The 72,089-nt window shown below is 33.9% G+C and overlaps 1 protein-coding gene across 1 annotated transcript; it reads right to left on the reverse strand.

The window, feature by feature from the left end:
• Window positions 1-16,778: 16,778 nt before the first annotated feature.
• LOC123549530 (procathepsin L-like) lies at window positions 16,779-28,785 on the reverse strand. The gene is made up of 9 exons (XM_045337690.2): window positions 28,628-28,785; window positions 28,101-28,238; window positions 26,726-26,831; window positions 22,682-22,849; window positions 21,862-21,991; window positions 21,540-21,637; window positions 21,230-21,319; window positions 19,777-19,979; window positions 16,779-19,501 (listed from the first exon to the last, which is right to left on the reverse strand). Exons 1-9 carry the CDS (start codon window positions 28,633-28,635, stop codon window positions 19,387-19,389), a joined length of 1,056 nt encoding a protein of 351 aa, XP_045193625.2. The 5' UTR covers window positions 28,636-28,785; the 3' UTR covers window positions 16,779-19,386.
• Window positions 28,786-72,089: the final 43,304 nt, after the last annotated feature.

The raw sequence follows: 72,089 nt of genomic DNA on the forward strand, positions 1-72,089 counted from the left end.
AAACACTATGGACTTAATACAAGTTTTTAAAATTATTGAAAATATCGATGATGTAGTGATAGTAGGTTTATAAGTTTTAACCCTTTCGCGATGTGGGTAGAGTGTCCGCCTATGGATCACGAGGTCCGGGGTTTGAGCCCCAGTAGGGACCTTTTCTCTCCAATGGTTATGAAAAACAAAGTCTCCTATAAAATTTATTGGCTACAACTGATGTTCCTTCAATAGTCCTCTTTCAAACTTACTGAAACAGTTTAGCTTAGTGGCTCACAGATGTCGGCAGAACTAAAAATGAAAAAAATCTTCAAACGAGCCGCTTGGTCCAATTTTGAAGTAATTTCAAGCAAACAGTCTGTGTCATTCTGCCAATATTTCTACGATTCGTCGAAACAATATGCCCGAAAGGGGGCGGGGTCACTTATCCCTATAAGTGTATATGGAAAGAAAACAATTTAAAAAACACTTTTTGATAGACCCAGCTGTCCTAATTTTTGAACAAGAATAATTCATGCAAATGACATTTGGGTGGCCCTCTACAAGAGTGTCTAAATCATTCAAATTTGTCAAGAAGCATGGCAGCGAGGGGACGTTGTCACCTTTACCTTTTCCTTTATGTATTTAGTAGAAACTGCTGTCCCTGTTTTAAATCTATTTCTTACAAGATGTTCAAATTATTCTGATTCATTGAAACAAATGGCTACTTTGCATCTATGTTCATAGCGGAATTATTATAAAATAGTTTCAATACAAATAACTGTTATTTTAAACTAATTTTGAACAGATCGCAGATTGTTCAAATTATTCCACTTTGCCAACAAGAGCTAAAAATAGCAGTCTTCAAACGACAATACCTCCTATACCGTTGATCCGATTTGAAATAATTCCTGGGAGTCTATCTACTTTTATTTCGATTTGTCAAATTACATGACTGACAGGGCAAACAACACAACTAGATTTATCCTAAGAGTTTTAGAGTTTTTCTTTTCTACAGAATGTGAATTGATGTTCTCCCATTTCTGCATCTGTTATTAAAAGCTGTGGAAATGTGACCTATTTATTGTATTTAAAATTGAGGTGAACACGGTCATCGGATTGCCTTTATGTCAGGACTCTCTAATACATATAACTATATTGGCTACAGAGACTTTTCTCTTTCCGTCTGTAAATTTATCAACACTTTATCTTGTGAAGTTCTTTAGATTTCGTCTTTATATTTTGTCGACATAATTCAGTAGAAAATGTTACAATTACCAAAGAACAATTCTTGACTTGACCAATTAATTTCGTCCCTTACAGGATGCAGATCAATTAAAAGCTCTATACAAGTCCATCTGTGGTAAATATGCATGTTCTCTCCAGGCCTAGAAGTAAAATATGCATGATTCATACCAGATAAAAAGATTGTGAAAATTGATGTATTAAACTGCACTTATATTTAATGTAGTATTTTACTAAAGTTTGTATTTTAGTTAGAGTGCCTACTTTGTAAGGGAAAATGAAACGATTGAAGACTATTAAATTTTTATAGAAGTAAACGGAAGTCGAAACTGAGTCGAAATTATTCAGCAAGAAGAAAATAATCAGCTGAAACAGAAATCGTTCCAAATGATAAATTTCACGCACATAGTCAACTCTGACATCGTATCAGGTCGAGTGGGAATAAAACGGACTGTTTTTGAGCATAATTGACCTATAAAGCAGCCGTAATAGCATTAGTTTACACATAACATCTGAGTTTTCTCGTCAGTCAGATTACAGCTTCGGGTGAAAAAAAGAAACACTAGAGTCACACGAGGAAATAAAGAAAATAATGAATTACTACTTGACGGTGGATCTTAATGTTAATAAATAAAATGCGGGTGATGCACCAGAAACATCGATCAAACATGTTTAATGGCATTAAGAGCTAAAATACTTTTATTTAATATAATGCTGCGAAAGAAATCGAAAGAAAACACGGGCTAAAATTTCTTCAAGGACATGTGCCAAAGAATGCGAAAAGAACAGGAGAAAAAGACCGACTAATAATTGATAAAATTTCTTCAAGTACATGTGTCACAGAATGCAAAAAAGAACCGAAGAACAACATCGAATAATAATTGATAAAATTTCTTTAAGGACATGTGTAACAGAATACGAATAAGAATCGAAGGAAAACACCGACAAATTTCTTCAAGGACACGTGTCACAGAAAGCAAAAAAGAATCGAAGGAAAACTGCGACTTATAATTAAGAGGATTTCTTCAAGGACATGTGACACAGAAAGCGAAATAGAATCGAAGGAAAACTGAGACTTATAATTTAAAAATATTTCTTCAAGGACATAGGTCACAGACCCCTAAGAAGAATTGAAGGAAAACACAAACCAAATAATTGAGAGGATTTCTGCAAGGATGGTTACAAATAAAATCCTGAGGCTCAAGAAGTGCTTACAAATGTCAACCATTTGTTGATGATGAGTGTACGATGGAGAAATTTACTATAAAAAATGTCAACATTAAAACATTCCTTAAAAGAACTTGATGTCTTAGCTGTTTCAAACCTAGGAACTCAGAAAACAAACTCCACACGTGTAAAACAAGTACGAATTGAAATTCAGTATATACTTGATTTTTTTTCCACTTTTACTGGCAAGAATTGTACCTACTGACAATATTACAGCATTTTAAAACCCGGCTACATGATACTGAATATGAAAAAATAAATATCGAAAAACGACTGTATGTTGTTAAATCATTATCATGCACTGGTTTCATATTTTTGTTATTCTTTCATAACCTTACAAAACTATTCTAATTTTTACTTTAAATTGTCACAACAAGTTGCTTAAACACCATTACATGTCTTGTAATAGGCTTGCAGATGTATATATTATTGTAGTGAACTCTTTACTTGAAGAAATTAAACACAATATTCATGGTCTATCATATTCATAACTGAAATTTTAAAGTAAACAGTTTGCTTATATTACATTGTATGTTAATATCTTGAAATATGTCTGAATTTGTATAAGAAATGTCACTGAGATTTTACTATTGTTTTAAAACAATAAAATGAGTAAAATTCCTAAAGATAAATATATTATTATTCTAACTGCAGTTCAGATTCCCGAGCATATTCATACCATATCAGATAAATATTTAGCACACTCAGGCTGGTGGGTTGAGAAATAAAACGTGTAAACATAGCGAAATTGTACATACTATTTATTAATGAATGACTTACTCCGTTTAAAGTAATTTCCATCCACGTCATGAATATTACATTTGCTAAACATATATTTTGTTAAAGCTTTGATATATGTATTTAGGGTTCCATGGCAGTTTCAAAATATTGCCATGGCAAAATTTTAAATCATGAGATAATGATAAAAAAAAGTTATAATTCTACCTATACCAATGTCCAGAAAAAGAGAAAACATGTTTTTCAGACACAATGATGAAATTTCTTGCCATGGCAAAAGACCGATTTGCCATGGCAAAATCGTTTTTGCCATATGGCAAATGCAATCTTTTCATATAGATGTTCAGATATAGATTATAGTACTGATATGAAATAAAACCATACTAACTTTTAAGCAGGTAAGTAAATGAAAAATTAAATTTTTTTATTTTTGTGAGGCGCGTATAAATATAGGCTGTATTTGCCAAACACCGGCGTGGCAAAATGAAACCGCCGGCTATTGTATATAGGTATACATAATGTTTGAAAGTGACTTATAGGCCCAGTGGGCCGGGTGTATTTATTGCATATTTTGTATTGTCATGTTACATGTAAATCATTATGCACAGGTCCCTTTGATAAAAGAATTACTTACTTACTTACTTACTTACTTACTTACTACTTACTTATAAGTTATTGGTTTAAACAGTATTTTATTGATATAATTACATCTGTTACACTAAATTGTTAAATGTACAAACATATAGGATTGAGTAGGAAGCTATAAGCTTTTTTAAAACTCTCTCCCTATAACTAATACAATTTCAATGGTAACAATATAAACAATCCATCATAAATGTTCTGCTTGCAGTTTCTTCGTTTATGTATGGTATCTGACAAAATGTGTCAACTGTATTTTTAAAATAGATTGACAAAAAGGATTTTTGGATAAGAAAATTAAAATGTTTTTACGAAATTAACTCTAAATTATAAATGCTTTATCCTACAATAATATCTAAGAAGATAGGGATAGGAAGGAAGGAAGAAAAATAGAGGAAATGGGGTCAATAGGTCAGAAATGTCACTTAAGACACATGGAGTTTTAGGACTTTCGTCAAGGCTATAAAGAAGGGCTAAACTGACAAAGAACCTGGAATACAAAGCTATTATTACAGCTATTAGTGTTCAAGAAAAAAGGTAATAAAGGAATTACATATCGAATCTCTTTGTCTTCTGTATATATTTATGTACATGGAGAAATATGGAGTTGTTAAGTCTGCTTGTAATTGAGGAATCGCCATGTAACAGTGTTTTTAGTGTAACAGTGGTAATTGGCCTAATACAGTTATGTAGTTCTGTGCGCTCTCTCTGATAATTAGGACAGCTGAAAAAGAAATGGTGTGTACTTTCCACCTCGCCACATACACACAGTGGACTGTCTACGATATTTTTAGAGAATAGATGTTCATTAAGAGAACTACAATGTGTCCTAAGTCTGCCATGAAGAATTTGGAATTTACGTTCACCTACATAATAATGAGTTGGAACTTTCGTTACATCAGAATAAAGTCTTGTGAAGATGCCCAATGTTGGAGAATCTCTGTGGTCTAGCGGAAGTTGGTTCCAGTCACTAACAGTTGATGGAAGAAAGGAGTTTGCAAAGAGCTGTGTGTGACAAAGCAGGTTTCTGGAATCACCGGCATTTCTAAGATTGTATACGGATGTTTGTGAAACAGTGTCAGGTACCAATGAAGAAAGATACTGTGGAGTTAAATGATTTTTCATTTTGTAGAAAAGAGTGAGTTTATGTTTTTGCCTTCTAACTTTAAGGGGTTGGAAGCCAGTCTCTTTATAAAGATTGGCAAAAGAAACAAGTTTGGTGGCTCCTGTAATAATTCTGCATGCTTCAAGTTGGATTTTCTCAAGTTCAAATTCATCGTGCTGGGTTATATTATCCCAGACGACATCAGAATACTCCAGGAGAGGCCGAATAAAAGACAAATAGATAGTTTCAAGAGACTTGCGGTCAAGAATAAATAACAAGGTTCTCATTATGTTGATTCTTTTCCATGCCTTTTCTTTAATACAATCTACATGTTCGTGCCAGTTTCCGTCTTTTGAAAAAACAACACCAAGATGTTTGTGAGACGTCACCTCGTTGATTGGAACACCATGCATATACAGAGGAGGATGCAGGGGTTTGTTTTTTTTACGAGAAATAAGAAGTGATTCTGTTTTTTGAGGGTTGAAATCGACAAGCCACTCATTTGCCCACTGGTCTATTCTCATGAGGTCTGAATTAAGGGTTTCGGCTGCAGTGACCGGGTTGTCAACAACAATGTACAAGCTAGTATCATCAGCGAAGAGTCTGATATTTGAACTGATATTGAGAACAATGTCATTAATAAAGACGATGAAAAGAAGAGGACCAAGGATAGAACCTTGTGGCACACCTGCTGAGATACAAACTGTTTCAGAAGAACCTCCAGGAAGAACAACTTTCTGCTTTCTCTCAGATAAGTAGTCACGAAACCATTTTAACAGACTTCCAGATACACCTGCAGATTCCAGCTTGAACAAAAGACCTTTGTGCCATACACGGTCAAAAGCTTTGGATATATCACAAAAATCTGCACGGACTTCTTTACCTTCATCTAATGCTTGGCAAAAGGTATTGTATATAGAAACTAGTTGGTTGGTAGTTGAGTCATTGGGAACAAATCCAGATTGGAGAGCTGAGATTGTGTTATTTGCTGAAAAGAAGTTGAAAATATGCTTGTGAATGATTTTTTCCAGTACTTTGCTGATTGTGCTTAGAAGTGATATAGGCCTGTAGTTTGAGACTAGCTGTGGGTCATTCTTCTTGAAAACAGCACATACATGTGCCAATTTCCATTTGGATGGCATTTGACCAGTGCTGATAGATATGTTAAAAAGTTGACAGAGTGGTTTTGCAAGTTCCTGAGAGAGTTCCTTCAGGATTCTGTTGTTCACGTTGTCAGGTCCTGCAGCTTTACCTACTGTAAGTGATTTGATTGTTTCTGTTACTTCTTCCTCTGTGATGACAATTGTCTCAAGTTTTGGATGATTTGTATTTGTTTGCATGCGTGGCAGTGTTTTGTTATTGTCATCTAGTAATGTTTGGGACTGAAAGAAATTGTTAAGCAAGTTTGCTTTATCTGTATCTTCTGTTACAAGAGTACCATTGTCATTTAATAGTGGAACTGATGTGTTTTTGGATGGTGATATAAACTGTTTTAGTATCTTCCAATAGTCAGATATTTTAAGATTTTCAGTCTTTAGTTTATTTGATAATTTTTCTAAAAGTTGTGTTTTTGCATTTCGTAATAATTGTGTAGTTTTGTTCCTTATTTGTTTGTAAATGTACCAGTGATGTTCATTTTGGGTTCGTTTGGCCCTGTCATAAGCTCTCTTTCTCTTTCTTATATGTTTTCTTATGTCGTTATGCATTATTATAAGTTATTGTTGTATAGGTATCAAAATACACATCTTAGAACATATTTTAAACGGAAAATGTATAAGAGTGTAATGAATATATATTACGATAAAATATTCATTAAGATCTTATGATAAGATTTTTATCAGATCAGCAGGTTTGTTGTAAATGGTAATGAAAAGGAAATAAAAATAAAACTGGAAACTCAACAGGTCGCTCAACACGACAAAAATGAAAATGTTGCAGGCTTGGTTTGATTGAGTCTGTTCATGGACGGTAGTGGAAATGCATCCTACCGTCCACGCCCTCTAGCCCCGGGTTGAACAGAACTCAACATTTACACATGCTACAAGTACAAGAAACAATTTAGAGACATCCGCAAATGTGTTCATACGGCGGTGCACATGGAACCTTCAATGATACACTTGCGTACAATTCCAAGAAAAGCGCCATATGGTCCCCAGTTAAAATAATGGGTTTGCCCTAAACGAGAAAACAATGGGCAGAACTAAACAAAGGGATCTGAGGTTATGGAGGCTGCATATCACAGAAACTGCCAAAAGACAAAACTAGAAAACAGGCACCATATCCAAAGGGGTGATTATACAATAAGCGGGAGTATTGGAATCACCTAGGCCGAATAGTATAAGCTGAAAAACTAAACAGTACCAATAACACGACATTAATGCCGTGCTGAACGATCTTAAATGATCGAAATATAACAGCCATGATTGAATGTACGGGGAGACTTTTTGCGTGTATTCCATGAAAAGCGGCGTATGGTCGCCAGTTAAATAATAAGTCTTTGTTAGTAGATGAAAAGCAACTAAATCATACCATTCAATGTATTTATACAACAATGCAATTAAACTCTTATGATCAAGATTTTAAATATAATGGACATATTTGTCTTGCGATTGATTCAAATATCACAGCTATTTTAATTCGTTTAAATAATGAACCAAAACGTAAAACTGAAGGTAAGAGAAAGAATTCAATATGCCGCACAAGCTGGCGTAAGTTTAAAAGCATGGTCTTTATTATGTTATGCTGCCAAAGATTCTGTCAAACAAATGGATTTAGCTAGAACTTGATCATAAATGACAATTCACCGCATCAGTAAAGTGGTGAGACAAGCGCATTTTAGTAAAATCTCAAGTCTTGAATTTTCAGCACTATTTAACCACACATTTAAACTCAATTCCATTCTTAAACAAGTTTTTTTTACTTAAACCTTTATGCAAGTTTTCTTGCCAGTGCTATTTTGGAGCTTGTACAACAAGACAGATTTGAGAAACTGGAAAACAAGCCGATGCTAGACTGATATAAAACGAAAGCATTCATTATAAAAAAAATATATGCTTATAAGTATACACTTAATATAACCAACTGTGTTGGTGCGCCGTAAAACCCAAATAAACAAATAATGAATGGCCTCCCGGTCAGTAGTCAAAACTATTCAGCGAGGTTTAAGTTCTTATTAAGTGAAATCAGAAATATATTTTCATAGTTTTTCTTCAAGTTTTGATTGTTATGTAATAATAAGTAATTAAGCTATGCGGTCTGAAGAAACTGATTGTAATAGGGTAGACAATCCAATAAGTTGGCTTGTGCACCGCCGTATGAATACATCTGCGAATACATCTGCAGATGTCTCTTAATTATATCCTAGTACTTATAGCATGTGTAAATGTTGAGTTCTGCTCAACACGGGGTTAGAGGGCGTGGACGTTAGCTTGCATCCCCACTACCGTCCATGAACAGGCTCAATCAAACCGAGCCTGCAACTTTTTCGTTTATGTCGTGTTGGACGACCTGTGGTTTTCCACTTTTATTTTCTTAGAAATATGTATTAGTTTTACGTAACATTATAATCAAGTTGTAGTCCACATGAAGTAAATGACTCATATTTTTCCAGTTTTACCACTTAAAGCTTTCAAGTTTGACGTGTAATCAATAGCAATAGACGTAAATTTCGTTTCCACTTCGACCGATGGTGTTTATTACTTCATTTTGAATAACAGATACGAACTGTTCCATCGGAGCATTCATCATTTTAGTGCAACCGTGTGTATTTCAGTAATCGCAACAAAGGACGAATAAATTACGTGAATTACACTCAGTATTTATTCTATATAACATGCATGGTAATGTTATGCATGCGCTTTATCTGAACAATGCCTCTCCAAACTTCACAAAGTGCCTGATGTCAAAGTTGTACTATCCACTAAATCAATAGGTCTCATTCCTTGCTACTTTCCTCTAAATCTTGATTGTCGCAGGACTAAGCATCCTTTCGCTACTGATCGAAAACCAAATGGTCTACCAACAGACAGGCAGACAGACAGACAAACAGGTCGACAATGAGCTAAACAATATACCTTCTTCTTCGAATGTGAGAAGCTGGGGGTTGGGAGTCGTAAGGAATGCAAACAAGTTGGTGTGCGGAGCATAACAACTAAGCAAAACTTGCATCCAGTGATAGTTGTTTTAGTCAAGGTTCAAATTCATTTTAACAGAACAAAAACGCTCGCGAGACAAGAGATATAAAACATCTAGAAATGTAAATGATACAAATGTCTGGAGATCGGTTATAACTGAAAAATCGATAACGTTAAAAGTCACCATATCATTCTCTCGTTTCATCCATAAATGTGGTATATGCTATCACTGTGAGGTAAAAGAAAGTATGCTGTGTTTACATCTATTAGGCCACACCAATTTGAAAAGTGGTTCATCGGATTTTTTTTTCTGAAAAAATTGAGGAGGCGAGCGAAAAAATAATTTAAATATTTATTTTTTTTTGGGGGGGGGGGGGGGGGGGGGGGGGGGGGTTGAGAAAATCAGGAGCGAGCGAAGAGCGAAGAAATATATTTGTCTTGATTTGGCTCTCGATTAACTAATAAAAACCTTAAAATAGAATGTAAAGCCATTTTACATTTAAAATAATTAACCAGGGATTGAGAAAACTTGACCTGCAGACGCACAACAATTTATTTATTTATTTATTTATTTATTTATTTATTTGGGTTTTACGGCGCACCAACACAGTATAGGTTATATGGCACCAAACAGGACTACACATTTTGGTTCCACATCTCATTTACATCGAAATAAAAACATGAGGTATGGAATCAAAATTTGCATACCTGCTGGAATCACAGATTTACTGCAAAACCAAGTGTTAAGACCCTATTTATCGCCTCTTAGGATCATGCAAGGGTAATAGTCTATAAGGCAGTAGACCCAATTCTTTTCATACACAGATTGTCCCAGAACCACATGGGACGAAGCACAACAAAGATAACTCATAAAAAAAGGTAATAACAGGGGCATACAGTACTAATCAAATAATGTATCCTTTTGAAAATGCTGTTAGAAAACATGTAATATACAACAATGCATACACTTAAAGCATACTCAGACATAGATATGTGACTTGAATATTTCCTGTTATGAAAATGTAGCATTTTTCGCTCAACTTTTCGAAGTTTTTTGATAAAGTCAAATATCTCTGTTACTATTTAGCTTTTGACTTGAAACTTAAAACAGCTGTTTACTATCAAAGTCTTCACCAGGAGAAACAATCCCTATAACTGTGATTCAATTTTGACAGAGTTATGCCCATTTTAACGTAGATTATTTTTGTTTAAGTTTATATAGCGTCCAATAGGTCTATTACTTTCAAAGGTCTTGACTATGATGCCCCTTTTACTAGAAAAACTCTTATTCAGAGTCCAGCACTTAGCAAACTCGAGCATGCTGTCTTACGGACAGCATCTAGTTCTAACTTTAAACTTTCTTAACGGATTAAATTTGTTGAAAAAAGTCTCAATTAAGGACTGAAATGGAGATAAACGTGCATTAACATTACTCTGCTTGAGGATTGGAAAATCTGAAAAAAATCTAAACTGCTCTGGACACAACACATAATGTAAATTCCTTACCCCACCCACTACCGTATAGAAATGCTGATCATTTGTACAGGAAAAACAGAAAAGTGACATGCATCAGTACGTAATAACCCTTACAAAAATAATGTAGATTGATGTTATCAAATAAATTAGTATGTTTTCATCCAATTTTCAATGAAATAAATTCGATATTGTAGCAACTCAATTATCGATAAACATTAGAAGAAAATGGCGTAACTGCATTAAGGGGAAATAACTTTAATGCAACTAAATATAAGTATTACGATATATTGTAGACGATGTGTGAGTAGTATGTATTTATTGTGATTAAAACCCATTTTAGAACAGCCTGGGACTGGAATTTTAAGCATTTGTACACTGTAACGTCCGTAAAATGTAGCGCACCAAAACATTCTGGCTTGATTTTTTACAATGGGGCGAGCGTATGCCAAAAACAAAAAAAAATATTTTTGTGTGTCGAGCGGAAAATCCGATGAACAACTTTTTAATTTGGTAAGGCCTTACATGACTCTTTACACCAATTGCCGGTCAATAGTTTGCGCTATAAGACCGGTTAATATTTAACCTGTTCATTGGGCTAATGAGTAGAACATTTAAAAATAAAGCTGTTAAAATTAATTTCTGATGTCCTGTAATTAAAAACTTATTGAATGGCATACATGCCGGCCAGTAGTCAGAAGTGTTGACAAGAGTGTACCACTATCAAACTTTTAAGTAGCCAATGGTTAAAACTATTCAGTCAAGAAAAAAATGTCTATTGACTCTCGTCAGTAAACTATTAACTTCAACTTTGATTATAATTGAACCCCTTCAGAAAATTATTTATTGAGACAAAGTCAATATTTATAGTTTACTTATGAGTGTATATAGTCATTTTCCGAGTCTGGATAATTTTAATCTATTGACTAATGTAAAGGTACATTGTAGTTGTTTATTAATTTAAAACTGGACAGCAGTAAAATGAGTTACACAAGAAGAACGTTTTACATTGTCCAGCGCCATCGCTCTTTTTTTCTTAAATATAGAGAATATATCAAACATTTATATTTAAATTTTTGGACGCTTACATAGGCTCAGTCTACAGTTCTTCTCGCAACAGACTAATTTGCAGAACGACGGAAGAATGAAATATTGACTCGTTTTCCAGATAAATCTGGATTCAAATGAGTAAGTACTCAATACAAATTTTAAGGGCTTATTGTCACTGGGAAGAAAATAGGAGTCAAAAGTTCATTTTGTAGAATCCATTTTCTTCAGTTTTTACCAAGTCAGATTACAGCATTCACAGTGATATAATATAAATTCAACTTTTCACCGGCAAGCCATTAAGTATGTGTATAATAATATTATATTCCTCGTGAAAAGTCAAATCAAAGATTATGTACAACTCTTCATGACTTTTTATTCACTAAAATCTGTCAAGAATTTTAACTGTGGTAGAAAAAATATAAATCTAACATTCTGAAGCTTAAAACAGACGAAAAAACACCGATACATAGTTCTTTAGACTACAGAAACATAGATGTTATAAACACAAATACAATGTCTTAACCCTAGCCATTTGTGGTCGTTAACGTAACTTATGTACGTGAAATAGTCCCATACGTTTGAATTTCCAAGAAATGTTGTCAACATAAAACAAGATTACATTTTTGGATTTTTATTTTCAATTCAATTAACAAACTAGCTGAAAACTGAGAGAAACATTACCAGAGAAGTATTCGTGTTTTGTTTCTGTTTCCCTGTATACATTCCTTAAGGCGACCAGATTCTTTAAAATAAAAGTGCTATAATTCAGTCCAAAGCATCCATTATTTTAGTGCCGCTTCAGTTATTCAGCTACATTCCCAAATATTATAAAGTCTCTTTCTGCTATTGAATTGTTCGAGCGTGGTTTAATTTTCCATAAATATTTTATATATAAATGATTAAAACAGTAAGCCAGTATCGCAACATCACAAGCTTTTAGTGGACTTTAGGTTGAAATTCACACGTACTTAAATCAATTGATTTTTTCCCTATTGTTACGTCATATATGATAAATGAAGCCTTCCAATGTAATGTTCTTATGAATGTTCTTGTAAATTTATGAATTTGTATTCCGGGATAAAATTCAAATGAAAACAATCTTTTTTGTGTTTGTTTGATTCACAATTACTTGATGTCTTTGGTTTTATTACTTTTCAGTTCCTGCAAACGTTTACACAATTAGTTAAAACATTGATCGAAAATCTTGGTCCATAAAAGTTCCTTTGAAAGAAGCAAACTAATTTCATTCCTCCCATTCTCTTGGATTTCAGTCTCTCTTCTTGTTCACATATATCGTTCGACCTCTAATGGAATATGTAATGTCAATCAGCACAATAAGATACAATTGATTACCCAACAGTTTAACATTTTTATTGTAGAATTCAAGTCAGCCTTCTCTGAATTCTACCAGATAAATGTGATAAGAAAGGCAATGAAAGGTAAATTCGTGTAGGTAAATTATTTCTAAAGGTTTCGAAACTTTTCATAATAAGAAAGTATTACACAATAAGCTGAGGTATACACCTACACCATTATAACCTCTGCTCATTTGTTTCTGAATCTCGACACTGCTATAAAGAAATAAAGTAAATTCAAGTGTGAAAATATATACATGTACTTTCAACAATGATAGAGTGAAAAATACTCCTGTGGTATATCTACGTCTGTTAATTCTGAACTAAAGGAGAATCTGCAGCAGACATTTAACGGATGATATTTGCACATTATTGACCGTATCCGAGTAGTTTATAAGTTCATTTGCCCCTCGCTCGGTGGTGTTGAATCCTATATGTGTTGTAGCTAGCTATATGAAGGTCGATGCGTCTACCCAGTATCATTCCCGTGATGATATAATGCCCGGAGGGGCTCCTCGGGTCTTATCAAACTTATACAACTTACTGAGACATTAAAAAGTCTGAGGCATATATAGAAAGGGTGTCAATGTACTTGAAAAACTGCAGTTATACCAAATGATAATAGGTAAGGGTAGATTTCTCGGAAGCACAGAGCACCACAAGAAACGAGTCGTCTGACAAATGTATGTATCCAATCACAGGGCATCAATATGAAAATAAATGAAGTGGGTTCTGTTTTTTATACGAAAAACGCTAAAGCGCTAATTACGTACATTGTTAAATGTTAATACAAACATCATGGCTTCCAAATTAATACTTTTATTCTTTACTGTTCCAGTATAATGAGAAAATAGGGGCTGCAAATTAAATATTGTTTATGAAGAGAGCATATGCAATATTTCATACGTGCATGCTAAATCGGTTGTAGCGGAAACAACAAGCATGTCCGTTGCTGCTGATCACACGTCAGCCTGGAAAGCTTTTATCTCGTAAAACAGTGAAATATGTTTTAGTGGTTTGAAGTGGTTATTTGTTCGATATAAAGTATAACTTGTGCCGAGACTAATGATAGTGTACCAATGACAGAACACAAATCAATGTTTTACTTGTAAGGGCTTGTATCGACTTTGTAGTATCGCGGTGAAGAATGGTCTCTTTTTTAAGCATTTGTAGATGAGTATAGGTTTTTATTCGTTATCGGAAAGACTCGAATATTCTCGTATATTTCCGTCAATTCTTACGGAATTTAAGCTCCTTAACGGTGAATACTGATTTCTTCTCACCCGCTAAACTGCACACATGTACGGATTTATAATTTAGTGGACGCTCCATAATACGATTTTGTTTACAGCCAATAGTCAATTTTAAACATCTTGAGGATCGAAATTCAAAATTTCAAAAAGAAGAATTTCGAGTTTGCATCGAATTTTGATCTTGCTGATATGTTCAGTGTTTTATTCGAGCCAGCATTGAACATCGAGTTTGTCGAAAATGAAAATCTTAAGGAACTGGTATCGAGCTTGAATTAAATTTCGAGCGTGTAAGAAGAAATCAGACTTAAAAGTTTCAAAACGTTGAAATTTGAGGCGGCATATTTTGGGCAAGTTAGAAGCAGAAGATCGAAATTCAAATTTTCGAAAGGATGACGTTGAATTACGCTTACATTGAATTTCGCACAAACTCGGAAATCGAAATTCAAATCAAATCATCGAATTTCGAGGCAGAATTGAAATTAGAGCCAGCAGGAAGATCGAAATTCAAATATGTTGAGGGGAGCTGTGGTCTAGTGGATAATGTGTCGGCCGTTCAACCCAGGGGTTGTTCGAGCCTCACTGGGGTCACGACCATGACTTCTCATGTAACTCCAGTGCTGGTTTTTCCAGGAAGCGGACTCGAGAGTGGTTACAATAAGCTTGAAGCTTTCATCACAATTGAGCTAAAACAAATCAGTATAAACTAAATTAAATATTTTAGCTAGCATTAATTTCTAGTCGATCGGCATTTAAAAAAAACTTAATTACAATCTTTAAACTGGCTCTTAATTAAATACCTGCTCGATATTCAGATTGAAAATTTGACTTTGATTTTCGAACTTGTTCGACATGCAGTGCTAGATTTTCGAAATGTCGAGCGAGCTCGCAAATAAAATAAATGCAAAATTTAAATCTAGCTGTTTCAAAAGTTAGTTTCACATTCAATCCCAGTTTTAAATTCGATTACTTTGAAAATTCAAGCAGGCTTGAAATATAATAATGGGAATAATCTATTTAGATTTTTAAAAACTTGAATTTCGATATATCCAATCTTGCACAATTATTAATCTTTCAATTATGATATTGAGCAGATCGCAGTTTCAGTATTATATTGAAATTCAGCTTTTCAAAATTTGAAGCATGATTTTCGAGCTGGCTCGACACTAATTGCTTACTCGATATTTTACTTTTTAAAAAATTCAATATCAATCTTTGAACATACAAGATCGAAAGTTGGCTTTTGGAATATTATGAATTTCGATCATTGAGCTGGCCCGAAATTAAATGCTATTTTGAAATTTGACATTTTTCGATCTTCAGGGGTAGCTTGGGATCAAAATTCGACAAGTTATGAAGTTGAATTTCGATCTTCGAGCTGGCATAAGATTCTAAGCTAATTGGACACCGCTAACGACATAATAATAAAAGTGCAGTTATTTAATTACACAAAAATAAAACTATTTAAAACCTTTATTTCATAATCATGATCAACAAACAAAGTATTATAAAAGCGAGCTTCCATCTGATTGTAATCGGTTTTATAATAATGTGTTTGTTGAGAATACCGTTATAAAGGTATTCTGATTAATCCACCAAATAACATTTAGGTTCCGATTAGTTCCAATTTATTTTCTAATTTATCTTTGCAATCACTGTAAATTAGACTTGACAATATTCTTTTAATCCATATGATCAAAAGTATTAATGTAACGGTACATTGGCAAAGAAGGGATTACTTGTTAGACATCGGCCTAAAATACGGAACAGGCCGAAAACTAGCGAAGATTTACCTGGCCAAACTTATTATTGGCTTTTGTGGTGATTTTCACGATGGGTCTAATTTTCCCATATGACTACGATTTTCGGTCGTTATCCTACGTTTACGCTCGTGAACCCCGGTTCACGCACGTAACCATAGTTTACGAACGTGAACCTATGTTTACGACCGTGAACTTGAGTTTACAAGCGTGAAACTACGTTTACGAGAGTGAACTATGGTTTACGGCGTTATCCTATGTTTTCGCTCGAAAATATATGTTAGCATTCGAAAAACCTTGTTTTACCTCCCAAAAACCTGGTTTATCGATCGTTTATCCTAGTTTTTCGACCGTGAACTTGGGTTCACGTAATTACTGGACAATTGGCGTGCCATAAATGGTACTGCCCAAACTAAAAGATGGACATGTTCATTATAGAAATTTAGTAGGGTAAGGGTTAAAGCGGTTCAGTGTTTTACTAAGTAGAACTCGTTTTATCTGTATAAGAAACAAGAGGGTCATGATGACCCTATATCGCTCACCTGTTTGACCCTGTGGTTTAGGACAAGATTTTTAAAGTTTTCTCTTCGGTTGCCATGACAACCAGAGTTCTGAAAGGAACATCCCTGTGAAGTTTCATTAAAATTGGCCTGGTGGTTTAGGAGGATATGTTGTTTAAAGGAAAATGTTGACGGACGATGGACAATCAACTGACCACAATAGCTCACTCTTGAGCACTCAAGTGAGCTAATAAGAGTGCAGTTATGGGTAGGTATTCTGAAAATAAGTGTACTCTAATGCATGTGGCCTGAAAAAAACAGAAACAACAAAAATGCTTTATATAAACTGATCTTTTTATTCATTTTACTTGTGTACATATAAAGTATTATGATTACAACAAAACAGAATAGACATTTACCCTGTCTGGCCACTCATTGTAAGCTAGTTTGAAAAAATTAGTTCAAAGGTTTGTATGTACAAACTATTTTTTTCATGCACATACAACACTGTGATACTCATCAATCAAATTTTGTATAAATAATAAAATACAGTACAGAGTACAGATCATTGCAGTTCACACAAAAACTTCTTCTGTGAACATGTTTACATGTCATAACATCACTGATAGATTGTATAAAATTATTTAAGAAACTGGCTTAAAGATATTAAAACTAAGTAATGACACCAGTCTCAGAATGCAAACTTCCCATTGGTCAGTATCATAAATGTGGTCTAAATTTCTATCCTGTAACTCAAAAACGTGAAAGTAGGTCAGTAGGTCAGGGGTAAGAGTATTAAAGACGAGTATTTAAATCTGTATCAAAAGATATAAATGTGGTCCGAATTTCTTTGCTGTAACTTCAGAAACAAGAAAGTAGGTCAGTAGGTCAGGGTTAAGAATATTAAAGAGGAGTATTGAAATCTGTATCAAAAGTTATAAATGTGGTCTAAATTTCTGTGCTGTACCTTCAAAAACAAGAAAGTAGGTCAGTAGGTCATCATTAAGACTATTCAATATGAATTTTGAAATCTGTATCGAAAATTATATATGTGGTCCAAATTTCTATGTGGTAACTTCAAAAATGAGAAAGTAGGCCAGTAGGTCATGAATAAGACTATTGAAATGGAGTGTTGAAATCTGTATCAAACATTATACTTTTGGTCCAAATTCCTTTGCGATTGCTTTAAAGCAAATAAGTTTATGTAAAACAAGGGACCACCTGGGTGTTATTTCATGTGAAGAAGCTATCCAACTGATTTGAACAATCTAGGTAGAGAACCACTAGAGAATGCCACATAATCAATATCTAATCTTGGCCTTATGGTTTAAGACAATATTTTTAAAAAGATTTTTCCCTATACAATTCTATTCAAACCATGTGCCCCCGGGGCGGGGCCAGTTTTGACTCAAGGGTGGATAATTTCAACAATATTGGTAAAGGACTGCTACATGATGCTACATACCAAATATCAAAGCCCTAGGCCATGTGATTTTGTAATAAAGATATTCAAAGTTTTCCCAATATAAGTCTATACAAACCATGTGACCCCCAGGGCGAGGCCATATTTGATCCTAGGGGGATAATTTGAACAAACTTGGTAGAGGACCATTAGATGATGCCACAAACTAAATATCAAAGCCCTAGCTACCGTGGTTTTGGACAAGAAGTTTTTCATTCCGGTTGCCATGGCAACCAGAGTTCTATATGGATTTCAATTCTTTGGGCAATTTTGATAGGGATTCACCCAAGGATAATTTCTGTGAAGTTTAGTGTAAATCTGCCCAGTTGTTTTGATGAAGTAGATATTTGAATTTTTTAATATAGCTGTATAGGGAAAATAAGCTCCGCCCCCCTGGCGGCCATGTTTTTCATTGAAACGGAACGGCTTAGGCAATTTTGGTAGAGGGTCCTCTAGAGATCATTTCTACAAAATATTTTTGAAATCAGGCTAACGGTTTCTGACAAGAAGATTTTTAAAGATTTTCCTTTCGGTTGCCATGGCAACCAAAGTTCTGCATGGATTTCAATTCTTTGGCCAATTCACAAGAGCTCACATTGAGCCTTTGGTACAGGTGAGCTAAAATGAGTTCCAGTTTTATTCGAATTCGTACTGGACAGCCTGTATGGCACATCACATTCAAAAATTCTCTCCTGTATTTATTCTCACATGTGTCTTCAAACCACCACTGTTATTACATTGTTATTACATGCATGATCACTACTATCATATTTAAACCCAGATTCTCTCTTGCATATACGCTCATATGTCTCTTTGCATGAAGACTATTATTACATAAAGGCAAATATCACATTTAAAGGGTTTCTCTCCTACGTATATTTTGACATGTTAAAACTGTTCACTTAACTACGATCAATGCTGGTCCGTCATTTTGGATATGTTACCCATTGTCAGATTTTTAAGTAGCATTATATTAAAGTGAAAAGCAGTTATTGGAAGCAGCTGGTTAGGTGTAACAAAGTTTTAGAATGTCTACAAGATTAAACATATAATTTAGGAGATACATGTATGTGAAATACAAAAGGGTCTAATTGAGAATGTTCATAAATATAGTATAAGATAAAGCTATCAGACTTCTTTCAATCTTCCTAATCCGCTAGCCGCTTGGTTGATAAATCAGAATATGTCGTTTCTGTACCTAACCAACATGACTTGGATCGCGAGAGATGTTGCACATTTCAGTACCTCTCATGAACAAACTCAAACCGAGCCTCAGGTATTATTCTTCTTGGTTGCATTGTATTCTTCCAAAGGATCTTTTTACAGATTTTTTTTGATATGTACGAATTTCAAATGAATACAGTGTATATTTCTTGTGTATTGTTTCTAGCAAGTTATGTAATTTTGAACCAAATAACATGAAATTACGCCGGCATCATACAAGCAAACCATACATTCAAACATTTTTCAGAAAGTAAGTCAACTGTTGTCGTTTGGAACGATTGGAAAGCTTGCACGAGTTGCTATTCCACATGTGTTTCGTCCGTTTCTCACCATCTTCATATAGCCCTCAATGCCCCAGGCTGTACCATAACTGAAAAAGAAAAATATACACAGGTTCATGTCAGATATGATTTGAGAATTCAAAATTTTATTCACAAGACCTTAAAAACATGATTTATGAAATTTACTACCGACTGGATCAATGAATTAACTTAAGCAACAGGAATGACTGAAACAGCAATGGCAGCCGTAAATAAAACTGCTAGCATTTTAAAGTTTTACGAATTATCAAAAGGTTTTTTTGACGAATATATCTCAGGAAAAACTTGAAAGTCACGTGATTTTATCTTATACTTATAACGTCACCTATTCTTGATGATCCAGTAACCTTGACCTTCTGGTGTTTCGCCGTATCCAACTACCAGTACAGCGTGATTGAGATCTTTCGGCTTATTTCCACATTCACTGTTGTCAAACACACCGTATTGGTAATGCTGAAACTTGTTTATTTCTCTCTCCGTGTCAATGTCAAGATAAACCGAGATAGGACCAATTTCTGCTACTGCTCTCTGTACAGAACATTATTCAAAGTTGTTACACCTTTTGTGTCGCAGCGGTAAATTTTGTTCAGGGTATAAATGAAAATTAAACAAAGTTAAATATGCAACAGGAGATGCCATGTGTCTTCAAGAACATCCTCCACCCCAACACATGTAACCCCATAACTGTGTATACGGATATGTACATGATAAATGTATACACTATAAATAGACGACGAAACGAAAGTAAAGAACACAGTGTGGCATTGCTTTAGGACTGTCTGAAATACTCATTAGCCGGTTAATTGTGCATAAGTCAAATCATTGGACATAAATAAAAGTAATACTCATCGGGCGAAACCCGTTCACATACAATAGCAACAAAACACAATATGTAAAACACAAAATATCAATGTTTTTTTTTGAGAATCGTTATACCAAGGCTTTTCAAAAACATAATATATATATATATATATATATATATATATACATTTGTGTATCTGTAATTACAATTCAGCCCAAGTGAAATACCTATTGAATACTGTGAATACATGAGATTACAAGTACAAGCAACTGTTTCAATTTATATATCTACATGCAATACAAAGTCCCCTACTGGAAAGTGACTAATTTTCTCAACTGCAGCAGAACCCAATGAGTTTAAGTAATATACGGGACAGGAAAAATGCACAGTTGACGTTTGATGTGCAAGTGTGATCTTGACCTTCGAGCTAGGGGTACTGGAGTATACGTCGTCTCATTATGAGGAACATTTATTCCAGGTGAAATAAAAGTTCCTTCATGGTTAACGGACCGGGCATGAAAGTGCATACGGACTGACGGACGGACGGGCGGACGGACGTTCTAACGAAAGGTCTTTATGTGACTCCCCCATTGTTCTCTCTATTGTTCTAACAGTCACATAAAAAGAAAAATAGTCACATAAACAGAACGGAATGAATGACATCAAAGAGAAAGTACCGTTATGCAGTCACTTAACCATCATTTCGCGGGCACGGAACGACGAACGAACGGACGGACAGAAGAGCGCTATCTTATGTTCCTCGACACTGGTTTCAACCAGTAGGAGACTATTAAGTTGTTGTAGTTGTGGTCTAGTGGATAAGGTGTTGGCTATTCCTGATATTCGTGGGTTAAAGCCCTACTTAGGTCACGACCACACCTCATATGACACCAGCACTGGTTTTCCTAGGAAGCAGACTCGAGAGTGCTTCAAATCAGCTTGAAACTTTCATCACAGTCGAGTCGAAAGAAATTACCTGAAGCTCAGCCACATCATTGTCAATAGTCTCGTAATCAAAAATCTCCTTTACCGCCTTAACCCCTCGCCCCTGTTTGCATGTACCAATCTGAAACGAGACGTTAACGTTCATCCGGATTCGATCGTAAGTTCATAAACTGGAAATAGAATTGGGGTAAAAATGAAAATATCGACCATTATGAACTTTTAACGCGGCGTTATACTGACATTAACAAGTATGTCTACAGCCAATCATTGGCATCAATTTAAACAATTTACACGTGTTAGGCCAGAAATGAAATTAAAAAGATCCGAAAAGTTTGTATTACCGATCCTTTGTACGGATAGCTTTTCTCTGTGTCTATCCCGTTGAACATTACATACAAATAGGTGTTGTCTATGTTCCCATATTTACAGCCATGGTTTTCTTTAAAAACATGAAAGGACATAAATATCAAGGTACCAACTAGCTCTAACTTGTATTAAAAGGAATGGAAGTGCAAGCGGAACTATACATTGCATAAATTATAAAACAGAACCATTTTTCAAAAAATATTGTTTGTCTATGTCATTGATTATTCAATGAATGTACCTCTATAGGTGAGTTGAACTGTCAGTTAAATTGTTTAATTATTTCAGCTAAATTCCTACCGTATTCGTCGTTGCTCGTGCAATCTATAATATTCTGTTCTGACAGAGACACTAGCTCGCCATTTTTCAGACATTTCTGACCCTCAAGAGCTCCAGTAGCTGCAAAGGCATAACAGCTTCCGCATGAACCCTGTATTGATATAAATAAATGACAAAATTTCAGGCGTGTATATAAAGTAACATCGAAACTAATCTTATTTGGGTTGGTGGATTTGTTGTGGAGTATGCATATTCGTTTGTACTGTTACACTCTTTCCGCCACTGGTTTGGTGTATTGTAGTTGTGGTTGCTTCGTATGAATTCGCTCTACATATATAAATATATAATATATCTTGTCAAAGTAACCTGTAATAATGTATAGGGTCCTCTGTCATAGTTATCATATAATAATGTAAATGATATGCTGTCATTCTTTGTTGAAATCGTGTCTTGCATCTTTTTTATTATAATATCCGTCACGCCCTCTATACCTGACTAAAGCAGAGCTTAATTACAAACATGTAATAGCTTTGAAAAGATTTTCTTTATCCCAAACGGAATAGAAAAATAACGAAATCGTACCAAGTGGTCTACAAATAAAAGCAGATAAGATAAACAAGTAAGTGGATTCAAAACATTACTGTATATACATTATATAAAAAAAGAAATATCAGGAGAGAACACTGTACAACGAAGATACCATAATTCGCTGAGAAAAAAAACGTCATATGGCACAGAACATAAAATGGAATGGAATGCAAAATTCGAGCAAAATATAAGAGCGAAACCGCAGGTGACTGTATGAAATATCTAAAATATATAATGGAACCACAGGTACTACCTGATTTTTAACATGTGTCACACAGTTTTTCTCCCTCCAGTCAATTTCTATTGGCAATGATACGTGCTTGTTGTCCTGTTTCATTTTATTCTTTGCATACGTATGTCTCTGTGGTACATTTGCATCAATTCTCAGATTTGCATAGATTATGTTGAACTCTCTGGATGTCTGAACGAAGAAAAAGACAATGAAAAATATACTAATCCTAGTGTTTGGCATCTTTCTGTGAGTTTCTAACTTAGGCGTAAAAAAAATGTTTGTTTCCGGTAAAATGCTAAAAAAAACTAGGTAGGTAGGTCGGTAATTTTTTTTTTATTTTGGATTTTTTTATTAAGTTGGACTTTTCGGAAATTAGTTTCGTATCAAAAATGAATACAAATAAGGGGTTATGCCTTTAGAGCATCAGTAAGTTGATTTCTAACATCACTGACCATGTGAACCTTATCGACACCACATCGTATTGGTGTGCCTAACAACATGAAAAACGTTTGAGATCTGTATGCTGGTGATTAAAAAGTGAACAACAATCAGAGGGTTTTTAACTCTGAATTGTCAGCAAAACAAAGGTTCTGAACTTTCAGCAAAACAAAGGTTGGTTTTTGAGCATCCAGCAAGAAAGAGCCTGTATTTATCAAGCTTTTAAGTCTTAACCGCCAGCAAGAAAAGACCTGTGTATACATCAAGCTTTTAGTTCTGAGCCGCCGCAAGAAAGAGCTTGTGATAATAAAGCTTTTAAGCCTGAACCGGCGGCAAGAAAGGCTTGCATTTATCAACTTTTTTGAAAATACTTACACTGAAAGGACTTACTATCCAATTTGTCATAATTTTGTGCAAGATAGAAATATAATACTTAAATAATTCTCTTGGTTGTATATCACTGGAGGAGACACATTCATGTATATTTTCCATACAATAGCATCAGTTATGGCCTTAAATCAGTCCAGATATTTCACATTGGTAACGCATCAGAGAAATAACTTTGAGCAATCTGTAGAAATAACATTGAATGTATACGGCAACATGATCAAACTTATGTGAGACGTACTCAAAGTACTGTTTTAAGGGGACGCATACTTTGAAATTAGAAAAAAGTGGGTGGGGCATGATAAAATTTACCTGCAAAAAAGTACAAGGTTTTGGTACATGAAATAGATACTGTTTCAACTGTTATAAGTACACAAAGGATTGCTCACTAAAATAAAAATGAGAAAGCTGAAACAAGAAAGTTATTGTTGAATTACATAAGATTTATTGTGTACATTCAAAGTCAACAATTAAGACTTTTTGGTGCGAAAATGATAGTGCTTCACCTTGTCCAAACATTTACCAATATCCTACAGATTCTAAAGAAAGAATGTTAAATATGGTCACTGTCTTGCTTTTCATTTCGCATATGTAAGCTAAAACACATTATTTAGTTTGTTTACAAAGTAGTGCATAAGAAAAGATACGGTGGTCAAGGAATGCCACATTCCAAAACTAAAAGAGTATATTCCCCTTAATACATTAAACATTTATCGTTACAGAAGTCTAGTGGCTTACAATAAGGGCCTAGAAATGTTGCCATTATTAATTTTTAACTTTGTATTCATGAACTACAATGCACTTAAATAGCAAAACACATTCAACAAACTTTTGAAAATGTATTGTCTTAAAAATCCCTAAAATAAGGTATGAAATTTGGTTGAGAGGTCCAACCAATGTGTATATGTGCAAAAGTAACATTCTAATCTTGTTCACAAAAGTTACTAATACACAGCAGGCACGTCAATGATCAAAACTGGATGAATATACAGTTGTCCTCACTTTAATGTCATTTATAATTTGTCCTTGAATTCTCCACCATACTTTTCATAACTCTGTTTGCACGAGTTGCACGAGAATGCTGTCATTCACGTAAAAAAATGGGGTCAAATAAGTTGTAAATGCAATATCATCTAAACGTAATTAATGGATTATGCAGTTCAAGATAAACTTTAAATATCTCATAACGTAACGAACATGTATAATGTTGTAACAACAACTTGACTTACGCTGATTTAAGTAGCAGTCGGTTTATAAGTGACTTTATTGATTCATTTTGTGTTTTGTTATTGTTGTCAAAAAGTATAACGGAAGTGCCTCACAACTGAAGCGGAAACCAGTTTGATGCGCAAAGTAGTCCAATGTAAGTAATATTGTTTGACAAATGTCCACAGAAATTAATAATTTTTTAATATTTTAATATTAAAGACGAATATCTGAATAGGATTCATTATTTGATAAGAAATTATAATCATCGATATGTTTTTTAAAAAATCGTACACGTGCTGACACCTAAGTTGTCTCCCGTTGTTTATTAGAGTTACCTTTCGTCCGGCGCAGTAATACATTTGCAGTGAATCGCCGAGAAGTCGTGGGAAAATTAAAAACCATGTAAATAAACTAAAATTAACCACCTTTTCAAGATGAATTTCAAGTGATCGCCATTATGCATTTAACCCGACTGACCTGTGTAGCATCTTAGATATCTGTTCTAAGGTATTCATTGTGTAGAATGTCATGTTATAGAGATAGACTCTAAAATTGTCAATGATAGTAATACATTAAATAAAGTCTAGAAATTGATTTCCAAGTCCTTGAAATAACCAAAAATGATTTCACAAATGTGAAGTTTATGATGGTTTTGTTAGTATCAATAACAGAAGTTTTAATCTTTAATTTAAAATTGTGATTCACAAAGAATGACAACTCTTGCCTTGGGCTAGTACTTATAAGCAGAGATATCTATTAGTTTACTTCCCTTGCAATTACACATTTGAGTGGAAAATGAAAATTGTTTAAGACACAATATCATACTTTTTTGCACAACAAAAGCATTTAGGATTTATTCATTTGTGTTTGATTTACCCCTCAAAACATGGTTCCCATGATTCTGTCATCTTACATATGGTAAAAAATGAACTTTTAACAAGCCAATAATAAAATGAAGTACCAGTAAGTAAATTATAGTGCAGATAATACAGTTTTGCTTGTATCAAAATGTCACAATAGAAGCACTTTTGTAATACAGAACACCTGGTAGGATTAGTAAAGGTGCAATTATATTGATCTCAATTTCCTATGCCTACATGTTATGCCCTTGCAATGCTAATCCCACTCTGATTTTTTTTGTTTACATTTTTATCAATGAGAAATATGGCGTCCATCCCGAGCTGAAATGACGTGGCGTTAAATTTTTACATGTTTAAGCAAACCTGGTGTGTTAGAAAGAAAATCTCATCCCTTCAACATTATTTGGAACACTGTTATTGTAAAAAACCTGTTTTTTTCCTTGTACAAAAGCTTAATATTTTGTGTTGAATGTACTTTCACAAAGACCCCTGTTTTCCTATTACATTCGTAGTACCACATCCTTATCCACAAAATACTGAATGTTACAGGTGTCCATCAGTATTATATCAGTTTAGGAATATGTTTTTTATTTTTTCGATTTCTTGAATATGCATCCCTTCCGCATTTCTGTATGAACTGTGAATGTAGCAAGATGCGTCCCCTTAATCAGCCTTATAAACATGTAACTCTTACTATAAGATTATATAAATAAGGCTGAAAACTCGTTTGAAACGGTGAACGTTTTAACGCATAGAACCCGCACCATGAGAAAACCAACATAGTGCATCCGGGCAGTCTGGTCAGGATCCATGCTCTTCGCTTTCAAAGCCTATTGCAATTAGAGAAACCGTTAGCGAACAGCATGGATCCTGACCAGACTGCGCGGATGAGCAGACTGGTCTGGATCCATGCTGGTCGCAAATGCACTATGTTGGTTTTCTCATGGTGCGGCTCATTTTTCATAACCGATGGAAGTTGAATGCAAGGTTTTGTATTCGTTAGTGAAACACATGCTGTATTTCAGGCAGAAAAGTGCTATGCATATAATAAAAATACAAAATCCCGCATAGTTCTGTCCTTTAAGATTACGACATATGTCTTATTTCTACGCACTAGATACATTATAATTATATACATAGAGATTCTTTTAACAAATACGAAATCACTCACCAAATCAGAAAACTGGTTTATGCCCAACCAGTAAGTGTAGCGTCCCTTGTCCGCATCCATATTATGTACGATGATGGATTTTAGATTTTCAGCGAACACGGTGTACCTGTTGCATACAACATATTCACTTTTACTACACAATCAGACAAGAAATATAATTATAGCATATTAAAAGCACAAAAGCAGAATTCAATGACTGTGTAATATCTCAGGTCCAAAGATGTTTGTGAAATTATGAGAACGCCAGCAAGTAGTTGTGGAGACTAACACGCACAAGATCTCCTCTTATGAGTGAAACTTCCGATTATCGGTCATGTGTTACTGAGGAATACTTCGGACAACGATGGCGCTATAGTTTACTAATGTTGAATAATAATTAGGGCAATATCTCAGTGACAAATCATCGAACCGGGACATAAAGACAATATGTAATGAGAGTGAAGCTTCCAATGAATTTTCTCTGAATTCCAGCTTGTACAAGTACAAGAATTTTATTGACTTTCGAAGCTTTTGATATGTTTAACAAAAATCTATGATAAAGAAGTATTTTACATTTTAGCCATTTTGTACACTAAAAGATTTTACAATTGTAAATATGGCTTTATATGTTGCTATAAATATAAGACTTTCAGAATATCTTAGAAAGCATCAACTTTTTTTTAAACAAATATCATTTTGAAATTCTTCGTAGGACAAGGAAATATACAATTTCGGCCATAAAAATTGATACAGAAATATCTTAAGTTAGAATTTAAAAACAATAAATTGCTACATATTGAGACCTTTAAGATGTAGCGTCGATTATATTTGATTCTTGGAACATTAAGAAGAAATCTTTATAGAAACTTCTGTTTAACCCTTATGGTTCTGCCTTTGTTGTCATTGTAGATCATGATCAGCCTGCACATACGTGCAGTCACATCCGTGCAGTCTGATCATGATCTGCACTGTTCGCTGTTCAGTCAGTATCTTTTTGGTAAGAACCCCTTTTAACAGCTAATAGTACTGTCCAAATTGGAAGATGGACAAGTTCATTATAGAAATTTAGCATGGTAAGGGTTAAAAGACGGAATGCAATGCAGTAGATATACCAGGAAGCAATACTCAACTTCTGAACATGAAAGGACGAGTGAGGTACATCAGCTGGAAGTATCGGGTGTTAGCCTATAGAATGCTTAACTGGTATAGTGTGGATAGAATCAATGTTTGATTTAGCTGTCCTTGTTTCAGTCATTAGACTTAGCAGAAGACAAAGTATCAAGATCGCTCGGCGAATTAGACAGAGACAGGCGTCACCATTCTGTAATACGTTGTTTACTTCGCGTAAGTATAAATTTATGTGTACTTATATATTACCAGTTACAGAATAACAAACCTATAATTTTCCTCAGTCCTGGTATCATATGTCCTGTTAAATTTCACTTTGAAAGAGAACCATTCTGTGTCTATTTCATGCAAGGTCAGTGACATCACTCCAGTTGCCGAGACCAGAAGGAGTAAAAACTTCATAAATCTGAAACATAATGAGAATGCGAGGCACTTTATGTGCGCGACATTGTGGGAATCACTGAATTATTTTATACTGTTGTCATATCTTACGTCTATTTTGTTCTTTTGCTAACAAGCGCACGTGCTGTCTGTGGAAACGATGACTGGCTATGTCTCATAGGGATTCAAGATCAAATAAATTGCCACTATCTCCCTCCAAGCTTATTGTAAAGGTTTGTAATTTGTATTTAAGAAGACACAGACATTTTCATTTTGACGTCTATAATTTAATAAGGTTAAGTGAAAAACATTATAGACAAATACCTATGTAAGCAGACCAAGTCAAATCTCATCTCTTCTTTTCTTCTTCAAAGAACTGAATATATCTACCGAGAAATTGAAAATTTTACTTACATTTCCATTTTCCGTTATCAAAGAGTAGTTTCCCAATGGCAAGTTTCCTATAAGCTGATGAATTATATATGCAACTCTCACATTCAATTTAATTCAAGTTCAGTGAGACGGAAGAAGCTGTTCATCGAAATCTTTAAATTTGATATTATTATTTGATGTTTACTAATTAAGTTAATTGCACTTTAATTATAATTTCCGTTTTGCCGGTTGTGATGTACATATCGATAGGTTATTAAATATGCTACTTATAGATGTAATTGATGATAAATTAATCATCCTGGTAGTGATATTACAAATTTTGTCCGCTTCCTGTAAGAAATCCGAGAAGTTGTACATCTTTATTCTTATAACAAGTGATCTTGTAAACGTTATTTTGATAGATGAAATATCAGTATGTCTTCCTGAATTAAAATCTACATAAATTGTTTGTGTATATGTCTATCGTTTGATTAAAGTTTGCAGTCAATTTGTTTTCAAGTTTACACGGAAACTTCGAAGGGTTGTTCAAATATCAATAACTATTTCAAATAAGATACTAGCTCATACTTAAGAAACTAATTTTCATCATTGTTTGGAGTTTTGATGCGAATGAATTACATCACGAGAACGCAGTCCAAGTTATATAATAATACACATCTGAAGAACAAAACAATAATTTCTTTCAAAAGATAATCACTGTCTGGGGAAAATATTTCGGCATGTATAAGTATCTACATCCTTAACATAATCCAGTTATCATGTTATGTGCCATAATAGTTCATTTTTAACGTGCCGTTATGACGTTTGACGCTATATAACACATTCTAATATGCTTGTCTCTGTTAAAACACTCTTACGCTAGAATGACGTCACGTTAACGTGTGGTGACGTCAAAGTTTTGTTGCAACAAAGAAAGAGCGCTTCTATATTCTATCTACTGTTTTAGATCAAGGACATAATAGAATCGATATAATATAATAGCAAAACCGTGTTTTAACACTATTTACACACTCGGGCGGTAATACGTCGTACAAATAATTTCACTCGGGCTGTGCCCTCGTAAAATTATTACGCCCGACGTATAACCGCCCATCGTGCATAAATAGTGTTAAAACACTCGTTTGCTATAAATTATTTCTTAGATACATTGTAATTGTTGCTTAAAAATCGGCAGTTTTGACTAGCTTCCTTCAAATTGTCAGCTGCATTAGTATATATATGGTATCATTGAATGAAATATACCATGTTAAACTTATACAATTTAACTAAATTTCTATCGTTCATTTTTAATGGCTTAATGAAATTTTCATTCAACTTTTATCAGTTTGAATAGTAAAACACTTAGCTCCCGTTATGGGGGAAACTGGGATATGTATCACTATGAATTGCACCTTAAAAATAAACTATTTCGTATGTAGTGATGTCTAACTGGTATGAATTTAAAAAAAAAAACTGAAAAATAATATTTAGAAAAAATATGGAACTATCCAGGAAGGAAAGAATTGCATATTCTAATTGCCTTAACTCCACTCAAATCCAATCTGTTTGAGCATTCTTACATTAAACAAACTTGAAAACCTTCTGATAATTATATGCCCCTTTAACTGCTACGCAGTATTATTAGTAAAAGCCAGGAACCAGGCTTATAATTCATACCAACCGAAAATGCTATTACATTGAATTTAATACACCCGTTTATAATCAATAAAATATGTAAAAAGGTCCTTAGCAAGCATAGCATGCAAACGAATGCCACACTCCGTTTGATTTAGTCTGTTCATGAGAGGTAATGGAAAGTGCAACACCGCTCACTCTGTTATAGAGATATTGAACGGACTCCACGATCCCAAAGAACCAAATTTTCGGAATGCCATTCGTAAAGAAATAGAAATGAACAATCGCTGAAAAATTGTTATGTAAAGTTTTAACACTGAGACTTTATTGCAAGTGCATCGAAACGACGATATGCAATGGAAAGTTTTTAAAGGTATTAAACTGTCTGAAAGTGAGGATACATTAACCAGTCCTTTTCTGAAATTTAATATATGTATAAGTAAATTGTAAGTTGTTTTGTAGAGAAATATACATGTTTTATACTCTGTTCAATTTTCATGTAAAACCCACTCTTTTTCTTTGATTGGATCTTGCTGATTTTTGTAATTATGGAGCTTGTCGTAAATATTAGAACTAATTTTACCTCACGTAACCGATTAAGATTTAGCAGTTTATAACCAAATCACAGAAACCTTTGGTAAATGAGCAACATCTTTACCAACAATCTACCTGTCCGATACATGTTTTATTGTAACATCCTGTACGAATGGATACTTAAAATATTTTCAAATAGTTGACCCCCTTGAAAAAAAAGAGTACCATTTCTAAAAAAGTGAAAATAGCTAGTTAGACCTTTTGTGTGAAATTTCAGCACTGTGGCGTTATTGCAAATGCATCAAAACAATTCTTTGAAAACAGTGAGTTATTTAAAGATGTTGCTTTCTCCAAAGCTGTGGCCCCTTGTTGCAGTCCTTTCCCTGAATTCAATGCATATATCAGTAAATTGACAATTGTTTTGTTGAGTGAAAAACATATCTAATATGCTGTTCAACTTTCATGTGAAACAACACTTTCTTCTGATAAGTGATACTGATATTGTTTAAAAAAATTCACAGACATAGAGCTAGTCGTTAAAACTATATCCTCCGGCAGTAAACAGATGAAGAGAAAAACACAATAAAATGAGTAAAATATAAGTAAAATATAGTTTAATTTACAACAAATATCCTAGAATGCTTTTGAAAAGGGAACATTATCGCGATGCACGAGACATAGATTAAAGCCATATCCGAAAGACTGCTCTTAGGTTTAGTTCAAAGAGCAAGGTACCGGACAGCCCGTCGTACCAGTGAAACATTTCGAGCACTATTGAAGCATTATGGGTTTTTTGTTTGCTAATACCTTTAATACATGTCTATCCATTCAATATTACAAATTTGTCATATTGTAAAATCTTTATTTAAGTCTCTTCAGTCTTTTACAAATGCCAAATATAATGAAAATTATGTCAAAGTTTATCTCATTTTTGATAAGAATCGACCTCCGGAGTATTTAGATTAAAGACAGAAAGCATTTATCCTTCAAGTTGCATCTTTTGGAGTATAAGACAAAGTTCGATGAGATGTGTTGTATAATTTAGAATACCTAAACGAAATAGAATCACACAACGTAAATCGAGCGGAACATAGATCCAGTTATAATTGTACATATATCAATGATGTACATGATCAAGATAACGAATGAGGTACTTTGTAAACATAAACAAGATTATGTTATTTTAAATGTATTATCAAGCTTATGCTAATGTAATGTCAAAACCATTGCACAAAATAACTCGTAAAAATCAAAGCATCTAGTTTAAACGGTAAGTTAAGTGGCGGCGGTTAAATGTTTCTGGCTGGGCACCGCACACGGTCACTAAATTCAACGTGATGAAAGAACTGATGTAAATAAACTTATTTTCCACTGCCCTAAAATCTAACACTCGTGACAAAACACCCGGTTATATAGAATGCAATTTTAAATGTGTATGTTATTCTAAAACAAAATCCTGTAATGATAGTTGCGTTTTGATAGGAAATCATAAATCATTTTATGATTTTTGAGATATGTCGGTGTGTTATGCTGCAATTGTCAAAATAGGTTCAAATGACAGACTAATACCGCATTCACTTTTCAAGCATTTTAAGCGGTTTTAAGAAAATATATTCATAATGTACATATGGTTCATTTTTTAATTTCATAAGCGAAAGTGATATTGAAAACGTAATTTAAGATTACGAGAAAATATTAACAGTTTCAGTTCATATTTCCAAAGCAATGCATGGTGTTTATTTTCATCGGTTAATTTGTTATGATTGTCATGTTTTAAATTCTGGTATGAAACAATATCCTAAATTTGATATAATTCTAGCGTAATTAAAAAAATTACGCATCAAACCGTTCAGGTAATAATCTGCTTCTACCTTATACATACAGTTAGTACAGAATCTATCATGATTATAAAGACAATTTACAGAGCTAATATACTTTGCAATCACATTTCATCATTGTAACTGTTGTTACATATCACGAATAATATTATGCTATTGTGGCATGCACGGTAGGAGAGATGCGTATATAGATTATATTGACGGATTTCACCATATTTAACATATTTAGACAATATGAAAGTAATTTACTAATTGAAAGTAGTATCTAAAGGGCTTATCATTATTACTATTTCCCAAATGACTAATTTGTTCTCCATGACAATATCGTAGAGGTCAGTAGGAATCTTAAAATGTTGTAATATGGTAAACGTGTTTTGTCATCGCGCGCAGAACATATACGTGAATTGATTTGAATTATATTCGCAATCTAGGTTACCATAGGCAACAAAGGATATAACTAGATATACAGAAACAATGTTTATTGATTAATTTATTCACAGAATACATTCTTTCTTGTCGTAAATTAACCTATTTCCTAATAGCGATAAAGACAAAGACAACATGTCTCAGTAACGTAAGAATCTTCGGTCAATCTTATAAAGTAGTATTTACTGTATCACAATGTTTTGAGAACATCATTTTTATCAAGTGTCCAAATTTCCGAGATCGAAATAGCATATATCATGTTAAACGTGATTATTGTCCTATGGTAGGACGAAAAATACATTTACTCTATTGATTTCTCTGCTTCTGTCTCGCACCATGTGGCACAAGAATATAATTACCTTTCATAGCAGTAATAATCACCAGAAGTGTCCATGTGTAATTTCAAAAGTATTGACTTTGTTGACATATTAAGATATATTGCCGTTTACGAGATAACAGTATAGGAGAAATAGAATAGTAACACTTCAAATGAATTATTCTGTTCATTGATGTTTTTTTATTCTTTTAAGATCACCAGGGCACAGAGCACATGTAAGACATTGTGGTACTCGCCGCCCGCCGTCCGCCGGCGTCAACAATTCTTCAAACAAAGTCTCCTATAAAACCTATTACCTAAAACTGATGTTCCTTCAATAGCCCTCTTCCAATCTTACTGAAACAGTTTAGCTTGGTGGCTCACAGATGTCGCCAGAACTAGAAATGAAAAACAATCTTCGAACGAGCCGCTTGGTCCTATTTTGAAGTAATTTCAAGCAAATGTTTAATCTGTGTCCTGTTTCGTCGAAACAATATGCTTGCTTGCAAGGGGCGGTATCACCTATCCCTATACATGTATATTAAAAACAATATTTAAAAAAAAAAAATTGATAGACCCAGTTGTCCTGATGTTTTAAAAATAAAGAATAATTCACGCAAATGACATTTGGGTGGAACTCTACAAAGAGTGTTCAAATCATTCCGATTTGTCAAAAGCATGGCAGCGAAGGGGACGTTGTCACTTTTACCTTTATGTATTTAGTAGAAACTTCACTTTTTTATCAGAAACTGCCGTCCCATTTTTAAAATTATTTGTTACAATATGTTCAAATTATTCTGATTCGTTGAAACAAAAGGCTACTTTGCCTATATATTTATAGAGGAATGTTTTAAAGATAATTTCCAAATTAATGTTATTTTAAACTAATTTTGAACAGATTTTCAGTTACATCGCAGGTTGTTCAAATTATTCCATTTCAACAAAGCATGACTGCAAGAGCTAAACATAGCACATTCTTCAAACGACAACACCGCCTATACCGTTGATACGATTAAGAATGATTTCTGGGAGCCCACCTACTTTTATTTCGATTTTTCTAAATACATGACCGACACGGCAAATTTATCCTAAACCCTTTTTACCCAAGGCAATGGTTTTACTTTTCTATGGAATGTAAATTGATGTCTTCACAATTTTTACTCCCATTGTTTCTACATTTGTTATTAAAAGCTGTGGAAATGTAACTTATTTATTGTATTTAAAATTGAGGTGAACACGGTCTTCGGATTGCCTTTATTTCAGAACTCTCTAATACATAAAATTATTTCGGCTACAGAGATTGTTCTCTTTCCGTCTGTTAATTTATCAAGTTCTTTAGATTTCGACTTTATATTTTGTGGACACAATTCAGTACAGAACATGTTACCCAAGGACAATTCTTGACTTGACTAATTAAGTACTTCCCTTACATGATGCAGATCAATTAAAAGCTCTATACAAGTCCATCTATGGTAAATATGCATGTTCTCTGCAGGCCTTGAAGTAAAATATGCATCGTTCATACCAGATAAAAAGATTGTGAAATTTGATGTATTTTATTGCACTTATATCTAAAGTAGTATTTTACTAAAATTTGTATTTTTAGTTAGAGTGCCTACTTTATCAAAAATTCATAACGTTACGCTGCAACTGATAAAACAATACCGGAACTAAACATTGTTATTTGTCTTTGAAACGTCATGACGTCTTTCCTGTTTATGGACGTTGGTTTCCCGCGCTTTGTTTAAATACGCTGCTATAAGAAATAGTTCTAAAAAGAAAGCCGTTCGATTGATTTTATTTTTATGATTATTTCTTGATGTAGTATGCAAGAAAAAGATTCTGTCACTGGTTAAAGGTGCAGATGGGAATATCGGGCTTTCGGGTAACTGTTTAGACGGTAACTCGTCAGAAGCCTCGTTACCGCATAAACAGTTACCCGAGAGGCCGAAAATTCTCATCTGCACCTACAACCAGTGAAAGAATCTTATAATCTGAAACGATGGAAGAACTATTAAATTTTTATTGAAGTAAACTGAAGTCGAAACTGAGTCGAAATTATTCAGCAAGGAACTTGAAAATGATTTCACGAACATGGTCAACTACGACATTACAAGAGGTCTAGTGGGAATAAAACGGACGACATTTTGAGTATAACTGAGCTAAAAGCAGCCGTTATAGCATTAGTATACATATAACATCTGAGATTTCTCGTCTTATTACAGCTTCGGGTGAAAAAAGAAATACGAGAGTCACACGAGGAAATAAAAAACAATAATGAATTACTACTTGACTGTGGATCTTAATGTTAATAAAGGAAATGCGGGTGATACTCCAGAAACGAAACATGAATCAAACATGGTTAGTGTCATTGAGAGCTGAAACACTATTATTTCGGAGTAATGTATTGCTGCGAAAAAGAATCGAAAGAAAACATGGGCTTAAAATTTATAAAATTTCTTCAAGGACATGTATCAAAGAAGGTGAAAAAGAATCGGAGAAAAACACAGACTAATAATTGATGAAATTTCTTCAAGTAAATGTGTCACAGAATGCAAAAAAAAGGAATCGGAGAAAAACATCGACTAATAATTGATAAAATTTCTTCAAGGACATGTGTAACAGAAAACGAGAAAGAACCGAAGGAAAACACCGACAAATTCTCCAAAGACATGTGTCACAGTATATATAAAAAAAAGAATCGAAGGAAAACTGCGACATATAATTAATAAGATTTTCCTCAAAGGGATGTGTCACAGAATTCGAAAAAGAATTGAAGGAAAATCCTGACCAATAATTGATAAGATTTCTTCAAGGATTATTATGACTCAAGAAGTGCCTACAAATGCCAAAAATTGTAGATGATGAGTGTACATATTCGTCCACGAATGGAGAAATTTACTATAAAAACAAGAACTTGATGTCTTGGCTGTCTCGCCGAACTCAGAAAGCAAACTCCACAGGTGTAAAACAAGTACAAATTGAAGTTCAGTATATTCTTGATTTTTTTCCCACTTTTACTGGCAAGAATCGTACCTACTGAAAATTACAAAAAAAAACAATGCTATACAGAGTGTACAGCATTTTAAAACCCGGCTACATGATACTGAATATGATAAAAATATTGTATTAAGCCTAACGTTTTAGAAATAAATATCAAGAACCGACGACATGTTTTTAAATCATTATCATGCACTATTTTCATATTTTTGTTATTCTTTTAAAACCTTACAACACTTTACTAAATCATACTTTAAATTGTCACAACAAGTTGCTTAAACACCATTACATGTCGTGTAATAGGCTTGCAGATGTAAATATTATTGTAACGAACTATTTACTTGAAGAATTTAAACACATACAATATTCACGATATAACATATTCATAACTGAAATTTTAGAGTAAACAATTTGCTTAAATTACATTGTATGTTCATATCCAGAAATATGCCTGAATTTGTATAAGAAATGTCACTGAGATTTATTTTATTGTTTTAAAACAATAAAATGAGTATTATTCCTAAAGATAAATATATAATTATTCTAACTGCAGTTCAGAATCCCTAGCAAATTTATACAATATCAGATACATATTTAGCGCCCTCAGGCTGGTAGGTTGAGAAATAAAACGTGTAAACATAGCGAAATGGTTCATACTATTTATTAATGAATGACTTACTCCGTTTAAAGTAATGTCCATCCACGTCATGAATATTACATTTACTTAACATATATTTTGTTAAAACTTTGATATAGTCTTCATTACCTCTTAAAACATGACAGAAAAAAATAGGTTTCTTTACTTTAGATCTTGTCGTTTGTGCTTTCCTGCCGTGTATTTAGGGTTCCATGGCAGTTGCAAAATTTTGCCATGTCAATTTTTTTAAATGAGATAATGACATACAAAGTTATAACTCTACCTAAACAATTTCCAGAAATAGGGAAAACAGAAGAAATTGCCATGGGCAAAATGATGATTTTTCTTGCCAGGCAAAATTATTTTACATGGCAAATGCAATCTTTTTATACAGATTTACAAAAAAATAGTACTGATATGAAATGAAATCATACTAACTTTGAAGCAGGTCAGTAAAGGCAACAATTCAAAATAATTTTCATTTTTGTGAGGCGCGTATAAATATAGGCTGAATTTGCCAAATACCGGCACCGGCGGCTATTGTATAAAGGTATACATAATGTTTGAAAGTGACTTATAGGCCCAGTGCGCCGGGTGTTTTATTGCATATTTTGTATTGTCATGTTACATGTAAATCATTATGCAGAGGTCATTATAATAAAAGAGTTACTTACTTACTTACTTACTTACTTACTTACTTATTTACTTACTACTTACTTATAAGTTATTTTGCATAGGTATTAAAATACACATCTAAAACATATTTTTAAACGGAAAATGTATCAGTGTGTAAAGAATTTATATTACGATAAAATATTCATGCACTGAAGATTTTAAGATAATGATTTTTCTCAGATCAGCAGGTTTGTTGTAAATGGTTATGAAAAGGAAATAAAACAGAAAAAGTGGAAACTCCACAGGTCGCTCAACACGACAAAATGAATTTTTTTTTGTTGCATGCTCGGTTTGATTGAGTCTGTTTAGGACGGTAGTGGAAATGCATGCTACTGTCCACGCCCACTAGCCCCGGGTTGAGCAGAACTCAACATATATGCTACAAGTACAAAAAACAATTAAGAGATCCGCAGATGTGTTCATGCGGCGGTGCACATGGAACCTTCAATGATACGCTTGCGTGTATTCCATGAAAAGAGGCGTATGGTCCCTCCAGTTAAACAATAAGTATTTGTTAGTAGATGAAAAGAAACTAAATCATACCATTCAGTGTACTTATACAACAATGAAATTAAACTCTTAAGATCAAAATTTTAAAGATAATGGACAGCTTTGTCTTGCAGTTGTTTCATATATTACAGCTATTTTAATTCGTGTAAATGATATTGAACCAAAACGTAAAACTGAAGGTAAGGGAAAGAATTCAATATACCTCACAAACTGGCGTGAGTTTAAAAGCATGGTTTTTATTATGTTATGTTGCCAAACATTCTGAAAAACAAATGGATTTAACTAGATTTTAAGAACTTCATCACAAATGCCAATTCACCGCATGAATTAGGCGGTGAGACAAGTGCATTTTAGTAAAATCTCAGGTCTTGAATTTTCAGCACATATAAACTCAATTCCCTCCTTAAACAAGTTTTTTTCTTAAACCTTTATGCCAGTGTTCTTGCTAGTGCTATTTTAGAACTTGTACAACAAGACAGATTTGAGAAACTGGAAAACAAGCCGATGCTAGACTGATAGAAAACGAAATCATAATTATAAAAAAATATATGCTTATTAATATACACTTACTGAATGCCTTCCCGGTCAGTAGTCAAAACTATTGACCGAGGTTTAAGTTCTTATTATGTGAAATCAGAAATATATTTTCATAGTTTTTCTTCAAGTTTTGATTTAAGCCTGTTAAACTATGGATTGATCAATCGCATAGACTTTGAACCGAATATTTATATACGAAGGTATGTAATAATAAGTAGTTAAGCTATGCGGTCTGAAGAAACTGATTGTAATAGGGTAGACATTCCAGTAAGGTAGCTTTCTTATAAATATGCAGTAGTTTTAAGTGACATTATAATCAAGTTCTAGTCCACATAAAATAAATGACTCATATTTTTCCAGTTTTACCGCTTTAAAGCTTTCAATGGTGACGTGCGATCAATAGCAATAGACGTGAATTTCGTTTCCGCTTCGACCGATTGTGTTTGTTATTTCTTCATTTGAATAACTGATACGTTTTGTTCAATCGGCGCATTCATCATTTTAGTGAAACCGTGTGTATTTCAGTAATCGAAACAAAGGACGAATACATTACGTGCATTACACTCAGTATTTATTCTATATAACATGCAAGGTAATGTTATGCATGCACTTTAGTTGAACATGCCTCTCGAAACTTCACAGGGTACCTGATTTCAAAGTTGCACTATCTACCAAAACAATAGGTCTCATTTTTTGCTATTTTCGTCTAAAGCTTGATTGTCACATGACTAAGCATCCTTTCGTTACTGGTCGAAAACCAAATGGTCTACCAACAGACAGACAGAAAGACAGTCAGACAAACAGGTCGAGCTAAACAATATACTTTCTTCTGCGAATGTGAGAAGCTGGGCGTTGGGAGTCGTAAGGAAGGCAAACAAGTTGGTGTGCAGAGCATAACAACTACGCGAAACTTGCATAGAGTGACAGTTGTTTTAGACAAGTTTTAATAAGTCCTTTCAAATTCATTTTAACAAAACAAAAAACGCTCGCGAGAGAGGAGACAGATATTAATATCTGTTAAACATCTAGAAATGTAAATGATATAAATATCTGGAGTTCGAATATAACTGAAAAGTCAATAACGTTAAAAGTCACCATATCGTTATCTCGTTTCATCCATAAATGTGGTGTATGACAGAGTCAACAACTGCAGCCATTTCTCTTACATGTGCTCTTGTATCTTCACTGGTTTTAAATTATTTGAAAAAAACACCAAACGCTTTAAGCACTGAATTTTTGTTTGCATTAATTAATTAAATAAATCAAAGAACATACAAAATAAGTTTATACTGACATTGCTGTTTTTATCGTCTCAAAGATATACCATGTGATTCCGTTTAGCAAAACCGAATCATGAATTACAAAAATCCTATTTGAATTAGACACTAATACATGAGTTGTGTGAATAAAATTTTAATGAAGTATTTAGGTATATTATTTTAAATCAAACATGCATAATGCACCATTAATAAGAAGATGTAAGCAGGAAAATGGAATGTCTAATTCCTACTATCACTGTGAGGTAAAGAGTTACACAAAAACGTTTTACAATGTCCAGCACCATCGCTCTTTTTGTCCGTTGACGTTACGTCCTTTTCAATACCGTTCTGTTTATCAGGCCAAATGTCAATGAAATTATAATTAGAATTATTATGAATCCATGTTTGGTGTTATTTCTTAAATATAGAGAATATATCAAACATTTATATTTAAATTCTCGCATGCTTACATAGGCTCAGTTTACATTTCTTCTCGCAACAGACTAGTTTGCAGAACAACGGAAGAATGGAATATTGACTCCTTTTCCAGATAAATCTGGATTCAAATGGATAAGTGTTCAATACATATTTCAAGGGCCAATAGCCATTTGGAAGATTAATGGAGTCAATAATTCATTTTGTTGATTCCATTTTCTTTCGTTTATACCCAGTCAGATTACAGCATTCAAAGTGCAAGCCATTACGTAAGAGTATAATAATATTATGTTCCTCGTGAAAGGTCAAATCAAAGGTTATGTACAACGCTTCATGAATTTTTATTCTCTAAAATCTTTCAAGAATTTTCACTTTGGTAGAAAGAAATATAAACCTTTAAACATTTTGAAGCTTAAAACAGACGAAAGAACACGGGTCAAAATTCTCTTGACTACAGAAACATAAATGGCACAAAACAAATACAATTTCTTAACCTATTATCATTTTTAAGCCATCTGTGGTCGTTAACCTAACTTATGTACGTGAAATAGTCTATACGTTTGAATATCCAAGTAATTTTGTCAACATAAAACAAGATTACATTTTTGGATTTTTATTTCAATTCAGTTAACAAACTAACAGAAAACTGAGAGAAACATTACAAGAGAAGTATTCGTGTTTTGTCTTTGTTTCCCTATATACATTCCTTAAGGCGACCAGATTCTTTACAGTAAAAGAAAGAGTTTCTAAAAAAGCTTAATAGCTTACTACTCGATCCCTTGCTTTTGTATATTGTAATCACACGTTATTTGTTGAATAAAATAGTGTTTAAACCAAAGTAAAAGTGCTATAATCCAGTCCCAAGCATCCATTATTTTAGCGCCGTTTCAGTTTTTCCGCTACAGGGTTATTGCAATCTTTACACATATTATATAGTATCTTTCAGGTATTGAATTGTTCAATATATATATATATAAATGATTAAAGTTGTAAGCCAGTATCGCAACATTACAAGCATTTTAGGGGGCCTTTGGTTGCAACACGTACTTTAATCAATTGTTGTGTTGTTGTTTTTTTGCATTGTTACGTCATATATGATAAATAAAGACTTCCAAAATATGCTCTTATGAATGTTTTTGTAAATTGATGAATTTTTATTCCGGAACAAAATTCAAATGAAAACAATCATTTTTATTCACAACTACTTGTTATCTTTGACTTTATCGCATTACTTTTCAGGTCCTGCAAATGTTTACACAATTAGTTAGAAGACTGGTCGAAAATCTTGGTCCATAAAAGTTTCTTTGAAATAACCAAGCTAATTGCACTCCTTCCATTCTCATGGATGGATTTCAGTCTCCTTCCTTGTTCACATCGCGAGGAGTAAAGCACTTATTCGAAAATACAACATTTCTTTTGGTAAAAAATTTATCCAGGCATCTAATGGAATACGTAAGTCGATCAGCACAATTAGACACAATTTGTATCAAACTACAACGAGGGCAAAGCTTTATTAGACAGGCTTTTAAAAGTCACATTATTGCATAAAAATAAATAAAATGATAATAAAAAGCCGACATAATACGAACATTCCAAACTAGGTTTAGTTTTTATAGACACTGTATACTTTTACTTTTCAGTATACTGCTTTTAAACCTCTAATGTTAGTACGTAATGTATAAGTTAATAAGATAAATTTGTCGGTTTCAGAAAAATACTTAAAGTGTAAAAATGTATTCCTTAATGTCTAGATTTAGCCGGAAACCCCTTGAGCGTTTAAGGGTTGGTTTCCCAACAGTTTAGCATTCATACTGTAGTATTCCATTCAGCCTTCTCTGATTTCGACCAGATTTGTTTGACATGAAAGCCAATGAAAAACAAAGACAAATATCAAACAGGGAATGCCACGCACCAAAAACGAAACCTACAGCACGCAGACGTGCACACCACAAACACACACACATACACACAAAGCCAATACACCACAAACACACACACACACACACACACACACACACAAAGCCAATACACCACAAACACACACACACGCATATACAAAGCCAACGTATTAAGACAAAATGATCAAACAAAGGAACACAGAGTGGGTCACCGCTTTGGAACGGTCAGTGGCAAAAACACCACTGGGGAGCTTAAACCGGTTTATGGTGCGCACCCAACCTCACTCTTAACCCCACCATGTTCCAAAGACACGGGACAGTGTAAATAAAAGTAATCCCCTCCAGGTGAATCTCTAACACACGTAATGGAAACAAAAAGGCATGGCATGTAAAACACAAAAACACAAAAGAAAGCCTTATTCGTCTAGGTAAATTATTTTTAAAAGTTTCGAAACTTTTCAAAATAAGAACTTATTACACAATAAGCTGACGTGTACAGCAACTCCATAATATCCTCTGCTGATTTGTTTCTGAATCTCAATACTGCTTCAAAGAAGTAAGCTAAATTCAAGCGTAAAAATAAATACTTGTACTTTCAACAATGATAGAGCGAAAAATACTTAAAAAACGTATCGGTCTTTACTCCTCTCATTTAGTTGTTCTCTACGTCGAATAGCGGAGAATCTGTAACAGATATTTAACCGACGATATTTGCACATTATTGACCTGCCCGAGTGGTTAAGCCCATATGCCCCCTCGCTCCTTAATGCAAGGAAGTCATCTATCTGAAGGTCAATGGGTCAACCCAGAATCCTTCCCGTGATGATATAATGCCCGGAGGGGCATCTCGGGTCTTATCAAACTTATTATAAATGTATTTTTACACAACTTACTTAGACTGATTCTGTGGCATATTTAGAACGGGTGTCAATTAACATGAAAAACTGCAGTTATACCGAGAAACGAACCGTCCGACAAATGTATGTATCCAATCACAGGGCATCAGTATGGAAATCAATGAAGTGAATACTTTAATGTATACAAAAAACTTCAAGCGCTAATTATGTACATTGTTAAATGTTAATGCATATATCATGGCTTCCAAGTTAATACTTTTATTCTTTACTGTTCCAGTATAATGAGAAAATAGTGACTGCAAATATTGTTTGTGAGCAGAGCATATGAAATATTTCATACGTTCGTGCAAAATCGGCTTTAGCGGAAACATCAAGTATGTCCGTTGCCGCTGATCACACGTCAGCCTGGAAATCATTTATCTCGTAATACAGGGAAAATATTATTTAATGGTTTGAAGTGGTTATTTGTTTGATATTAAGCATAACTTGTGCCGAGACTAATGATAGTTTTTACAAATCAATGTTTTATTTGTCAAGGCTTGTATCGACTTTAGAAATAATGACTACATACGATGCATATCATGTTTACTTTTTGCAAAATTTGACTATATTTATCTTTGCGATATCGCATTGGCTCCGGGGAGTTTCGTCATGGCGGGCTTTTCTGCTGCTGCCGTCCCTGTTTTATCATTCTTATTTTTGCTCGTTATGTTATGGTTTGTTATTGTTTCAAATCCATATCTCTGCAAGTTTATAAGCAAAATTGTTTTTATGAACAAGTAAACTACGTTTAAAAGTGTGACGTTATTTACTATTTCGAATTCAATGTTAATATATGTGAACTACCACCAAATTTGGTAAAAATAAGTATACTCTACTTTGCAAATGATACCAATATATTTAGTTCCTATTTTCAAATATTCTATTTAAATTATACACGAAGAGCATTTAGAGCACATTTCAATTTGCGGTATCAGCTAACCGTTCGATATTTATAAAAATGGTTTTGAATGGTCTCTCGCTATATTATTGACAGTTTAACTTAGAAAAATAATGTGCGCACATTGAAATATGTTTCATGTTTTCCATTATTTCTTTCTTTGATTTTGTAATTAGCTGAAAGGCTTTTGAACGTTTTTGCTTTCTCTTCGAAAACGTTTATGTGATCTTTATCTCAGCTTAAGGTTTAGCAGTTTATCGCCAATTAAAACACAGAAATGTTTGGTAAACGAACAACATATTTACCAACAGTCTGTCCAATGCATGCCTTATCGTACTGTCCCCTACGACTGGATACTTATAATATTCCCAAATATTTTCCTCCTTTAGAAAAGAATGTCATTTGTAAAAAATAGAAACAAACACTCACAGAAAAGTACGTTAAACGTCATGTTAAATTTTAGCACTGGGACTTTATTGAAAGTGCATCGAAACGAAGATATGTAATGGTAAGATTTAAAAGGTATTGAACTGTCCAAAAGTGTGGATACATTAAGCAGTCCTTTTCTGAAATTCCATATAATTATGTATAAGTAAATTGACAGTTGTTTTGTAGAAGACATGCATGTTTTATACTATGTTCAATTTTTAAGTAAACCAACTCTTTCTTTCTTTGATTGGATCGTGCTGATTTTTTGTTGTTGAAAAAATGGAGGTAGTCGTTAAATATTACTAATTTTACCTCACGTAACTGATTAAGATTTAGCAGTATATAACCAAATCACAGAAACTATTGGTAAATGAGCAACATCTTTACCAGCAATCTACCTGTCTAATATATGTTTATTGTAACATCCTGTACGAATGGATACTTAAAATATTTTCAAAAAGTTGACCCCCTTGAAAAAATAGTGCTATTTGTAAAGAAGTGAAAATAAATAATGCAGTCCGTCGTACCAGTAAAACATTTCCATTACAGGAGTTTTGCTAATAGCTTTCATACATGTCTATCCGTTCGATATTACAAGTTTTTCATATCGTAAAATCTTTATTTAAGTCTCTTCAATCTTTAACACATGTCAAATAACCGCCGGGTTTCTGGCTGGGCACCGCTAACGTTCGCTAAATTCAACGTGATGAAAGTAACGATGTAAATAAACTTATTTTCCACTGCTCGAAACTAAAAAATACGTGACTAAACAACCGGTTGTATAGAATGAAATGTAAAGATTTGTAAGTATTTCTAAAATAAATCCGGTAATGATAGTTGCGTTTTGATAAGAAATCATTAATCATAAAATTATTTCAGATATTTCGGTGTGTTATGCTGAAATTGTCAATATAAACGTTCAAATGACAGGCTAATTCTGCGTTCACTCATCAAGCGTTTAAGCGGTTTCAAAAAAAAATATATTCATAATGTATATGTTGTTCATTTTTTAATTTCATTAGCGAAAGTGATGTTGAAAATATGGTATAAGATTACGACAAAATGATAACACTTTCCATCTATATTTCCATATTAATGCATGTTATTTGTTTTCATCGGTTAGTTTGATATCATTGCCTTGTTTTAAATTCTGGAATGGAAACAGTAGTCTACACCATTAAATTTTGATATAAATCAAGGGTAATTTAAAATAATCACGAAGTATATGGTGATTTCGCTTCAAACCGTTCAGGTAACAATCTGCTTCTACCTTTTACATCTAATTATAATAGGTCCGATACAGTCTGTCTGTGTTTTCTACTTCCACTTTCAAATTGATTTATTGTGGGAGTCTTGTGATTTCATCTGTATCTATGTAAAATATAATAGTAAATTATAAACACGCGATTTCCCATATGAAACAATATAACGCATGTAAAACTATACAGCCAGATTACATTCTCCATACAGTTACTATAGCATCTATCATAATTATATGGACAATTTACAGAGCTAATGTGCTTAGCATTTCACATTTCACCATAATTGTAACTATCATTACATGACACGAATATGCTAGTGTGGCATGCACGGTAGGATACTATTAGTTACACTGCTTGTTGGTGACAGGATACGGGATATACGCTGTCGAGGAAATCCATATGGATTTTCGAGACAGCGTATATCCCGTATCCTGTCACCAACAAGCTGTGTAAAGATTTTATCTTGCCGACTACCCTTTACTTACATACTATAATCTAATATTTTGTAAATTAACAAAGCGGCAGCCATTTTTTTTTTATCAAAATTCATATCTGAAATGTACTAGCAGGATATGGAATATATCCTGATTCCATGTCACGTCTTTTGACCAATAGAAATGCAAGAAACTTGTAGGAGGCTAGATAAATACGTATACCGTTTTATATTGACGGATTTCACCATATTTAACATATTTAGACAATTTGAAAGTAATTTACTAATTGAAAGTAGTATCTCAAGGGCTTATCATTATTACTACCTAACATGACTAAGTTGTTCTCCTTGACAATACCGTAGAGGTCAGTAAGAATTTGTCGCATGTTGTAATATGGCGAAAGTGTTTTGCCAGTGCGCGCAGAACATATACGTGAATTGGTTTGAATAGGTTACCATAGGCATCAAAGGATATAACTTGATTTACAGCAAACAATATTTATTCATTATCTTATTTACAGAATATGTTCTTCCTTTGCCCACCCGCTTAGCTCAGTAGGGAGAGCTATGGTCTACAGAACGTGGGGTTGCGAGTTCGATTCCCGGTTGGGGCGTAGGTTCCTCGTGATGATTTGATAAAAAGACATTGTGTCTGAAATCCCTCGTCCTTCACCTCTGTGAAGTTGGCAGATACTTGCGAAGAACAGGTTTATACTGGCACAGAATATCGGAACTGCCCGTCATTGCATAACTGAAATACTGTTGAAAAACGGCGTTCAAACCAAAAAATAAAACAAACATGTTCTTCCTTGTCGTAAATTAATCTATTTCCAAATGGCGATAAAACTAACAACATGTCGCAGTAACGTAAGAATTTTTGATCAGTCCTATAAAGTAGTATCAAAATATAAGAGAATTTCACCTTGTATCAAGTTTTCACATGTCCGAGATCAAAATAGAATATATCATGTTTTACGTGATTATTGTCTAATGTTAGAACGAAAAAGTACATTTACTTTATTGATTTCTTTGCTTTTGGCTCTCACCATGTGGTACAAGAATATAATTACCTTTCATAGCAGCAGTAATCACCAGAAATTTCCTTGTTTAATTTCAGAAATATTGACTTTGTTGACACATTAAGATATATTACCGTTTACGAGATAAGAAATAGCAGAAATAGTAACACTTCAAATGAATTATTCTGTTCAGTTAATGTTTACTAATCTTTTCAACTCACCAGAGCACAACGTGCCTAATGTGAGACATTGATAATCGCCGTCTGTCGTCCGAAGGAGTCAACCATTCTTCTAACGGCGGAACTTGATGTTCCTTGGATAGTCCTCTTCCATTTACTGAAACTGTTTTGCTTGGTTGCACACAGATGTCGCCAGAACATCTTAAACGAGCCACTGGTTCAATTTTGAAGTAACTTCAAGCAAGTTTTCTCTGAGCGTCCTTTTGTCAATATTATTACAATTCGTCTAAACAATATTTCCGAGAAGGGGAGGTTTCATTTTTTCCAATATGTGTATTGTTGGAACAATAGCAAAACTTCTTGTCAGACACAGCCGACCTTTTCTTGGAAAAATAAGGATTCACGCCAATGACCCTTTTGTGACCCATGACTATCGTGTGTTTACACTTTTTAAAAGCATGACATTTAGGGGGCGTTTTTATGTTTTCCTTTATGTATTTAGTGGAAACTTCAATAATCTTGACAGAAACTGTTGTCTCGGTTTTAATTTATCTCTTATAAAATGTTTAAATTATTCTGATTAATTGAAACAAATTGCTACTTTACCTATATATTTATAGCGAAATTGTTTAAAAGATATTTTACAAATAATTGCTATTTTAAACTAACTTTGTACAAACATTAAAATTTCAGATTGTTCAAATTATTCCGATTTGTCAAAAAAGTATGACCTCCTGAGCTTAAATTAGCACGTTCTTGAAACGAAATTTCCTACACCGTTGATCCGATTTAAAATTATTTTTGAGAAATGCTTTCTGGGAGTCTACCTACTTTTATTTCGATTTGTCTAAACTTTCGTTACCCAAGGCAACATTTTCATATCTTTCTACAAAATATGGATCCAGTGCAACATTAAAATTTTGTTATTTCAAAGCTGTGGAAAAATAACCTATCTATGTTGTTTACAATAAAGATAAACACAGTTTTCGGATAGTTTTGTTTCTGGACTCTCCGATACATATAATTTTATTGGCTACAGAGGTTTTTCTCTTTCCATTTGTAATTTTATCAACACATTCACCTTGTGAAGCTCTTTAGTTTTGAACTTAATATTATTTCTACACAACTCAATACAGAAAATACCACAATTTCCCCGGGACATTTCTTGACTTGACCTATTACATGACGCTGATTTCTGAACACTTAAAAACGTTCAAATCCATTTGTGATAATTATACCTGTTCTATCCTTACCTAAAAGTAAAATATGCATGGTTCGATCCAGATTTAAAAAGATTTGATGTATTTAACTACACATATATCTAAAGTTACTGTAGTATTTTACTTAAATTTATATTTTACTTACAGTGCATACGTTATCAGAATTCCTGAAATGATGGAAGAGCTATTGAATTTCTAAAGTTTCTGAGTCGAAATTATTCAGCAAGGAACTTGAAAATGGTCAGCTGAAACAGAAATCGATCCAAAAGATCGATTTCATGAACAAAGTCAAATATGGCATGATATCAGGTCTAGTAGGAATAAAACGGACGACGTTTATAGCATAACTGAACCATAAGCACAGGCAACATCCTTAGTAATAATACAAAGATGTCTGATACACCTCGTCCAAATATAGCTTCAGGTGAAGAAAACGAAATGCCAGAGTGATATAAGGAAATGGAAAACAATGATGAATTACTACTTGACTGTGAATACAAATATTTGTATCTAAAATGCGCGTGATACTCCAGAAACATGAATCAATCAAAGGAGCTTGTGCTCAAGCGATTTAATAATGACATGTGTCTCAGAATGCGAGAACAATCAATCAAAGGAACTCATCGACTAATAATTGAGAAGATTTCTTAAAGATAACTAGAAATAAAATCCTTTGGCTCAAGAAGTTCATACAAAGGTCCAAACATGGAGCAATTAATTATACAACCAAAATGGTCAACATTCATAACGTCTCTTAAAAAGAATCCGACGCCTGGGCTGGCTAGCCGTGACAAAACCTGGGAACTCAGAAAAACAAACTCCACGTGTGTAAAACAGCTACAAACTGAAATTCAGTATGTGCTGCTTTAAAACCCGGCTACATAATTCTTGATATGAAAAATGTCATATTAAGCCCAACTTTTCAAAACTAAGTATATAAAAACGACTACCTGGTGTTACATCATGCACTGTTTTCATATTTTCAATTTTCTTTTGAAATCTTATAAAAATAGTCTTAGTCTTGCTTGAGATTGCCAGTTATTTTTCAATACAACAAGTTACTTAAACATCATTACATGTTGGGCAATAGGCTTGCATACGTAAATATTAGTGCAGTGAACTATTTACTTGAGACGTTATATTATTTTCCTGTCCCTTGTGATAATTATGTAACACAATATTGTTCACTGTGGCAAAGGTTCATAATATTTCAGTAATAAACTATTATGACAAAATTGAACACATACATTGTTCATGATATATTGTGTTAATAACTGAAATATTTTAAATTGCAAAGATTATTTTTAATTAAAGCAAATAATTTGCCTAAAATACCTTGTGTGTTTATATCCAGAAATATGTCTGAATTTGTGTAGAAAACGTCACTGTTACCTATTTGGGCTTTTTTTGTTTTTATTGTTCTTTTTTTTTTAATGGGCAGCATTCATACAGTTAAATACAAGTATTTTCATTGCAGCCGAGAATACCCTGCCAATCAATAATAGATCGAATCAATGTTTAGCACCCTCGGGCTGCTAGGTTTCTGAAGAAGTTAAAAACAACCAGAGACGACGTGTAAAACAGAGTGACAATGGCGATGACTTACTACCTCTGTTTTAAGCAATTTCCACGTCATAAATTCTACATTTTGCATAAAGTACATATTCCTTAAAACGTTGATATAGCTTTTTATGAGCGTAAAAGTTTTCTCTTAGAACATGTCAGGAAAATAGATTTTTATTATATTGTTTGTATCAAGAAAAATGTGTTAATTTAATTTTGCGTTTTATCGAGACTTCGTTTGTGTTTTCCCGCCTTTTATGTAGGTTTCAAGGCAAAGAAATGAAAACCCATTTCAAAGTCTCTTTGTAGTATACGTAACATCATGCAATAGCTGTGATATATCTATAAGCGAAAATACTCGTTTAGTGTAAACATTCAAAAGTTATTAGCTCTTCTTCATTGTTTATCACTACGCTATGACCCAGTGATTTTTTATCCGGTATTATAAAAGACTGTCTGAATTAAACATGATATTTGATGTCCACATTCCATAACGTTTCAATTTAATATTGTATGCTCGGCTTAGTTTGAAAGTGCAATTTTGTATAGTGTATAATGTTAACGACTACTATATTTTGATCTTACTGTTGTTATGGCTGAACTATATTTGCTTATTTCCTTCATCGACAGTAATTTCGCCATTTTTCAACAAAGATCTAAAACAGTTTATATGAATGGAATGAAAAAAAATCATATAAGCATATACTTAGTACAAGGTTCTTTCCAGGCGCTTTGTTATCGTCATTAAACCCCTAGACTTACACCGTCTGTTGAGATCAAGTAATCTGTAATAAAGTTTATTTCTTTCTTCATGACGACACTGATAATTTCTAAGAAAACCGATTTCTCTCTAGGCTCTTCTAAACATAGATATAAGAGATATTGTTTTGTTTTGTTGGTTATTTTTTCATAAAGTGCTATTTGAGAGGATTTAATGACAGAGATATTTATTTTAAAAGACTCTAACGACTGATGCCAGTCTATTAAACCCCTAAATGAGTAAGCTATCTAAAACACTCAAGTGCTCATGTATTATAAATTGAAAATATTTATTCAGTACGGTCATCGACCTGTGGAGTTTCCACGTTTTCTATTCTAATTACATTCTTGTTCATTAAATATTTATTAGAATAATTCCGCTAGGGGACCACTGTAGTTGTCGCGTTTAAAAAAACATTGGCTCGTGATAAAATAACAAAGACAGAATCGTACAAATTATTTATATAACGCACAGCAAAGAAATGCTGCCAAATAGATTAATTGTCCGTTTAACAGATTTGTACATGAAATGAGTGATATGTTATTCAAAACAGCAACACTTTTACTAAAATTTTAAATAGTTATAAAAATGACATTAAATAAGAACAAAGGTACCAATGTTAGTAAACTTTGCTAGTTAATATTGCCTAGAATGGTATATTGCCAAATAAGCAGAACTTTCTTCTTTATAATAGACTTATCCAATAATTATGGTAGTACGCACTTATTTGCTTGAGAACAAACAAATACATGTAAATTGAAATTTATTTTGAAGAATTCAACATGAAAGTATTTTTAAGACTGAATCTATAAGAGAAAAACATATTTCGAGATGTTGACATAAATCTTATCATGATATTTTCATTATTAAAAATTTTACTGTAAACTGACACCTCGTGCAAAATAACTCCCATTCAGAAATAAGCGACTTAATTGGCATGACATTTCTTAAGCGTGTGGCATGATGCTAGTAAACAAATATTTCTTATTTATAGAGCATACTTTTCTTGGAAATAACAGTGAAATATAGAGTGAAGGAGATGAAACGTGACCGAATGTACCAGCAAAGCGGACAAAGCATGCAACCACTTTATATTCATACCACAATTAAATTATACAAGACAGCGAGTATGCATATTGATTTCTTTCCATTTGAATGTATGGTTAAAGGTAATGGTTACATTGAGAACAGTAAGCTTCAGTTGTTGAGCCTTATTATATATGCTAAACATGTGTGAATTATTCCTACCCGCATGGCTTATTGTGCAAATATTTTGCAATATAAAGCATGTATATGTCACATAAGTTGTTGACAGTTTTGAATTATGTAACGATAAAGAACGGTAATGCACCAGATGGTACAACAGAAAGAAATTTATGGAGGAGTAGTAGTAGTTGTTGTAGTAGTAATAGTAGTAGTAGTAGTAGTAAAAGGTAAGTAGTAATAATTGTAGTATACTGGAGTAGTAGTAGTTGTAGTAGCAATAGTAGTAGTAGTAGTAGTAGTAGTAGTAGTAATAATTGTAGTACACTGCAAAAGTAGCATCCGTATTACTAGTAGTAGGAGTAGTACGAATAGTATCAGTAATTGTTGTTGTTGTGGTAGTCGTAGTAGTAGTAGTTATAACGAAAGAATAAGTAGCAGTAGTAGAAGAAGCAGAAAATATAAAAGCACATTATCACTACTTTCATTCGATCAAGAATAGTAAGTAATAATAATAAGAAGAAATTGACATTCATTTAATCACATGAAAAAAAGTAATATGACGTGTATTATTTAAATACCTTTTTGGTGGAACAGGTAGAGGACTTACTAGAGTGCTGTAACTGACCTGCTCCAAAAGCTAGTCCGTACTGATTTCTAAATTAAGTTTCTATATGAAACAATGGATTCTATGGACGGTACAAATTAAATGGTATGCTTAGCGAATACTATGAATATTTAACGCGTGGCACTAAGGCGTTTCCAGCTTTCTAGTTGGCATGACAATTATCGTGAGTATTGGAAAGGAAAGAAAATGTATACTTCTTTTCAGCATTCGAATGGCGGGTATCAGCACGCGCTGGCATTGCCAGTTACGTACATGACCGAAATTATAGTCCTGTCCAGTTCACCTGATTCGTCTTGTTTAAATTTATATTCCATCGCTAAAGATACAAGTTTTGAAAGCTTAAGAGTTATATAACTCTCAAAACTCACTCCAGAGCGAATCGACTTCGAAGATAGAGAGGCAATGCGGTCAAAATCCATGACTCGCAGGGCTCGAATTAACGACAGTCTGTCCGGTCGTATTAAGGTCAACTGATTCTTGAAAGTCCTAGAATTTTGATCAGTTTCTACATGGATATAAGTGGTCTTTTTCCAACAAAAAAGCATATCCATATGGCAATTAAAAAAAAACAATTCATATTCGAATTACCTTGAGTTAGGATTAAAATGAAGGTACCAATCTCTGGAGTGAGTTACTAAAGATCATTCTAATTTACGATCGAGATCGGGCCGGTCCGATTGTACCGATAAGTTATAAAGCTTACGATATAGATATTATTCTAATAGCCTAATGAAATTCATCTTATAGTTAAGTCAGTTCCTTTTACACACAACTGGCCATCTGCTGCCATTTCTGCCATTGCCTAGTTCAGTAGTTAAAAGTTCAAAGGAACTCGAAAACATGTAGGTGACTTCGTCCCTGTTCATAGATGTCGGATAATTCGGACGGATTGACGGACAGAAAAACGAATAAGTAGATAATCAACACCTGTGTCCGAGTTGCCTAGCTGTCTCGTTTACCCTAGCTTGATACATTGGCTCTATACCTATGCAAGAGACAAAAAATGCATAATGAATGCAGTCGGTTGTGTAAATTTTAATTAGCGCCGACAAACATGTTTTATACATATAGAACAAAATTCGTTCTCCACATATTCTGTGAATTTTGCGTTACTTTTTTTGTGATAGGTACATGTAACACGTTCAACGTTTACGATTATTGAACAATAAGCTCAGCAGAGCGTGATGGCTTCATTAAGGAGTTTGTGAAACACGTGATCACATCAGATGTCGGGATCATTTGAAATTATTCTATGAAAAAGATGAGTTAACATGTCCTGCCAGTGGACAAATATTTTACTAAATGGTATTAAATGGGTCCATTCAATGGTGCTATGTAATATGATTTCTCGGAGGAAAGTTTCCATTACATTTCATGAACATGGTCAAATAAACTGATTAATGTTCAGTTGCAAAATCCATGTTCTCAGAAGGCAGCTCCTTCGGACCGCCACACCAGTAACAGTGTATATAAGGCTGCATATGCCTATAACATAAACACCTCAAAAATATTTTTAAAAAATACATAAATACAATGAGGAGAAAACAAAGAAATGAACTAACACACCGCCTTGGAACGGTCAATGGCAAATTAGTATCTAAATTTGTCAATGCTGCACTTAACCTCAATCTCCATCGTGTTCCAAAATTATAATGTAAATGAAAATTATCCCCGACAAGCGAACACTGCAATGGTAAGAGAAGAAATGACAAGTAAAACGTGAAAATGCTCTTGTAACTTGATATATAAACAGCCTAAAGAATCATTAACGCATATACTCAGAAGACAGAGCATTTAGGGAAACACCATTAAGATCCAGGCAAAACAGGACAAGAGAGAGATATCAAAACAGCCCAGTCCAGAAGCATTTACGAACACTACCTATCATGGAATCCTGCACTCGCTCAGGTAGACACAGTTAATATGGAAAGCGAAGCATTCTACTGTGCAGAAATAACGTTTTATAACTTGAAAAAAAAATGTTCCCATACAAATCAGAGTTTTATTTACCTTGTCACAGAACCTTATCTTAAAATTTTAACACTAAGTCTTAATAATGATAATTAACTTAAGCAATTCAAAATAAAGGTAGACCTGGAAACGAAATTTATTTGTAATAAATTACTTAGGGCCATGAACCTAAACATAACTACAAACTCCGAGAACTGTATCTCAAATAAGATGTTGTTTGGGTACAATTTGTAATATTAAAATCAAAATCTTCTCAATTTCATAATATGGTGTATATATACTTTTGTTATATACAGTCTCCGTGATCGAGTGGATAGGGTAGCTGAATTGGAATTCCTGCCAATCAATGCTGAGGATCTGAAACTTCGCAGAGGGTGTAGAATTCTTTCATGAGAAGGAATCATCAAGCTTGCTTACGAAAGGTCGGTACATCTACCAAGGTTCCCCAGCCCCCGTGCCTGCAATGTTGCCTATATCTTGCTCCACCATGAAGAGTTGCTGGAAAGGCTCCGCATGACATAGAGTTGTGTGACCTTAAACTCAATTATTACATGACTGTATTCTATTGTTTCTCTGATTGGCTGAAAACGGTAAACTGAGTACATATTATATCAATTTATCTTGGGTTATAAATAGCATGATATAAAAATAGATCGAAGTAGGTGCTTGGAAAGTCAATATCAACCTGATTTGGGCCAATTTCAATCGTTCAATTAAATGAGAATACAACTGTAATAACAAGACTGACTGTACATCAATTCATGTAATAAAACAATTATTGACTTTTTCATAGGTTGATATCAGGATTTATCAACCCTTCGGCTCGGTGAATATAACCTTTTTTGGGTTGATAAATTCTGATATCAACCTATGAAAAAGTCGATAATTGTATAATAAAAAAATAGCTAGAATTAGCGGAATTCAATACAAATAGATGCAATGGTATCCCAATTTCATATTAACTAGAGCTTCTAGGGATAAATAGAATCCAACATAAGAGCATTAAAATATTATCCATATTAAGAATATCACCCATTTAAATTTGTTAAATGCAGGAATAATTTTTGTCTGTTTACCTGGAAACAATATTTTTCATAACAATATTAACAAATCCGCGACAAGAGATGCACAATATGTTCCGACGAAAATACAAATTACTTATTAGAGAAATGCATAATTACACCTGAAGTAAATATAAATTTTATAAACAAAAATAAAAGGATTGTACCAACTTCATCACAGATCTACATAGTATACTCTTTTATATGATACAAGAAAAATGTACCTCATCTGACAAACGATAAGTTTGTCGTCAATTTAATTTCATATTATATAATGTAGAGAGCTCATATGTACTGACGAAAGAAACCATGTAATTTTAAATTACAAATTTATTTAGCATATTGCTCTTTTTTGGAATCCCATACCTGTGTATTAACAGGAACGATTTATGCTAACGAAACACGTTTATTACGAGAATACCAAAGAACCGCTTAAATTTTGCCGTATATGAATGTTGATTTTCAACAGCATTAATTCTCCACAATCTTGATAATCCTCACTAATGTACTTCTGAAATTTTCTTTCAAACACAGTGCGTAGCTCCATTTTTCCATTTCTCAAATTAAAATAGTGAAGTATTTCAACTAGACGATTTTCTCTAAAAAAACAACTTTTGTTGTCACTTCAGTATACATAGAACAAATGTGTTTGATTTTTTTTTATTACAGTATGAGGTCTGAAATGTGTCAAAAGGACTTTTAAATGTAATCAAAACAATTTTATAACAGTATTTAGTGTTTTGCTTTTCATCAAAATATCGTGCAAAACCAAATCCACTAAATACGTAGAAACGTGTGAAACTCAATGTGGTGTTCTGGATGATTATTTTTTCTGATAGCATTTTATTCTTTTAGTATTTCGTAGGTATGACATAAAGTCAAAAGGTATAAAATAAAACCTTTGAAATGTTTTCTCAAACAAGGTATACATGCTCATCCTGTTACAGTATACAAAGTTAAATGAAGTAATTCGAATGAAGACATTTAATTTTAAGTTTTGTCTTCAAAGGAAATTAATAACGCAAATTGGCGTGCCTGATTAATTGGTTGTGTTTCAGTTATAATTTCCCTTGGCGACAAAATCAGTTTTCGTAATGGCAGTCAGTTTCATCATTTTAGATATTATAGGTATTTTGATTTGATATCTATAATAAATTCTTACCACAGGAGAAATAAAAGCACTTCAATGACAAAGGAATCATGAAAAGTTTCGTTTACAGAAGATAATATCCGCTAAATGAACTACATTAACTGCATAAGCATGACTTTATTTGATTTATACAATACATGTATGTTGTTTCAAAAGCGAGCTGACAAAGAACGAAATATTTTCTTACAAAAGTAAGCCCCTCTCAAACTAAGAAGTATGTCATATGGTTCTGTTAATAACTCATCCAGCAACAGATTTCATGCAGGTGATACCAAAGAATGTAGTTTATTTGTAATACCACTTGTGCAAAAGGCATGTCATAACATCATCCCGATAAACTTGAAAAAAAAATATCGTATTGATCATCTATTATTCGTTAATAACACTTTCACTTAGTAATTATTATTTACGGGAACAAATAAGCAATACGTTGAAATCATAATGTTGTTTCTTTTCTGAATTTTTTAATTTATTTTGTTATCCAATTATTGATATGGCAGGGTTCTTATCAGCTACATTGTATTTTGATGAGTCACCCAATTTTAATGAGTCACTTAACAATGCAACAAATTCCAACTGTGCTTTGTAATGATAGCTGACAATACCTCAAAATTTCCAAAGACACTCTTTTGAAAGAGCTCTACCAAAACATCCGTTAATACACGCATGATTTATCTTTATAGAATAATTAATTTAATTCATTTACACTTTTTGCTCGGTACTAACTAGTAGGTTTGTCTTGTTCAGTTAGCATGGAAGGCAATAGCTGATCCCTGTCAAGGAACGAGCTTCTGCAGTTCTGCTGCTTCGCCGTACCCTAATTGTTGTTTCTCTTTGTGCTTTGACTTCTGTAAACTCATTGAGTACATATGTTAACTGTTCAATATGTATTTGATTTATTTATATTTGTATTTTACAGGATGTTCCTGTGGTGGTAAAAGGCGGTGCCCTGCTGCGTGTTCCTTCTTCACGTATGTTTGTGTATGTTTGTTACTTCTATGATTTATTATATTACGTATACATGTGCAGATGTAGACATTTACATGTACTCCTTTTTCAATAATGTGGTAGTACTGTATAGGCGACTGCGTTCTTTGATAGTAACTTTTCCTGAGTATCTTTCGTCCTTGTTCTGACAGTTGTTATTCCAAACTATCATGCTCTTTCTTGTGAAAACATTATTGTATTTGACATGCCGCCATTTTGATTTATAAGACTATTTATTACCGTCAGTGTGTTTCACATTCACAGTCAATAGTAAACGGGGTTACGGTACAGTTCTGGTTTGTACAACAATAATGTTTCATTTGATATTCTAGACAGATAAGAATAATTGAAAGGGTAAGTAAAGTGTTAAAATCATGTGGTAGGAGTGACATTTGATCTTGATATATCAACACATTTCACGCTATTGATCTTGTACGATTACTTCAGGTAGCTTTCTCTGCGATAACGCTTAAAGATCTCACATTCATGTGCTACATTGTGTAAGCAAAAATAACGAAATACAACAAACACAAATATATCAGACCTAATATAAGATTATTTTTCGTTATAAGACAAAATTGCCAAAAATCAAAATTATTCATTAACGGTTGATTAAAAGTGTACAGTACCTGAACTTTGATGGTATTATTAATTAAGAAATAATAAGTTCCCAATCGTGGTTTATCGTAAAATAGCCCGTGATTTGAGTTCTTATGCGTAAGAATATATCACGAAGGCCGTAGGCCTGTGTGATATATTGTTTCGCATAAGAACGAAAACCTCGGGTTATTCTACGATAAATCACACTTGGAAACTTATTATTTCGATTCTAACACGACATACTAGTATCAACAGTGTTAGAAAAAATGGTAACTACTTTTTACGACCGTGCTACGCACCTGGATCGGATGAAGTCATTGCACGCGAGTGGTTTATTGCAGAATAATCCGAGTTAGATTTTGCTCTACATGTATGTAGGTTATTTGCTGGTCGTGTTAGAATAGTACTTTTTACCATTCATGAGACAAACGCAGAAAAGGGTATAAAGTATGTACAACTAAACCGGCAACTGTATATTTGTCTTAATTAATGGTATTATCCTTTAAAGACAGAATTATAATGAAACATCTACTTTTAAACATTCAACAGTTGTCTGTATTGGTTTCAAGGAGAAGGGATTTGTTACCATATTAAACTTGACAATAACAATTGTCTTCTGTTGACTTCGTATGTGTGGATCGTAAAAGGTCTCCTTAAGATTTTGTATATGAAACATCACACCTCGTGGTCAGTTGTCTTATGTTGTATATTCTAATAGTGAGTTACAATAGTGATAAATGATAAAAGAGACCCCCGCCTGGACGGAGACGTCTCTCAAGCAATATCATACGGAGTCTATACATCACAATCCTTTCGTTTTGCAAACGTTTTATCAAAGTTAAGGAATTTAATTATAGCAATTATTGTATTTGTCAGAATAATTTGTACACTTGATATATTGCTAACGTAACAAGTAAGCACAGATAGTGCTTCACTCCTTTTTCATTCTATCATTGCTACAATTATAGTTGAATTGCTGTAAATAATATTTGGGATTTTGGGTCATTTGTGGTCGATCTGGGCTAATTACAGTGATAGCTGGATCCCAGAATCACACATTATGTTATATATAATAGTTAAAGGGGCCCACTTATTTGTTAAAGCAAGTACCCGTTGTAAAATACTATGTACTAATTTGGACCAATCAGAAACAAGTCCTATAAATAGCACCAATCAAAGCTCACTTATGCTAAGGTATAAATAGGTAGATTTGATGACAGAGAATTCATTCTGTTTCCAGCGATCGATGTAGACACATCCAGGATTGAATTAATAATTTATCCCAGTACCTTGATGAGAAAGTTATTGCAACTACGCTGTCCGGGCGGACAAATTATTTAAAGAAGACGTTTGACGTTTATAAACTAAAGAAGAGTTGCAGAATTGTAACAACGTTTTGAGCTATAGGGCCAGCGCATAAGTGCTTTACCTTAACGGTAGCTGAATGCTATAGACGATAGCAAATAAAGCTGAGGCAGAAACACAGAGTTTTTTAATCTACTGAGACAGTAGGCGAGTTCCTGCCTATAGACGAGGTTCATTGTTATAGGCGAAGTACAGCCAAGACATCGGAGTTATACCTTTAGGATAGTTGAATGCTATATGTGATAGCATATAGGCGCTGAGCATCTAGGAGTTAGAGCGGTCATTTTGAGTTGCAGTTTCAATTAACAGGATATAGGCTAAACATCAATGCAATAGGACTCATATGTTGTTGATTCAAAGACATAGTCTGACGGGAACTTCAACAAAAAGACCAGTGAAGTATAATATCTCCAGCCTATAGGAGTTTGAACAGATTAGCATTAGTTGAAGGTTGCTACATTGAATGATTTGCCTGATCCCTGAACTTATCTAGCTCATAATTGAAATCATTTACGAATCATTGGTACACGAATCATTTAGGTTAGGTAATCTGACTAAAGTACATCTCCTATTACGCTAGGCTTAGGATCTGAGAACGAGCTATTGATAGCCTTGTTCTGACGGCCCTTTCGCTAGCCAGTCAGAGATTAACTTACAACATTTTGCAAATCTATAGTTAGCCTTGATTTTTGATATTTACAATTCTAATGTCGTAATGTGTCAGATAGTCGTTTAGCTCAGCCGGTAGGCCACTTGCTCTGTAAGCGAAGGGTCCCGGGTTCGAGCCCTGAATTGACTGCACATTTTTCTTACTCTTTGACATTCGAACAAGTCGTCTGATTGGTTCAAATAAAAATAGATTTGCAAAAATGAAAATAGCAATATTGGAAATCCAAAATGTACATAAGACGAATGTGAATGGGTCATTCTCAGATCTTCGTTTAGAAGATCAAGTACTTTAGTCAGATTGTTAGGTTAGGTAGCCAGAGAAAAAAATATATATATGAGATATATAGGTCTCACCAGATCTACGTTTTAACAAAGGGCTATTCTACATCGTTTGTCAGCTAGTCTAAAACATAGTCATCTTAGCGATTGGACCCATTTCATTGTTCAAGATACTAAAGGCATAGGCACATATCTAGGTCATATAACTCGTATCCTGACAGTATTACAGAAAAAAGTAACTACAATATCAATATCAAACTTTTTTTTCAATTTGGCAAAGTACACTGATTAAACGGTGTAATGTTTTGATTTTAACTATTGGTATCTTACGTATTAATATCTAAAAGTTGTGCTGTATCATTTACAATTTCGTAAAGTTAAATATAAACACATGTCAAGGCATATCACAACCTGTCTTTGATACTTCATTTACAATCCTCGTTATGTTTACCAACTTCTTAAAAATAAAAGAAGCCATGGCCAGTCGAGACAGACAAAATGCATTGTATTCTACCCTTTCACGATTATTTCTGGAAAGACCAATGAAGATTTCAGGTACTTTCAAAGCCTACAGAGACTGAACTGCTTTGGCTTTTTTTTTTCAAGATTTAAAGGCATATTAAAAACATGTAAGAGTATTATTCCCTTCATATATATATATATATAATTATATTTCTGTTTTTACACCGCGTGCCTTTGTTACCATTGCCTGCGTTACAGGTTAAACTGGTGGGAATAATTTTAAATTTACCCGTCCACAGTTATAGGACATGGTGGGTATAATGAGTAAGGTTTGTATACAATTATTGAGTTAACCCCACACGTACAGAAACACATACACAGTGTTTCTTTGTTTGTTTGTTTTGTCCTCGATGGCCTAATTGTTTACTTTAAATGTGTTTAGTTGTTTAAATATCGATTACGTACTGATCCATGTATACAGTGCAATAGCGTTTCGTTTTTAGAGTGCAGTGTTCTGTCCAGGGGTGTTTGTGTCAGGTATGAGTGGGTTTCGAAAAAAATGTGTGCACTTCTTTGGAATCGTCGTGGTGTCTCAGTAAAATAATTCCACTTTATTGACTATAATAAATAGACTAAGTGAAAGTGACACTCGAAGTAGGAAATCCACAATTTCAGCAGAGACAATCACAGCGTTGCTCAAACTGCATTATGGCTCAAACTGTACCGGCAAATAAAAATAGATGATCACCAGTGACGCAAAAATGGTAACAATTTCCATAAATCTCCTCATTTCAATTGATCTCGTTTCTCTGTCAGTCAATGAGATTCTATTGTACTTTCAAATTACTGTTCCAGCTAAGTCTACAGGGAGTTTTGGAAGACGTAAATCAGAAGAAAAATCCAGACGCAATAATAAATTATTGCATAAAAATTATTCTTGTACGTTTTTCGACTAGTACGATTTATTTGCTGAATAAAACATAATTATGTCTTGTTGTAGATCCTGTGAGGACACATGTTTGTACAGAGATGTACCTGCTCAGGAAAAGGAAAAGTTTCAAGAAAAAACTAAGATAAATGAAACTACTGTAACGTAAAGTGGCGTAATAACAAGTATTCATATTCGGGAATCATAGTTTAATTTAATATAAGTAACATTCATTTCTACTATTAAACGTAAACCAGCTTATAGACATATTTTAAGTAAGTCATTCGTATGTATTTAGATTATTCATACCACCGACATTCACGTTGTGATATCCCGCCATGTAGCAGAATGACAAGAAATTAAAGTCTGCCTGGACACCTTGTATCGTATAACTTTAGTTAAAAAAATGTGTGCTGTTCTTTCAAACAAATAGGTTTGAAGAAATGAAAACCTCTGAAAACTTTATTGATGGCAACAGTAATTTATTTCACGATATCACCATTTTTACAGACATTTTGGGAAAAAAAATAGCGCAGTAATTCGTATAAAAACACCAAAATATCAAAAAGAAAACATAGGTATTGCAAATCACACTTCCTACTATATTTGAAAATGGCAGTAATTGCACTGAAATTTATCGTAAACAATCATTTTCTTACATTTTGCTAATATTTTTTAAACTGTACCTAAACGCTGAAACATTTTGGTCATCATTTAATACGAAAGCTTCAAGAAAAATATTTCAGCAAATAGTAAGTGTGTAAAATTAGCTCATCTGAAAAAGCATTTCTCAGAAGACGTCTGCCAAGTAAGTTAAATGAAGTCTCGCTTTGAAAAAAACATATTTCATACAAAGTTCGTCTTTGAAAGCTGCCGTTAACAGATTAAGTACATACGGATTTAAAACATGAAACATAATCTTAAAACTTTAACCATCAAGATATAAAATGGCGCGAAGAGAAACGGCGCCATTACAACGTATTAGTCTGTTAAATATCCAAGCGTTGGAAAATATATCAATAGCAATTTCCAAGTCATAGAAGTTTGTATGGATGTGGACAAAAGATTTCAACAGGAGTTAAATTTCAGTATGGGAATGTGTTCTTAAATGAACTGTCACCAATGTTAACTGAAAAATGTAATGGTAACTTTCTGATATAAGAACTACTTGTCTCATATATCACGTGCACGGCCAAATTTTCAATAATGGATATGTCCAAATTACACATACTTAATATACTACAATTATCTGCCATGCTATAGACAGAAATCAGTAACATGGAAAATTGGGTCGTCATGAAACCTTTAACATTAAAGTAGGTTCATTTTGCTACCAAAAATAGTTAAGAATAAAACATTTATCAATTCTGTGAAATGCCAACCTACTTTGGTTTTCGAAGACGGCAAATAACACACAATTCGTCCTTCAGTCCGTGGCCATGCTCATAAATCAGTTACCACCAAGGCTTTTCCAGAATATTTTCTTCGTGTGACCGACACCCCTAGACGAGAACTTAGTGTGCTATTGTTTTGCTGTTTTTTTTCCAGAACGAAATGTCTCCCTTGAAAAATATTTCATAACAATTATTTCACTTTGTTGCCTGTAGAAATACTGGAACGCTGTGGTTATCTAAATTTTCAAAAGATAATAGGTAAGGGTAGATTTCTCGGAAGCACAGAGCACCAAAAACACAGCCCCAGAGCCACGCATTTACAAGCCATACACGAGTCATGTACAGGTAGACAATCCTATACAGAACAAACTGGCTATACTAACGTTTTCAAAGGAAATAATGGTATGGTTCTAGAAATGTTACCTTTGTTGTTTCAACTTGCCATTCACGCATGTGACACGATGTGTACTTTCTCCATTTTTCATCCGTTTACTATCGTTCAGTAGATATTGGCGACAGCACATTTAATTAGTTGTTGTCTTAGTTAATTATCACAAGATACGAACTCAACCTTACGTAATATGCCAGCATTTTCGTCAAAGTACTTTCCCAGCCAGTGTGTTCCATCCCAGTTTCGTGACCCATAATTTGTTATGTTTTGCAGTTCCTAGATCAGTATTTCCTTTTTTTTTATTTCTATTCAATCCATGAGAATATTTTATTTAGCAGCTCTTAATTTACATAGGCCGGTTATTTCTCAGTTGTTTACGTTTTTCGTTTTTGTTATTTGATTTGACTTTCAGCATTGGGTTTGTTTGGTAAACAATGCAAGCTTCCGGACATTCAACGAACTGACGGCATTTTTCCGAAAGGTTTCTATGCTCCCGAAGGTGGGCATATTAAAATCGCACTGTCCGTCCGTGCGTGCGTCCGTGCGTCCAAGTATTTTTGTCCGAGCTGTAACTCTGCCGTAAAGGGATTTTGAAATAAATTGACATAAATGTAACCATAATGAGACGACGTGTCATGCGCAAGACCCAGACCCCTAGCTCCAAGGTCAAGGTCACACTTAGAGGTCAAAAGTAAACAGGGTATGTTTCGTATCCGGTCCATAACTCTGCCATCAAGGGATTTTAAAATTACTTGGCATAAATGACCCCATAAAAAGACGACGTGTCATTCGCAAGATTCAAACCACTAGCTCTAAGGTCAAGGTCACACTAAGAGGCTAAAGGTTAACATGGTATGTTTCTTGTCCGGTCCATTACTGCCATTCATCAAGGGATTTTGAAAGTACTTGGACTAAATGTTCCCCATAATGAGACGACGTGTCATGCGCAAGTTTCAGAACCCTAGCTCCAAGGTCAAGGTCACACTTAGAAGTCAAATGTTAACCTGGTCTATTTTTTGTCTCGTCCATAACTCTGCCATTTATCAAGGGATTTTAAAATTATTTGGCACGAATGTTCTCCATAATTAGTTAATTTATCATGCGAAGACAACTGTAGCATTCTTGGACACGCCTCGGAGGGCATTTGACACTAATAGTGACTACTCTTGTTAATATGCATACTTAACTATTAAAATTTGCCACTGTCTGTTAGCCGCGGATTGTGTGTGTGTTTTGTGTGTGTGTGAGGGGGAGGGGTGGGAGTTGTATTTTAACAAAATATCTAGATGCATTTTTTTTTTGTCTTTAAAAACAAATTACGTCGTTTTTATTTCATGAACTTAATTCCCAATATTCGATATCAGTGTGCATAAGTGACCAGTGGTTTTTTAGCGGATGTGTCATATGTAATACAGTAGTCTAAATAAATCTGACTTTTGTCATAATGTATCAGTCTCATTCCAATTAAGCAGAAAATTCGTTTATCTTCTCAAATTAGAAAAAAATAAATAAAAAGAAAATGTGTTTGTTTTCTGTGAGATACCGGTGAAATAGATCTTCAGCGATAAGGGAGACAATTCTGATATTGATATTTTCTCTCAGGCTCACTGAAAACAAGCAAATATCCTTTATATTACTTTCCATCTGATAAACTTTGGTACTTTTTAGAAGTCAGAATCATACGTAGGTACCAAACAACAAGATGACAGTGATAATGATTTTTTAATGATACCAGTTTTCAACTTAATTTGATCATAGAAGTAAGCTGTGGTTTCTTTTTTAATACATCTTGTACATGTACGTATGAAACAGTGTAACGTGTAATAACGGCTTGCAAAGTATTGTATTTTACGTCTTCAAGATAGCTGGCATAAGTTTTAATGTAAGATTACAATTTTCGTTTATTTTCGTGTCTTTCAGGCATTGTTTTCACTTGACTTATTTTAATGAAATTTCGCGATTTGGGGTTAAAAATGCTTTGATAACATAGATTTACATTTCTCTGCACATAACAGTTTTATCTAAACAAAGATTTATTACAAAAGAGATATTTTTTATCAATGTTCCAGATACGTTTAGACCCTTTACAAGCATAAGAATCTGTACACGAGGAGTTATTTCACTGAAACATCCCTCACGTCGCTAGCACCTGCTAAAATAAATCTATATAAATAGGCATTTAATGGACTCTGTGGTCTGCCTACAAAACCAGGAGTCGCGCATTCAAGCGACTGCACCTGCAACTAAAAAGTACTAACAACATTGGGATAAAAATCCAATTTATGGGTGTTTTACACCTAGCACGATGAAGAACCAAGGAAACTTCTGTTATTGCAGCGTCCTCTGTATCTTGCACTATCCTCCTTTCAATATGACTGGAGTCGTAGGTTACCGTTGGCGGATATAAATAAGCTTGCGTACACAAATGGACGAGCATTAAAAGTCAAAAACAGCCATCATAATGCACTCAGAGATTAATTGTTGTTTTGATAGTTCGTTGCATTTTAAAGGACTCACGCAGATATAACAAAAATATTGACAGCAGCCTTAGTTAAATAAAGCCTTTTACTACGAAATTATGAAAACTATACAACCGTCACATCCCCAAGCACCGGTTTAAAAGGAACTGTATTAGGAATGTTTTATTTTGTTGGGTTTAACGTCGCACCGACACAATTATAAGTCATATGGCGACTTTCCAGCTTTGATGGTGGAGGAAGACCCCAGGTGTCCCTCCGTGCATTATTCCATCACGAGCGGGCACCCGGGTAGAACCACCGACCTTCCGTAAGCCAGCTGGATGGCTTCCTCACACGAAGAATTCAACGCCTCGAGTGCGGCTCGAACCCACATCAATGAGGGGCAAGCAAGTGATTTGAAGTCAGCGGCCTTAACCACTCGACCACGGAGGCCCCTGTATTATGAATGAAAATGAAATGATAAGAACGCTGAGTCATGTACAGTTTGCTTTTGTAAGGCCGCCTTACATCACAAAATCTTCTTCAAAATCCGACAATGCATGATATAAACGCTAAATTAATATTTATTTTATCGTTGCTTTAAAATGATTTAATACCCAAACATGAAAGGAAAGATTTTGCCGTCTATATAGTTTATTACTAACCAGGTGTAATCGTGCGTAATGACATTTTATAGTTGATATAATATTGTTATATTTCTAGAGTCACGAGAAAAAGGTAATTTGATCAAAGGCTTTGCTTAACGTATCGCTTATTCCCCAAATATATACGTATGCGTGCAGACCTGAATGTTTTATTGTTCACTGACGAGAAAATAAAACCACCTCATTCAAACGCATTGTGCAATATTTTGTTAACCGTGATTCAAAATCAGAAAAGAACAAATCCATGCGCAAATCTGATGATTTAAAGAATTGATTGTTCATTAGACATCATTTCATAGTCGCATTTTGCTTCATATCTTGAATTTCAAGAGACTGGTCAGAGGAATTTCACTGACACAATCAGTAGCGCTCGTGGCCATCTCTACTGGCAACTACAGGCTGAGGATGTTGTTGACGTAACCGCCATGGCGGGTTCAATTGGATTGCAGTCCGATGAGTACGCCGGCCAACGCAAAACGTCAATGTTGCTCGCCTGTAAAAAGTTTCTGCTGACACGTGTGACGCGAGGTCGCGCGTTGTCATGCAGAAAAACCAAGCCTCGACGTTGACAGAATATAGGGACAACCACAGGACGTAATATCTTGTCGATGTAACGCCTGGCTGTGAGATTATTTTGGCGCAGGACGAGTTGGGACTTAAACCAACAGTTGATGGCTGACCAAACCGTAACTATCCCCCCACCGTAAGGATTGTGCTGCAGAACGCAATTGTTAGCGTCGAGGTCTACCCGAACGAGGCCGATCGACAAGCGTTCCAGTGTCTCTGACACGTCGGACGAGCTGCAGTACTGTCGAACGGGAGACGTTAAAACGTCTAGCGACTTGTTCTTGCGTTCGCCCACATTCGAGCATGGTCGAAACTTAGACCCTCTCTTCGAAATGTAGCCTTGGCATTATCAAAACCTGATAATTGTCAGACAACCTCTGTAAAATGTGGTCGTATGTCGACTAGGACATGTACCCGTGTAAAATTCGCTCAATAAAACCACCTGGTTGGCACACACGGGCTGCACAAGGAAATCATGAGCAAGTACATGAATTTAACAATGGGCTGAATAAAACCCTTGAGTTTCTTTTGGCTGTGTTTGCCGGTCAGAATACATGTACATTTCTGGCATTGTCCAACATATTTAAACTATGTAACGGAAATAACACCAACTTTCGATCTCGTCAGTATATAAGATGCAAACTACAAAGAAAACTGAGATAAAGCTATTTACCCTTGAGATATTGTCACAAAGCGTTTTAAAGTTTTTCTTATTTTTCTTAAAAATTGAATGTTTAGAATTAATGTAAAATCGTATTTTTAATTTATGAAAAGTCCCAGATATTAAACAAATAAGTGACAGAAATGCACTAACAAGATTTGCTATCTTCAAAACTCGAACAAACAATTTTCCACTTTGTCCTGTGAGTTCGGCTCAATCCGGGACGAAAACGTACGGACGGTAGTATACAGTTCTCCTCCTGTCCATGAACAACCTTAGTCAAATCGAGCTTGCAACAGTATAAATAAATAAAGAAACTATTTCAGAGAACGCCCGAGAATATGTGTTGGTCTCCTCTGAAGTTTATCGTATTGTTGTCATCTGATTGGATTAAAATATGTTGGATTCGTTTCGAGATAGATATATGTTCTGACGTACTAAAATGCCAACAACTGTCGGTCGTGCACAGTCGTTGTTCACTTCTTTATTATTTTATGTACAATTTTGTATATTTATACTGAATGCATACACTTGTAACTTTTTTTAGGATTTTTTCAAAGACATTCAAACTACAGCTATAGTCTTGCGGCTCAGAACTTTACATTTTACAGTTAGGCGTTACAGTTTCCACATTTTATTTTGTCTGACGGAACAGCGGAGGGTCCTTAATGTTTTTCTTGCTACCCTTCATTCTATAAGGTCATTGAATTCATGCCTGTTAGCTTTATATATGTCTTTGCTTTATTGATTGTTATTTTTGTTATCATCATGTATTTTGGATTCGCTTGGCGGGGATTACTTTTATTTACATCGTCCTGTACGTTAAGAACATTACCTGGAGTAAGTTTGGTTTGACCGGTTTAAACAACCAAGAGGTGTTGTGACCATTAAAGTTTCAGGATTGTTCCTGTGTTGTGTTTTTTTATTGATTTGGTTTGTTTTCATTGCCTGTCCGTTTGTTTTTTTGTTCACATATTTTTGCGTATACTTTGATACTATACATGTTTATATATATATACTGATATCGGGTTCGGGCTTATGAACGTGAATATTCACACTGGATCACTTTATCATTCATTTATACATTTGCATTGAACATTGTATGAACCAGTACTATAAACCGTAAGATTATTGCTACATATTGAAATTCTTTGAAGTAATTCGTTATTACGTTACTAATGTTATAACCTCCCATTATTTCTTTTCCATACCAAAAAACAATAATATGAAACGCCCGCACTTTACTAAAATGCCAGTCATCAGTAGCAAATTTACTGAGATTTCGCACTGGGCGAAAAAAGTTTTCAGCCAAGAAATTCCTAAATACGTTATAGCGTTTGAAAGAATATCTTGTAATTCACAAAAAACATGGATATGGATCGCATAGAAACAGCCAAACAAACCCGTATTTTTCTTTTATGTGTCGACCGTTGGTACAGATAAATACTAAATAATGAATAAACGCTTTTTTGAATTAGAAATATTATGAGTTAGTCTCGTCTGTTTTACTGAATAATAGTGTATAATAGTGTACTTTCATGCGTAAGAATGGAAATAAAGAAGAGAAAAACATCCATCCTATAATATCTTATTGTTCCGTGTCTACGTAAAAATGACATAACTGATATGTCACGGTTTTTCATTCCTTTTTATTTCACATTAGTGAGCAACAAGATTGTATTAGGGATGGTTCAGGTAAACAGAAAAGGAGAAAGTTAAGCTGAAAAAAGGTTAGGTGAAAAGTATATTTCAATGAGGTAAGGTTCAGCTGATCAGGAGAGGAGGGGATTCAGGTGAGAGAAGGTTTGTACAATAAAGGGAGGTTTAGGTTATCAAGAGAGTGTGAGAGAAGATGAGAGATGGTTTACCTGAGGAAAGAATTATGTGATCAGTAGAGGAGGGAATGTTCATGTGATCAGAAGATGGAGGGTTAAGGTCATAAAGTGGTTTATGTGATCAGGTGAAGAGAAAGTTTAAGTGAGGAAAAAGTTTCTTCTTTTCTATTTAAAAGCCTTCTTAAAACAAAACCGTATATCAGTGTGTACATTGCATATACGAAAAAAAAATAGACGAAGTAAAACAAATATAAAAAGAAGATAAAAGAGCTCTACAAAAACATGCGATGTGTCTCAAAATATACGGATAATAACATCTTTTAACAATTTTTATACATATTCTTACTAAATCAATCTATAAAATATCGGGTTTAGATAATATACAGTGAACTTGAACACAAACTGCAGGTCCTTTGGGAAATCGAAGTATTATTGTTATAATATCATCTTGTCCTCTTTAGACAATTTCCTTCGCAGCAAGAAGCAATGCATTTACTCGGCTGAAAAATATCAGCAACAATTTCCTCTTCTTTAAAGAGATGTAGGTAAATGGCATTCTTTGCTAAAACAATTTTTCTCTTGGGAAATCAGATAAAGCTAACCGTAATATTATTACTCTGGCTATTTAAGCTAGTGGCAAGTGCGCAAAGGAAAATCAGGGTGTAGAAGAAATGGGAATATAGTCATAGTTTTACCTGTCTATTACAAATTAAATATCTAAAAGAATCCAAAACTTATAAGGCTTAACGACGAATAAATTCGTTAACACACAATCAGATAAGATCGCATGTCAAATGTAGAAATGTCAGCACTCAAGAGTTTATTCATGTACTGCACAGAAAAACGCAAAAACACGACAAGATTGATATTTCATATGATAATAAAATACTACCATATGTAGAAACTTACAAACCGTTGATACCACTTAACTTGGAATAAACAGATAGATCAGTTGTTCACCAGTGTTTCACGTAAGATACATTAATCAAATAACACTCAAAATATATTCCAAAAAATCTTTACCTGCATATTATAATTCATATATTCTTGCTCTATTTTATTATGGTTGTGTCGTTAAGGGTGGTGCAACATAGACAGATAGTCTAAACTTTACAAACAAGTGCTGTTAGAATGATCCTTAAAGCTGATATTATGACACCCTTGGTGGACATGTTCAGGAGTTTGGGGTGGCAGTCAATCTCTAAACAGTTGTCCTACTACACATGCCTGCTACATGTAACTTATAAATCACTAAATAATATGACATCGTAATACATTAATAAACTGATCACAAGTGCTTCCTATTCTACAAATAGGAACCTCATATTGGTCGCCAATGAACTTTTCAAAATTCCTAGGGAAAAAAACAACATTATATGAGAAGTCATTCTCAGTTGGTGGTCTAAAGATGTTGAATGAACTCCCCTAACAAACCACAAAATCGTGAGACTCTAAGTCAATTAAAAACATCTTAAACTGTATCTGTTAAATGAAATTATGTAAGCAATATCTGTTTTATTCTATATATCTACTCTAGTTCCCTAAACCTTATCTACATGTTTAATAAATAAATGTGTAATAAATAAATCTTATCTTAATACTGCAACTTCAATTGAAACTATTCTGAAATGTAATGGAATAAGCGAATGATAAAATAACAAAAAAAGGTCCAATGATGAATATTTTCATACGAGTCGTTCTTCTCTGTCTGAGTGAAGGTAGTTGAAGCTAACTGAGCATGTCCAAGATATACACTTAGTTTTCGAAGCGAAGGATTACGAAGATAATTTTTTCTATCGCTGTTCAAAAATTTTTTGAAATTTCGAGCACAGAAAAGCGAATTTACAGCAAACTTAATCATTCTCGA

Source organism: Mercenaria mercenaria, chromosome 6 (genome assembly GCF_021730395.1).
Source record: "Mercenaria mercenaria strain notata chromosome 6, MADL_Memer_1, whole genome shotgun sequence".
In the NCBI taxonomy this organism is placed as follows: Eukaryota; Metazoa; Mollusca; class Bivalvia; order Venerida; family Veneridae; genus Mercenaria; species Mercenaria mercenaria.

What these genes read in the sequence shown, in the direction of transcription:
- LOC123549530 (XM_045337690.2), bottom strand. An exon ending in TAAACCAGTTTTCTGATTTG is followed by an intron (nt 22,850 to 26,725) that starts GTGAGTGATTTC and finishes TTCTTCGTTCAG; the next exon opens with ACATCCAGAGAGTTCAACAT. An exon ending in TGACACATGTTAAAAATCAG is followed by an intron (nt 21,992 to 22,681) that starts GTAGTACCTGTG and finishes ATATCAATACAG; the next exon opens with GGTTCATGCGGAAGCTGTTA.